The sequence below is a fragment of the Gadus macrocephalus genome, chromosome 20 (assembly GCF_031168955.1).
Source record: "Gadus macrocephalus chromosome 20, ASM3116895v1".
NCBI lineage: Eukaryota > Metazoa > Chordata > Actinopteri > Gadiformes > Gadidae > Gadus > Gadus macrocephalus.
In genome coordinates, this window is record NC_082401.1 from 3,244,410 (window position 1) to 3,316,498 (window position 72,089).

A 72,089-nucleotide genomic window follows, 5' to 3' on the forward strand; every position below is an offset into this window, starting at 1 on the left:
CATAAAAACAAGAAACGTTGATATCTCTGTCAATTTCAATGCAAACGTGTTACTAAGCTCAGCAATGGATTATAGGGCCATACTCCACCATTTGGAAGTAGTTTTGAGTAAAATCAACCATGTAAAGTCAAAAACACATTGTCTGTCAAAAAGTGATTCTGGTGCTCTGAAAAGCATTTTGCGGGCATAAAAACAAGAAACGTTGATATCTATGTCAATTTCAGTTCAAACGTGTTACTAAGCTTACTAAAGGGTTATTGGGCCATACTAAACCATTTGGAAGTGGAATACATTCGTTTTGAGTGAAATCAACAATGTGAGGTCAAAAACACGTTGTTGGTCGAAAAGTGATTCTGGCGCTCTGAAAAGCATTTTAAAGGCATAAAAACAAGAAACGTTGATATCTCTGTCAATTTCAATGCAAACGTGTTACTAAGCTCAGCAATGGATTATAGGGCCATACTCCACCATTTGGAAGTAGTTTTGAGTAAAATCAACCATGTAAAGTCAAAAACACATTGTCTGTCAAAAAGTGATTCTGGCGCTCTGAAAAGCATTTTGCGGGCATAAAAACAAGAAACGTTGATATCTCTGTCAATTTCAGTTCAAACGTGTTACTAAGCTTACTAAAGGGTTATTGGGCCATACTAAACCATTTGGAAGTGGAATACATTCGTTTTGAGTGAAATCAACAATGTGAGGTCAAAAACACGTTGTTGGTCGAAAAGTGATTCTGGCGCTCTGAAAAGCATTTTAAAGGCATAAAAACAAGAAACGTTGATATCTCTGTCAATTTCAATGCAAACGTGTTACTAAGCTCAGCAATGGATTATAGGGCCATACTCCACCATTTGGAAGTAGTTTTGAGTAAAATCAACCATGTAAAGTCAAAAACACATTGTCTGTCAAAAAGTGATTCTGGCGCTCTGAAAAGCATTTTGCGGGCATAAAAACAAGAAACGTTGATATCTCTGTCAATTTCAGTTCAAACGTGTTACTAAGCTTACTAAAGGGTTATTGGGCCATACTAAACCATTTGGAAGTGGAATACATTCGTTTTGAGTGAAATCAACAATGTGAGGTCAAAAACACGTTGTTGGTCGAAAAGTGATTCTGGCGCTCTGAAAAGCATTTTGCAGGCATAAAAACAAGAAATGTTGATATCTCTGTCAATTTCAATGCAAACGTGTTACTAAGCTCAGCAATGGGTTATAGGGCCATACTCCACCATTTGGAAGTAGTTTTGAGCAAAATCAACCATGTAAAGTCAAAAACACATTGTCTGTCAAAAAGTGATTCTGGCGCTCTGAAAAGCATTTTGCGGGCATAAAAACAAGAAACGTTGATATCTCTGTCAATTTCAGTTCAAACGTGTTACTAAGCTTACTAAAGGGTTATTGGGCCATACTAAACCATTTGGAAGTGGAATACATTCGTTTTGAGTGAAATCAACAATGTGAGGTCAAAAACACGTTGATGGTCGAAAAGTGATTCTGGCGCTCTGAAAAGCATTTTGCAGGCATAAAAACAAGAAATGTTGATATCTCTGTCAATTTCAATGCAAACGTGTTACTAAGCTCAGCAATGGGTTATAGGGCCATACTCCACCATTTGGAAGTAGTTTTGAGCAAAATCAACCATGTAAAGTCAAAAACACGTTGTTGGTCGAAAAGTGATTCTGGCGCTCTGAAAAGCATTTTGCAGGCATAAAAACAAGACATGTTGATATCTCTGTCAATTTCAATGCAAACGTGTTACTAAGCTCAGCAATGGATTATAGGGCCATACTCCACCATTTGGAAGTAGTTTTGAGTAAAATCAACCATGTAAAGTCAAAAACACATTGTCTGTCAAAAAGTGATTCTGGCGCTCTGAAAAGCATTTTGCGGGCATAAAAACAAGAAACGTTGATATCTGTGTCAATTTCAGTTCAAACGTGTTACTAAGCTTACTAAAGGGTTATTGGGCCATACTAAACCATTTGGAAGTGGAATACATTCGTTTTGAGTGAAATCAACAATGTGAGGTCAAAAACACGTTGTTGGTCGAAAAGTGATTCTGGCGCTCTGAAAAGCATTTTAAAGGCATAAAAACAAGAAACGTTGATATCTCTGTCAATTTCAATGCAAACGTGTTACTAAGCTCAGCAATGGATTATAGGGCCATACTCCACCATTTGGAAGTAGTTTTGAGTAAAATCAACCATGTAAAGTCAAAAACACATTGTCTGTCAAAAAGTGATTCTGGCGCTCTGAAAAGCATTTTGCGGGCATAAAAACAAGAAACGTTGATATCTCTGTCAATTTCAGTTCAAACGTGTTACTAAGCTTACTAAAGGGTTATTGGGCCATACTAAACCATTTGGAAGTGGAATACATTCGTTTTGAGTGAAATCAACAATGTGAGGTCAAAAACACGTTGTTGGTCGAAAAGTGATTCTGGCGCTCTGAAAAGCATTTTAAAGGCATAAAAACAAGAAACGTTGATATCTCTGTCAATTTCAATGCAAACGTGTTACTAAGCTCAGCAATGGGTTATAGGGCCATACTCCACCATTTGGAAGTAGTTTTGAGCAAAATCAACCATGTAAAGTCAAAAACACATTGTCTGTCAAAAAGTGATTCTGGCGCTCTGAAAAGCATTTTGCGGGCATAAAAACAAGAAACGTTGATATCTATGTCAATTTCAGTTCAAACGTGTTACTAAGCTTACTAAAGGGTTATTGGGCCATACTAAACCATTTGGAAGTGGAATACATTCGTTTTGAGTGAAATCAACAATGTGAGGTCAAAAACACGTTGTTGGTCGAAAAGTGATTCTGGCGCTCTGAAAAGCATTTTAAAGGCATAAAAACAAGAAACGTTGATATCTCTGTCAATTTCAATGCAAACGTGTTACTAAGCTCAGCAATGGATTATAGGGCCATACTCCACCATTTGGAAGTAGTTTTGAGTAAAATCAACCATGTAAAGTCAAAAACACATTGTCTGTCAAAAAGTGATTCTGGCGCTCTGAAAAGCATTTTGCGGGCATAAAAACAAGAAACGTTGATATCTCTGTCAATTTCAGTTCAAACGTGTTACTAAGCTTACTAAAGGGTTATTGGGCCATACTAAACCATTTGGAAGTGGAATACATTCGTTTTGAGTGAAATCAACAATGTGAGGTCAAAAACACGTTGTTGGTCGAAAAGTGATTCTGGCGCTCTGAAAAGCATTTTGCAGGCATAAAAACAAGAAATGTTGATATCTCTGTCAATTTCAATGCAAACGTGTTACTAAGCTCAGCAATGGGTTATAGGGCCATACTCCACCATTTGGAAGTAGTTTTGAGCTAAATCAACCATGTAAAGTCAAAAACACATTGTCTGTCAAAAAGTGATTCTGGCGCTCTGAAAAGCATTTTGCGGGCATAAAAACAAGAAACGTTGATATCTATGTCAATTTCAGTTCAAACGTGTTACTAAGCTTACTAAAGGGTTATTGGGCCATACTAAACCATTTGGAAGTGGAATACATTCGTTTTGAGTGAAATCAACAATGTGAGGTCAAAAACACGTTGTTGGTCGAAAAGTGATTCTGGCGCTCTGAAAAGCATTTTAAAGGCATAAAAACAAGAAACGTTGATATCTCTGTCAATTTCAATGCAAACGTGTTACTAAGCTCAGCAATGGATTATAGGGCCATACTCCACCATTTGGAAGTAGTTTTGAGTAAAATCAACCATGTAAAGTCAAAAACACATTGTCTGTCAAAAAGTGATTCTGGCGCTCTGAAAAGCATTTTGCGGGCATAAAAACAAGAAACGTTGATATCTCTGTCAATTTCAGTTCAAACGTGTTACTAAGCTTACTAAAGGGTTATTGGGCCATACTAAACCATTTGGAAGTGGAATACATTCGTTTTGAGTGAAATCAACAATGTGAGGTCAAAAACACGTTGTTGGTCGAAAAGTGATTCTGGCGCTCTGAAAAGCATTTTGCAGGCATAAAAACAAGAAATGTTGATATCTCTGTCAATTTCAATGCAAACGTGTTACTAAGCTCAGCAATGGGTTATAGGGCCATACTCCACCATTTGGAAGTAGTTTTGAGCAAAATCAACCATGTAAAGTCAAAAACACGTTGTTGGTCGAAAAGTGATTCTGGCGCTCTGAAAAGCATTTTGCAGGCATAAAAACAAGACATGTTGATATCTCTGTCAATTTCAATGCAAACGTGTTACTAAGCTCAGCAATGGATTATAGGGCCATACTCCACCATTTGGAAGTAGTTTTGAGTAAAATCAACCATGTAAAGTCAAAAACACATTGTCTGTCAAAAAGTGATTCTGGCGCTCTGAAAAGCATTTTGCGGGCATAAAAACAAGAAACGTTGATATCTGTGTCAATTTCAGTTCAAACGTGTTACTAAGCTTACTAAAGGGTTATTGGGCCATACTAAACCATTTGGAAGTGGAATACATTCGTTTTGAGTGAAATCAACAATGTGAGGTCAAAAACACGTTGTTGGTCGAAAAGTGATTCTGGCGCTCTGAAAAGCATTTTAAAGGCATAAAAACAAGAAACGTTGATATCTCTGTCAATTTCAATGCAAACGTGTTACTAAGCTCAGCAATGGATTATAGGGCCATACTCCACCATTTGGAAGTAGTTTTGAGTAAAATCAACCATGTAAAGTCAAAAACACATTGTCTGTCAAAAAGTGATTCTGGCGCTCTGAAAAGCATTTTGCGGGCATAAAAACAAGAAACGTTGATATCTCTGTCAATTTCAGTTCAAACGTGTTACTAAGCTTACTAAAGGGTTATTGGGCCATACTAAACCATTTGGAAGTGGAATACATTCGTTTTGAGTGAAATCAACAATGTGAGGTCAAAAACACGTTGTTGGTCGAAAAGTGATTCTGGCGCTCTGAAAAGCATTTTAAAGGCATAAAAACAAGAAACGTTGATATCTCTGTCAATTTCAATGCAAACGTGTTACTAAGCTCAGCAATGGGTTATAGGGCCATACTCCACCATTTGGAAGTAGTTTTGAGCAAAATCAACCATGTAAAGTCAAAAACACATTGTCTGTCAAAAAGTGATTCTGGCGCTCTGAAAAGCATTTTGCGGGCATAAAAACAAGAAACGTTGATATCTATGTCAATTTCAGTTCAAACGTGTTACTAAGCTTACTAAAGGGTTATTGGGCCATACTAAACCATTTGGAAGTGGAATACATTCGTTTTGAGTGAAATCAACAATGTGAGGTCAAAAACACGTTGTTGGTCGAAAAGTGATTCTGGCGCTCTGAAAAGCATTTTAAAGGCATAAAAACAAGAAACGTTGATATCTCTGTCAATTTCAATGCAAACGTGTTACTAAGCTCAGCAATGGATTATAGGGCCATACTCCACCATTTGGAAGTAGTTTTGAGTAAAATCAACCATGTAAAGTCAAAAACACATTGTCTGTCAAAAAGTGATTCTGGCGCTCTGAAAAGCATTTTGCGGGCATAAAAACAAGAAACGTTGATATCTCTGTCAATTTCAGTTCAAACGTGTTACTAAGCTTACTAAAGGGTTATTGGGCCATACTAAACCATTTGGAAGTGGAATACATTCGTTTTGAGTGAAATCAACAATGTGAGGTCAAAAACACGTTGTTGGTCGAAAAGTGATTCTGGCGCTCTGAAAAGCATTTTGCAGGCATAAAAACAAGAAATGTTGATATCTCTGTCAATTTCAATGCAAACGTGTTACTAAGCTCAGCAATGGGTTATAGGGCCATACTCCACCATTTGGAAGTAGTTTTGAGCAAAATCAACCATGTAAAGTCAAAAACACATTGTCTGTCAAAAAGTGATTCTGGCGCTCTGAAAAGCATTTTGCGGGCATAAAAACAAGAAACGTTGATATCTATGTCAATTTCAGTTCAAACGTGTTACTAAGCTTACTAAAGGGTTATTGGGCCATACTAAACCATTTGGAAGTGGAATACATTCGTTTTGAGTGAAATCAACAATGTGAGGTCAAAAACACGTTGTTGGTCGAAAAGTGATTCTGGCGCTCTGAAAAGCATTTTAAAGGCATAAAAACAAGAAACGTTGATATCTCTGTCAATTTCAATGCAAACGTGTTACTAAGCTCAGCAATGGATTATAGGGCCATACTCCACCATTTGGAAGTAGTTTTGAGTAAAATCAACCATGTAAAGTCAAAAACACATTGTCTGTCAAAAAGTGATTCTGGCGCTCTGAAAAGCATTTTGCGGGCATAAAAACAAGAAACGTTGATATCTCTGTCAATTTCAGTTCAAACGTGTTACTAAGCTTACTAAAGGGTTATTGGGCCATACTAAACCATTTGGAAGTGGAATACATTCGTTTTGAGTGAAATCAACAATGTGAGGTCAAAAACACGTTGTTGGTCGAAAAGTGATTCTGGCGCTCTGAAAAGCATTTTAAAGGCATAAAAACAAGAAACGTTAATATCTCTGTCAATTTCAATGCAAACGTGTTACTAAGCTCAGCAATGGATTATAGGGCCATACTCCACCATTTGGAAGTAGTTTTGAGTAAAATCAACCATGTAAAGTCAAAAACACATTGTCTGTCAAAAAGTGATTCTGGCGCTCTGAAAAGCATTTTGCGGGCATAAAAACAAGAAACGTTGATATCTCTGTCAATTTCAGTTCAAACGTGTTACTAAGCTTACTAAAGGGTTATTGGGCCATACTAAACCATTTGGAAGTGGAATACATTCGTTTTGAGTGAAATCAACAATGTGAGGTCAAAAACACGTTGTTGGTCGAAAAGTGATTCTGGCGCTCTGAAAAGCATTTTGCAGGCATAAAAACAAGAAATGTTGATATCTCTGTCAATTTCAATGCAAACGTGTTACTAAGCTCAGCAATGGGTTATAGGGCCATACTCCACCATTTGGAAGTAGTTTTGAGTAAAATCAACCATGTAAAGTCAAAAACACATTGTCTGTCAAAAAGTGATTCTGGCGCTCTGAAAAGCATTTTGCGGGCATAAAAACAAGAAACGTTGATATCTCTGTCAATTTCAGTTCAAACGTGTTACTAAGCTTACTAAAGGGTTATTGGGCCATACTAAACCATTTGGAAGTGGAATACATTCGTTTTGAGTGAAATCAACAATGTGAGGTCAAAAACACGTTGTTGGTCGAAAAGTGATTCTGGCGCTCTGAAAAGCATTTTAAAGGCATAAAAACAAGAAACGTTAATATCTCTGTCAATTTCAATGCAAACGTGTTACTAAGCTCAGCAATGGATTATAGGGCCATACTCCACCATTTGGAAGTAGTTTTGAGTAAAATCAACCATGTAAAGTCAAAAACACATTGTCTGTCAAAAAGTGATTCTGGCGCTCTGAAAAGCATTTTGCGGGCATAAAAACAAGAAACGTTGATATCTCTGTCAATTTCAGTTCAAACGTGTTACTAAGCTTACTAAAGGGTTATTGGGCCATACTAAACCATTTGGAAGTGGAATACATTCGTTTTGAGTGAAATCAACAATGTGAGGTCAAAAACACGTTGTTGGTCGAAAAGTGATTCTGGCGCTCTGAAAAGCATTTTGCAGGCATAAAAACAAGAAATGTTGATATCTCTGTCAATTTCAATGCAAACGTGTTACTAAGCTCAGCAATGGGTTATAGGGCCATACTCCACCATTTGGAAGTAGTTTTGAGCAAAATCAACCATGTAAAGTCAAAAACACATTGTCTGTCAAAAAGTGATTCTGGCGCTCTGAAAAGCATTTTGCGGGCATAAAAACAAGAAACGTTGATATCTCTGTCAATTTCAGTTCAAACGTGTTACTAAGCTTACTAAAGGGTTATTGGGCCATACTAAACCATTTGGAAGTGGAATACATTCGTTTTGAGTGAAATCAACAATGTGAGGTCAAAAACACGTTGTTGGTCGAAAAGTGATTCTGGCGCTCTGAAAAGCATTTTAAAGGCATAAAAACAAGAAACGTTGATATCTCTGTCAATTTCAATGCAAACGTGTTACTAAGCTCAGCAATGGATTATAGGGCCATACTCCACCATTTGGAAGTAGTTTTGAGTAAAATCAACCATGTAAAGTCAAAAACACATTGTCTGTCAAAAAGTGATTCTGGCGCTCTGAAAAGCATTTTGCGGGCATAAAAACAAGAAACGTTGATATCTGTGTCAATTTCAGTTCAAACGTGTTACTAAGCTTACTAAAGGGTTATTGGGCCATACTAAACCATTTGGAAGTGGAATACATTCGTTTTGAGTGAAATCAACAATGTGAGGTCAAAAACACGTTGTTGGTCGAAAAGTGATTCTGGCGCTCTGAAAAGCATTTTAAAGGCATAAAAACAAGAAACGTTGATATCTCTGTCAATTTCAATGCAAACGTGTTACTAAGCTCAGCAATGGATTATAGGGCCATACTCCACCATTTGGAAGTAGTTTTGAGTAAAATCAACCATGTAAAGTCAAAAACACATTGTCTGTCAAAAAGTGATTCTGGCGCTCTGAAAAGCATTTTGCGGGCATAAAAACAAGAAACGTTGATATCTCTGTCAATTTCAGTTCAAACGTGTTACTAAGCTTACTAAAGGGTTATTGGGCCATACTAAACCATTTGGAAGTGGAATACATTCGTTTTGAGTGAAATCAACAATGTGAGGTCAAAAACACGTTGTTGGTCGAAAAGTGATTCTGGCGCTCTGAAAAGCATTTTAAAGGCATAAAAACAAGAAACGTTGATATCTCTGTCAATTTCAATGCAAACGTGTTACTAAGCTCAGCAATGGATTATAGGGCCATACTCCACCATTTGGAAGTAGTTTTGAGTAAAATCAACCATGTAAAGTCAAAAACACATTGTCTGTCAAAAAGTGATTCTGGCGCTCTGAAAAGCATTTTGCGGGCATAAAAACAAGAAACGTTGATATCTCTGTCAATTTCAGTTCAAACGTGTTACTAAGCTTACTAAAGGGTTATTGGGCCATACTAAACCATTTGGAAGTGGAATACATTCGTTTTGAGTGAAATCAACAATGTGAGGTCAAAAACACGTTGTTGGTCGAAAAGTGATTCTGGCGCTCTGAAAAGCATTTTGCAGGCATAAAAACAAGAAATGTTGATATCTCTGTCAATTTCAATGCAAACGTGTTACTAAGCTCAGCAATGGGTTATAGGGCCATACTCCACCATTTGGAAGTAGTTTTGAGCAAAATCAACCATGTAAAGTCAAAAACACATTGTCTGTCAAAAAGTGATTCTGGCGCTCTGAAAAGCATTTTGCGGGCATAAAAACAAGAAACGTTGATATCTCTGTCAATTTCAGTTCAAACGTGTTACTAAGCTTACTAAAGGGTTATTGGGCCATACTAAACCATTTGGAAGTGGAATACATTCGTTTTGAGTGAAATCAACAATGTGAGGTCAAAAACACGTTGTTGGTCGAAAAGTGATTCTGGCGCTCTGAAAAGCATTTTGCAGGCATAAAAACAAGAAATGTTGATATCTCTGTCAATTTCAATGCAAACGTGTTACTAAGCTCAGCAATGGGTTATAGGGCCATACTCCACCATTTGGAAGTAGTTTTGAGCAAAATCAACCATGTAAAGTCAAAAACACGTTGTTGGTCGAAAAGTGATTCTGGCGCTCTGAAAAGCATTTTGCAGGCATAAAAACAAGACATGTTGATATCTCTGTCAATTTCAATGCAAACGTGTTACTAAGCTCAGCAATGGATTATAGGGCCATACTCCACCATTTGGAAGTAGTTTTGAGTAAAATCAACCATGTAAAGTCAAAAACACATTGTCTGTCAAAAAGTGATTCTGGCGCTCTGAAAAGCATTTTGCGGGCATAAAAACAAGAAACGTTGATATCTGTGTCAATTTCAGTTCAAACGTGTTACTAAGCTTACTAAAGGGTTATTGGGCCATACTAAACCATTTGGAAGTGGAATACATTCGTTTTGAGTGAAATCAACAATGTGAGGTCAAAAACACGTTGTTGGTCGAAAAGTGATTCTGGCGCTCTGAAAAGCATTTTAAAGGCATAAAAACAAGAAACGTTGATATCTCTGTCAATTTCAATGCAAACGTGTTACTAAGCTCAGCAATGGATTATAGGGCCATACTCCACCATTTGGAAGTAGTTTTGAGTAAAATCAACCATGTAAAGTCAAAAACACATTGTCTGTCAAAAAGTGATTCTGGTGCTCTGAAAAGCATTTTGCGGGCATAAAAACAAGAAACGTTGATATCTATGTCAATTTCAGTTCAAACGTGTTACTAAGCTTACTAAAGGGTTATTGGGCCATACTAAACCATTTGGAAGTGGAATACATTCGTTTTGAGTGAAATCAACAATGTGAGGTCAAAAACACGTTGTTGGTCGAAAAGTGATTCTGGCGCTCTGAAAAGCATTTTAAAGGCATAAAAACAAGAAACGTTGATATCTCTGTCAATTTCAATGCAAACGTGTTACTAAGCTCAGCAATGGATTATAGGGCCATACTCCACCATTTGGAAGTAGTTTTGAGTAAAATCAACCATGTAAAGTCAAAAACACATTGTCTGTCAAAAAGTGATTCTGGCGCTCTGAAAAGCATTTTGCGGGCATAAAAACAAGAAACGTTGATATCTCTGTCAATTTCAGTTCAAACGTGTTACTAAGCTTACTAAAGGGTTATTGGGCCATACTAAACCATTTGGAAGTGGAATACATTCGTTTTGAGTGAAATCAACAATGTGAGGTCAAAAACACGTTGTTGGTCGAAAAGTGATTCTGGCGCTCTGAAAAGCATTTTAAAGGCATAAAAACAAGAAACGTTGATATCTCTGTCAATTTCAATGCAAACGTGTTACTAAGCTCAGCAATGGATTATAGGGCCATACTCCACCATTTGGAAGTAGTTTTGAGTAAAATCAACCATGTAAAGTCAAAAACACATTGTCTGTCAAAAAGTGATTCTGGCGCTCTGAAAAGCATTTTGCGGGCATAAAAACAAGAAACGTTGATATCTCTGTCAATTTCAGTTCAAACGTGTTACTAAGCTTACTAAAGGGTTATTGGGCCATACTAAACCATTTGGAAGTGGAATACATTCGTTTTGAGTGAAATCAACAATGTGAGGTCAAAAACACGTTGTTGGTCGAAAAGTGATTCTGGCGCTCTGAAAAGCATTTTGCAGGCATAAAAACAAGAAATGTTGATATCTCTGTCAATTTCAATGCAAACGTGTTACTAAGCTCAGCAATGGGTTATAGGGCCATACTCCACCATTTGGAAGTAGTTTTGAGCAAAATCAACCATGTAAAGTCAAAAACACATTGTCTGTCAAAAAGTGATTCTGGCGCTCTGAAAAGCATTTTGCGGGCATAAAAACAAGAAACGTTGATATCTCTGTCAATTTCAGTTCAAACGTGTTACTAAGCTTACTAAAGGGTTATTGGGCCATACTAAACCATTTGGAAGTGGAATACATTCGTTTTGAGTGAAATCAACAATGTGAGGTCAAAAACACGTTGTTGGTCGAAAAGTGATTCTGGCGCTCTGAAAAGCATTTTGCAGGCATAAAAACAAGAAATGTTGATATCTCTGTCAATTTCAATGCAAACGTGTTACTAAGCTCAGCAATGGGTTATAGGGCCATACTCCACCATTTGGAAGTAGTTTTGAGCAAAATCAACCATGTAAAGTCAAAAACACGTTGTTGGTCGAAAAGTGATTCTGGCGCTCTGAAAAGCATTTTGCAGGCATAAAAACAAGACATGTTGATATCTCTGTCAATTTCAATGCAAACGTGTTACTAAGCTCAGCAATGGATTATAGGGCCATACTCCACCATTTGGAAGTAGTTTTGAGTAAAATCAACCATGTAAAGTCAAAAACACATTGTCTGTCAAAAAGTGATTCTGGCGCTCTGAAAAGCATTTTGCGGGCATAAAAACAAGAAACGTTGATATCTGTGTCAATTTCAGTTCAAACGTGTTACTAAGCTTACTAAAGGGTTATTGGGCCATACTAAACCATTTGGAAGTGGAATACATTCGTTTTGAGTGAAATCAACAATGTGAGGTCAAAAACACGTTGTTGGTCGAAAAGTGATTCTGGCGCTCTGAAAAGCATTTTAAAGGCATAAAAACAAGAAACGTTGATATCTCTGTCAATTTCAATGCAAACGTGTTACTAAGCTCAGCAATGGATTATAGGGCCATACTCCACCATTTGGAAGTAGTTTTGAGTAAAATCAACCATGTAAAGTCAAAAACACATTGTCTGTCAAAAAGTGATTCTGGCGCTCTGAAAAGCATTTTGCGGGCATAAAAACAAGAAACGTTGATATCTCTGTCAATTTCAGTTCAAACGTGTTACTAAGCTTACTAAAGGGTTATTGGGCCATACTAAACCATTTGGAAGTGGAATACATTCGTTTTGAGTGAAATCAACAATGTGAGGTCAAAAACACGTTGTTGGTCGAAAAGTGATTCTGGCGCTCTGAAAAGCATTTTAAAGGCATAAAAACAAGAAACGTTGATATCTCTGTCAATTTCAATGCAAACGTGTTACTAAGCTCAGCAATGGGTTATAGGGCCATACTCCACCATTTGGAAGTAGTTTTGAGCAAAATCAACCATGTAAAGTCAAAAACACATTGTCTGTCAAAAAGTGATTCTGGCGCTCTGAAAAGCATTTTGCGGGCATAAAAACAAGAAACGTTGATATCTATGTCAATTTCAGTTCAAACGTGTTACTAAGCTTACTAAAGGGTTATTGGGCCATACTAAACCATTTGGAAGTGGAATACATTCGTTTTGAGTGAAATCAACAATGTGAGGTCAAAAACACGTTGTTGGTCGAAAAGTGATTCTGGCGCTCTGAAAAGCATTTTAAAGGCATAAAAACAAGAAACGTTGATATCTCTGTCAATTTCAATGCAAACGTGTTACTAAGCTCAGCAATGGATTATAGGGCCATACTCCACCATTTGGAAGTAGTTTTGAGTAAAATCAACCATGTAAAGTCAAAAACACATTGTCTGTCAAAAAGTGATTCTGGCGCTCTGAAAAGCATTTTGCGGGCATAAAAACAAGAAACGTTGATATCTCTGTCAATTTCAGTTCAAACGTGTTACTAAGCTTACTAAAGGGTTATTGGGCCATACTAAACCATTTGGAAGTGGAATACATTCGTTTTGAGTGAAATCAACAATGTGAGGTCAAAAACACGTTGTTGGTCGAAAAGTGATTCTGGCGCTCTGAAAAGCATTTTGCAGGCATAAAAACAAGAAATGTTGATATCTCTGTCAATTTCAATGCAAACGTGTTACTAAGCTCAGCAATGGGTTATAGGGCCATACTCCACCATTTGGAAGTAGTTTTGAGCTAAATCAACCATGTAAAGTCAAAAACACATTGTCTGTCAAAAAGTGATTCTGGCGCTCTGAAAAGCATTTTGCGGGCATAAAAACAAGAAACGTTGATATCTATGTCAATTTCAGTTCAAACGTGTTACTAAGCTTACTAAAGGGTTATTGGGCCATACTAAACCATTTGGAAGTGGAATACATTCGTTTTGAGTGAAATCAACAATGTGAGGTCAAAAACACGTTGTTGGTCGAAAAGTGATTCTGGCGCTCTGAAAAGCATTTTAAAGGCATAAAAACAAGAAACGTTGATATCTCTGTCAATTTCAATGCAAACGTGTTACTAAGCTCAGCAATGGATTATAGGGCCATACTCCACCATTTGGAAGTAGTTTTGAGTAAAATCAACCATGTAAAGTCAAAAACACATTGTCTGTCAAAAAGTGATTCTGGCGCTCTGAAAAGCATTTTGCGGGCATAAAAACAAGAAACGTTGATATCTCTGTCAATTTCAGTTCAAACGTGTTACTAAGCTTACTAAAGGGTTATTGGGCCATACTAAACCATTTGGAAGTGGAATACATTCGTTTTGAGTGAAATCAACAATGTGAGGTCAAAAACACGTTGTTGGTCGAAAAGTGATTCTGGCGCTCTGAAAAGCATTTTGCAGGCATAAAAACAAGAAATGTTGATATCTCTGTCAATTTCAATGCAAACGTGTTACTAAGCTCAGCAATGGGTTATAGGGCCATACTCCACCATTTGGAAGTAGTTTTGAGCAAAATCAACCATGTAAAGTCAAAAACACGTTGTTGGTCGAAAAGTGATTCTGGCGCTCTGAAAAGCATTTTGCAGGCATAAAAACAAGACATGTTGATATCTCTGTCAATTTCAATGCAAACGTGTTACTAAGCTCAGCAATGGATTATAGGGCCATACTCCACCATTTGGAAGTAGTTTTGAGTAAAATCAACCATGTAAAGTCAAAAACACATTGTCTGTCAAAAAGTGATTCTGGCGCTCTGAAAAGCATTTTGCGGGCATAAAAACAAGAAACGTTGATATCTGTGTCAATTTCAGTTCAAACGTGTTACTAAGCTTACTAAAGGGTTATTGGGCCATACTAAACCATTTGGAAGTGGAATACATTCGTTTTGAGTGAAATCAACAATGTGAGGTCAAAAACACGTTGTTGGTCGAAAAGTGATTCTGGCGCTCTGAAAAGCATTTTAAAGGCATAAAAACAAGAAACGTTGATATCTCTGTCAATTTCAATGCAAACGTGTTACTAAGCTCAGCAATGGATTATAGGGCCATACTCCACCATTTGGAAGTAGTTTTGAGTAAAATCAACCATGTAAAGTCAAAAACACATTGTCTGTCAAAAAGTGATTCTGGCGCTCTGAAAAGCATTTTGCGGGCATAAAAACAAGAAACGTTGATATCTCTGTCAATTTCAGTTCAAACGTGTTACTAAGCTTACTAAAGGGTTATTGGGCCATACTAAACCATTTGGAAGTGGAATACATTCGTTTTGAGTGAAATCAACAATGTGAGGTCAAAAACACGTTGTTGGTCGAAAAGTGATTCTGGCGCTCTGAAAAGCATTTTAAAGGCATAAAAACAAGAAACGTTGATATCTCTGTCAATTTCAATGCAAACGTGTTACTAAGCTCAGCAATGGGTTATAGGGCCATACTCCACCATTTGGAAGTAGTTTTGAGCAAAATCAACCATGTAAAGTCAAAAACACATTGTCTGTCAAAAAGTGATTCTGGCGCTCTGAAAAGCATTTTGCGGGCATAAAAACAAGAAACGTTGATATCTATGTCAATTTCAGTTCAAACGTGTTACTAAGCTTACTAAAGGGTTATTGGGCCATACTAAACCATTTGGAAGTGGAATACATTCGTTTTGAGTGAAATCAACAATGTGAGGTCAAAAACACGTTGTTGGTCGAAAAGTGATTCTGGCGCTCTGAAAAGCATTTTAAAGGCATAAAAACAAGAAACGTTGATATCTCTGTCAATTTCAATGCAAACGTGTTACTAAGCTCAGCAATGGATTATAGGGCCATACTCCACCATTTGGAAGTAGTTTTGAGTAAAATCAACCATGTAAAGTCAAAAACACATTGTCTGTCAAAAAGTGATTCTGGCGCTCTGAAAAGCATTTTGCGGGCATAAAAACAAGAAACGTTGATATCTCTGTCAATTTCAGTTCAAACGTGTTACTAAGCTTACTAAAGGGTTATTGGGCCATACTAAACCATTTGGAAGTGGAATACATTCGTTTTGAGTGAAATCAACAATGTGAGGTCAAAAACACGTTGTTGGTCGAAAAGTGATTCTGGCGCTCTGAAAAGCATTTTGCAGGCATAAAAACAAGAAATGTTGATATCTCTGTCAATTTCAATGCAAACGTGTTACTAAGCTCAGCAATGGGTTATAGGGCCATACTCCACCATTTGGAAGTAGTTTTGAGCTAAATCAACCATGTAAAGTCAAAAACACATTGTCTGTCAAAAAGTGATTCTGGCGCTCTGAAAAGCATTTTGCGGGCATAAAAACAAGAAACGTTGATATCTATGTCAATTTCAGTTCAAACGTGTTACTAAGCTTACTAAAGGGTTATTGGGCCATACTAAACCATTTGGAAGTGGAATACATTCGTTTTGAGTGAAATCAACAATGTGAGGTCAAAAACACGTTGTTGGTCGAAAAGTGATTCTGGCGCTCTGAAAAGCATTTTAAAGGCATAAAAACAAGAAACGTTGATATCTCTGTCAATTTCAATGCAAACGTGTTACTAAGCTCAGCAATGGATTATAGGGCCATACTCCACCATTTGGAAGTAGTTTTGAGTAAAATCAACCATGTAAAGTCAAAAACACATTGTCTGTCAAAAAGTGATTCTGGCGCTCTGAAAAGCATTTTGCGGGCATAAAAACAAGAAACGTTGATATCTCTGTCAATTTCAGTTCAAACGTGTTACTAAGCTTACTAAAGGGTTATTGGGCCATACTAAACCATTTGGAAGTGGAATACATTCGTTTTGAGTGAAATCAACAATGTGAGGTCAAAAACACGTTGTTGGTCGAAAAGTGATTCTGGCGCTCTGAAAAGCATTTTGCAGGCATAAAAACAAGAAATGTTGATATCTCTGTCAATTTCAATGCAAACGTGTTACTAAGCTCAGCAATGGGTTATAGGGCCATACTCCACCATTTGGAAGTAGTTTTGAGCAAAATCAACCATGTAAAGTCAAAAACACGTTGTTGGTCGAAAAGTGATTCTGGCGCTCTGAAAAGCATTTTGCAGGCATAAAAACAAGACATGTTGATATCTCTGTCAATTTCAATGCAAACGTGTTACTAAGCTCAGCAATGGATTATAGGGCCATACTCCACCATTTGGAAGTAGTTTTGAGTAAAATCAACCATGTAAAGTCAAAAACACATTGTCTGTCAAAAAGTGATTCTGGCGCTCTGAAAAGCATTTTGCGGGCATAAAAACAAGAAACGTTGATATCTGTGTCAATTTCAGTTCAAACGTGTTACTAAGCTTACTAAAGGGTTATTGGGCCATACTAAACCATTTGGAAGTGGAATACATTCGTTTTGAGTGAAATCAACAATGTGAGGTCAAAAACACGTTGTTGGTCGAAAAGTGATTCTGGCGCTCTGAAAAGCATTTTAAAGGCATAAAAACAAGAAACGTTGATATCTCTGTCAATTTCAATGCAAACGTGTTACTAAGCTCAGCAATGGATTATAGGGCCATACTCCACCATTTGGAAGTAGTTTTGAGTAAAATCAACCATGTAAAGTCAAAAACACATTGTCTGTCAAAAAGTGATTCTGGCGCTCTGAAAAGCATTTTGCGGGCATAAAAACAAGAAACGTTGATATCTCTGTCAATTTCAGTTCAAACGTGTTACTAAGCTTACTAAAGGGTTATTGGGCCATACTAAACCATTTGGAAGTGGAATACATTCGTTTTGAGTGAAATCAACAATGTGAGGTCAAAAACACGTTGTTGGTCGAAAAGTGATTCTGGCGCTCTGAAAAGCATTTTAAAGGCATAAAAACAAGAAACGTTGATATCTCTGTCAATTTCAATGCAAACGTGTTACTAAGCTCAGCAATGGGTTATAGGGCCATACTCCACCATTTGGAAGTAGTTTTGAGCAAAATCAACCATGTAAAGTCAAAAACACATTGTCTGTCAAAAAGTGATTCTGGCGCTCTGAAAAGCATTTTGCGGGCATAAAAACAAGAAACGTTGATATCTATGTCAATTTCAGTTCAAACGTGTTACTAAGCTTACTAAAGGGTTATTGGGCCATACTAAACCATTTGGAAGTGGAATACATTCGTTTTGAGTGAAATCAACAATGTGAGGTCAAAAACACGTTGTTGGTCGAAAAGTGATTCTGGCGCTCTGAAAAGCATTTTAAAGGCATAAAAACAAGAAACGTTGATATCTCTGTCAATTTCAATGCAAACGTGTTACTAAGCTCAGCAATGGATTATAGGGCCATACTCCACCATTTGGAAGTAGTTTTGAGTAAAATCAACCATGTAAAGTCAAAAACACATTGTCTGTCAAAAAGTGATTCTGGCGCTCTGAAAAGCATTTTGCGGGCATAAAAACAAGAAACGTTGATATCTCTGTCAATTTCAGTTCAAACGTGTTACTAAGCTTACTAAAGGGTTATTGGGCCATACTAAACCATTTGGAAGTGGAATACATTCGTTTTGAGTGAAATCAACAATGTGAGGTCAAAAACACGTTGTTGGTCGAAAAGTGATTCTGGCGCTCTGAAAAGCATTTTGCAGGCATAAAAACAAGAAATGTTGATATCTCTGTCAATTTCAATGCAAACGTGTTACTAAGCTCAGCAATGGGTTATAGGGCCATACTCCACCATTTGGAAGTAGTTTTGAGCAAAATCAACCATGTAAAGTCAAAAACACATTGTCTGTCAAAAAGTGATTCTGGCGCTCTGAAAAGCATTTTGCGGGCATAAAAACAAGAAACGTTGATATCTATGTCAATTTCAGTTCAAACGTGTTACTAAGCTTACTAAAGGGTTATTGGGCCATACTAAACCATTTGGAAGTGGAATACATTCGTTTTGAGTGAAATCAACAATGTGAGGTCAAAAACACGTTGTTGGTCGAAAAGTGATTCTGGCGCTCTGAAAAGCATTTTAAAGGCATAAAAACAAGAAACGTTGATATCTCTGTCAATTTCAATGCAAACGTGTTACTAAGCTCAGCAATGGATTATAGGGCCATACTCCACCATTTGGAAGTAGTTTTGAGTAAAATCAACCATGTAAAGTCAAAAACACATTGTCTGTCAAAAAGTGATTCTGGCGCTCTGAAAAGCATTTTGCGGGCATAAAAACAAGAAACGTTGATATCTCTGTCAATTTCAGTTCAAACGTGTTACTAAGCTTACTAAAGGGTTATTGGGCCATACTAAACCATTTGGAAGTGGAATACATTCGTTTTGAGTGAAATCAACAATGTGAGGTCAAAAACACGTTGTTGGTCGAAAAGTGATTCTGGCGCTCTGAAAAGCATTTTAAAGGCATAAAAACAAGAAACGTTAATATCTCTGTCAATTTCAATGCAAACGTGTTACTAAGCTCAGCAATGGATTATAGGGCCATACTCCACCATTTGGAAGTAGTTTTGAGTAAAATCAACCATGTAAAGTCAAAAACACATTGTCTGTCAAAAAGTGATTCTGGCGCTCTGAAAAGCATTTTGCGGGCATAAAAACAAGAAACGTTGATATCTCTGTCAATTTCAGTTCAAACGTGTTACTAAGCTTACTAAAGGGTTATTGGGCCATACTAAACCATTTGGAAGTGGAATACATTCGTTTTGAGTGAAATCAACAATGTGAGGTCAAAAACACGTTGTTGGTCGAAAAGTGATTCTGGCGCTCTGAAAAGCATTTTGCAGGCATAAAAACAAGAAATGTTGATATCTCTGTCAATTTCAATGCAAACGTGTTACTAAGCTCAGCAATGGGTTATAGGGCCATACTCCACCATTTGGAAGTAGTTTTGAGCAAAATCAACCATGTAAAGTCAAAAACACATTGTCTGTCAAAAAGTGATTCTGGCGCTCTGAAAAGCATTTTGCGGGCATAAAAACAAGAAACGTTGATATCTATGTCAATTTCAGTTCAAACGTGTTACTAAGCTTACTAAAGGGTTATTGGGCCATACTAAACCATTTGGAAGTGGAATACATTCGTTTTGAGTGAAATCAACAATGTGAGGTCAAAAACACGTTGTTGGTCGAAAAGTGATTCTGGCGCTCTGAAAAGCATTTTAAAGGCATAAAAACAAGAAACGTTGATATCTCTGTCAATTTCAATGCAAACGTGTTACTAAGCTCAGCAATGGATTATAGGGCCATACTCCACCATTTGGAAGTAGTTTTGAGTAAAATCAACCATGTAAAGTCAAAAACACATTGTCTGTCAAAAAGTGATTCTGGCGCTCTGAAAAGCATTTTGCGGGCATAAAAACAAGAAACGTTGATATCTCTGTCAATTTCAGTTCAAACGTGTTACTAAGCTTACTAAAGGGTTATTGGGCCATACTAAACCATTTGGAAGTGGAATACATTCGTTTTGAGTGAAATCAACAATGTGAGGTCAAAAACACGTTGTTGGTCGAAAAGTGATTCTGGCGCTCTGAAAAGCATTTTAAAGGCATAAAAACAAGAAACGTTAATATCTCTGTCAATTTCAATGCAAACGTGTTACTAAGCTCAGCAATGGATTATAGGGCCATACTCCACCATTTGGAAGTAGTTTTGAGTAAAATCAACCATGTAAAGTCAAAAACACATTGTCTGTCAAAAAGTGATTCTGGCGCTCTGAAAAGCATTTTGCGGGCATAAAAACAAGAAACGTTGATATCTCTGTCAATTTCAGTTCAAACGTGTTACTAAGCTTACTAAAGGGTTATTGGGCCATACTAAACCATTTGGAAGTGGAATACATTCGTTTTGAGTGAAATCAACAATGTGAGGTCAAAAACACGTTGTTGGTCGAAAAGTGATTCTGGCGCTCTGAAAAGCATTTTGCAGGCATAAAAACAAGAAATGTTGATATCTCTGTCAATTTCAATGCAAACGTGTTACTAAGCTCAGCAATGGGTTATAGGGCCATACTCCACCATTTGGAAGTAGTTTTGAGCAAAATCAACCATGTAAAGTCAAAAACACATTGTCTGTCAAAAAGTGATTCTGGCGCTCTGAAAAGCATTTTGCGGGCATAAAAACAAGAAACGTTGATATCTCTGTCAATTTCAGTTCAAACGTGTTACTAAGCTTACTAAAGGGTTATTGGGCCATACTAAACCATTTGGAAGTGGAATACATTCGTTTTGAGTGAAATCAACAATGTGAGGTCAAAAACACGTTGTTGGTCGAAAAGTGATTCTGGCGCTCTGAAAAGCATTTTAAAGGCATAAAAACAAGAAACGTTGATATCTCTGTCAATTTCAATGCAAACGTGTTACTAAGCTCAGCAATGGATTATAGGGCCATACTCCACCATTTGGAAGTAGTTTTGAGTAAAATCAACCATGTAAAGTCAAAAACACATTGTCTGTCAAAAAGTGATTCTGGCGCTCTGAAAAGCATTTTGCGGGCATAAAAACAAGAAACGTTGATATCTCTGTCAATTTCAGTTCAAACGTGTTACTAAGCTTACTAAAGGGTTATTGGGCCATACTAAACCATTTGGAAGTGGAATACATTCGTTTTGAGTGAAATCAACAATGTGAGGTCAAAAACACGTTGTTGGTCGAAAAGTGATTCTGGCGCTCTGAAAAGCATTTTAAAGGCATAAAAACAAGAAACGTTAATATCTCTGTCAATTTCAATGCAAACGTGTTACTAAGCTCAGCAATGGATTATAGGGCCATACTCCACCATTTGGAAGTAGTTTTGAGTAAAATCAACCATGTAAAGTCAAAAACACATTGTCTGTCAAAAAGTGATTCTGGCGCTCTGAAAAGCATTTTGCGGGCATAAAAACAAGAAACGTTGATATCTCTGTCAATTTCAGTTCAAACGTGTTACTAAGCTTACTAAAGGGTTATTGGGCCATACTAAACCATTTGGAAGTGGAATACATTCGTTTTGAGTGAAATCAACAATGTGAGGTCAAAAACACGTTGTTGGTCGAAAAGTGATTCTGGCGCTCTGAAAAGCATTTTGCAGGCATAAAAACAAGAAATGTTGATATCTCTGTCAATTTCAATGCAAACGTGTTACTAAGCTCAGCAATGGGTTATAGGGCCATACTCCACCATTTGGAAGTAGTTTTGAGCAAAATCAACCATGTAAAGTCAAAAACACATTGTCTGTCAAAAAGTGATTCTGGCGCTCTGAAAAGCATTTTGCGGGCATAAAAACAAGAAACGTTGATATCTCTGTCAATTTCAGTTCAAACGTGTTACTAAGCTTACTAAAGGGTTATTGGGCCATACTAAACCATTTGGAAGTGGAATACATTCGTTTTGAGTGAAATCAACAATGTGAGGTCAAAAACACGTTGTTGGTCGAAAAGTGATTCTGGCGCTCTGAAAAGCATTTTGCAGGCATAAAAACAAGAAATGTTGATATCTCTGTCAATTTCAATGCAAACGTGTTACTAAGCTCAGCAATGGGTTATAGGGCCATACTCCACCATTTGGAAGTAGTTTTGAGCAAAATCAACCATGTAAAGTCAAAAACACATTGTCTGTCAAAAAGTGATTCTGGCGCTCTGAAAAGCATTTTGCGGGCATAAAAACAAGAAACGTTGATATCTCTGTCAATTTCAGTTCAAACGTGTTACTAAGCTTACTAAAGGGTTATTGGGCCATACTAAACCATTTGGAAGTGGAATACATTCGTTTTGAGTGAAATCAACAATGTGAGGTCAAAAACACGTTGTTGGTCGAAAAGTGATTCTGGCGCTCTGAAAAGCATTTTGCAGGCATAAAAACAAGAAATGTTGATATCTCTGTCAATTTCAATGCAAACGTGTTACTAAGCTCAGCAATGGGTTATAGGGCCATACTCCACCATTTGGAAGTAGTTTTGAGCAAAATCAACCATGTAAAGTCAAAAACACATTGTCTGTCAAAAAGTGATTCTGGCGCTCTGAAAAGCATTTTGCAGGCATAAAAACAAGACATGTTGATATCTCTGTCAATTTCAATGCAAACGTGTTACTAAGCTCAGCAATGGATTATAGGGCCATACTCCACCATTTGGAAGTAGTTTTGAGTAAAATCAACCATGTAAAGTCAAAAACACATTGTCTGTCAAAAAGTGATTCTGGCGCTCTGAAAAGCATTTTGCGGGCATAAAAACAAGAAACGTTGATATCTGTGTCAATTTCAGTTCAAACGTGTTACTAAGCTTACTAAAGGGTTATTGGGCCATACTAAACCATTTGGAAGTGGAATACATTCGTTTTGAGTGAAATCAACAATGTGAGGTCAAAAACACGTTGTTGGTCGAAAAGTGATTCTGGCGCTCTGAAAAGCATTTTAAAGGCATAAAAACAAGAAACGTTGATATCTCTGTCAATTTCAATGCAAACGTGTTACTAAGCTCAGCAATGGATTATAGGGCCATACTCCACCATTTGGAAGTAGTTTTGAGTAAAATCAACCATGTAAAGTCAAAAACACATTGTCTGTCAAAAAGTGATTCTGGTGCTCTGAAAAGCATTTTGCGGGCATAAAAACAAGAAACGTTGATATCTATGTCAATTTCAGTTCAAACGTGTTACTAAGCTTACTAAAGGGTTATTGGGCCATACTAAACCATTTGGAAGTGGAATACATTCGTTTTGAGTGAAATCAACAATGTGAGGTCAAAAACACGTTGTTGGTCGAAAAGTGATTCTGGCGCTCTGAAAAGCATTTTAAAGGCATAAAAACAAGAAACGTTGATATCTCTGTCAATTTCAATGCAAACGTGTTACTAAGCTCAGCAATGGATTATAGGGCCATACTCCACCATTTGGAAGTAGTTTTGAGTAAAATCAACCATGTAAAGTCAAAAACACATTGTCTGTCAAAAAGTGATTCTGGCGCTCTGAAAAGCATTTTGCGGGCATAAAAACAAGAAACGTTGATATCTCTGTCAATTTCAGTTCAAACGTGTTACTAAGCTTACTAAAGGGTTATTGGGCCATACTAAACCATTTGGAAGTGGAATACATTCGTTTTGAGTGAAATCAACAATGTGAGGTCAAAAACACGTTGTTGGTCGAAAAGTGATTCTGGCGCTCTGAAAAGCATTTTAAAGGCATAAAAACAAGAAACGTTGATATCTCTGTCAATTTCAATGCAAACGTGTTACTAAGCTCAGCAATGGATTATAGGGCCATACTCCACCATTTGGAAGTAGTTTTGAGTAAAATCAACCATGTAAAGTCAAAAACACATTGTCTGTCAAAAAGTGATTCTGGCGCTCTGAAAAGCATTTTGCGGGCATAAAAACAAGAAACGTTGATATCTCTGTCAATTTCAGTTCAAACGTGTTACTAAGCTTACTAAAGGGTTATTGGGCCATACTAAACCATTTGGAAGTGGAATACATTCGTTTTGAGTGAAATCAACAATGTGAGGTCAAAAACACGTTGTTGGTCGAAAAGTGATTCTGGCGCTCTGAAAAGCATTTTGCAGGCATAAAAACAAGAAATGTTGATATCTCTGTCAATTTCAATGCAAACGTGTTACTAAGCTCAGCAATGGGTTATAGGGCCATACTCCACCATTTGGAAGTAGTTTTGAGCAAAATCAACCATGTAAAGTCAAAAACACATTGTCTGTCAAAAAGTGATTCTGGCGCTCTGAAAAGCATTTTGCGGGCATAAAAACAAGAAACGTTGATATCTCTGTCAATTTCAGTTCAAACGTGTTACTAAGCTTACTAAAGGGTTATTGGGCCATACTAAACCATTTGGAAGTGGAATACATTCGTTTTGAGTGAAATCAACAATGTGAGGTCAAAAACACGTTGTTGGTCGAAAAGTGATTCTGGCGCTCTGAAAAGCATTTTGCAGGCATAAAAACAAGAAATGTTGATATCTCTGTCAATTTCAATGCAAACGTGTTACTAAGCTCAGCAATGGGTTATAGGGCCATACTCCACCATTTGGAAGTAGTTTTGAGCAAAATCAACCATGTAAAGTCAAAAACACGTTGTTGGTCGAAAAGTGATTCTGGCGCTCTGAAAAGCATTTTGCAGGCATAAAAACAAGACATGTTGATATCTCTGTCAATTTCAATGCAAACGTGTTACTAAGCTCAGCAATGGATTATAGGGCCATACTCCACCATTTGGAAGTAGTTTTGAGTAAAATCAACCATGTAAAGTCAAAAACACATTGTCTGTCAAAAAGTGATTCTGGCGCTCTGAAAAGCATTTTGCGGGCATAAAAACAAGAAACGTTGATATCTGTGTCAATTTCAGTTCAAACGTGTTACTAAGCTTACTAAAGGGTTATTGGGCCATACTAAACCATTTGGAAGTGGAATACATTCGTTTTGAGTGAAATCAACAATGTGAGGTCAAAAACACGTTGTTGGTCGAAAAGTGATTCTGGCGCTCTGAAAAGCATTTTAAAGGCATAAAAACAAGAAACGTTGATATCTCTGTCAATTTCAATGCAAACGTGTTACTAAGCTCAGCAATGGATTATAGGGCCATACTCCACCATTTGGAAGTAGTTTTGAGTAAAATCAACCATGTAAAGTCAAAAACACATTGTCTGTCAAAAAGTGATTCTGGTGCTCTGAAAAGCATTTTGCGGGCATAAAAACAAGAAACGTTGATATCTATGTCAATTTCAGTTCAAACGTGTTACTAAGCTTACTAAAGGGTTATTGGGCCATACTAAACCATTTGGAAGTGGAATACATTCGTTTTGAGTGAAATCAACAATGTGAGGTCAAAAACACGTTGTTGGTCGAAAAGTGATTCTGGCGCTCTGAAAAGCATTTTAAAGGCATAAAAACAAGAAACGTTGATATCTCTGTCAATTTCAATGCAAACGTGTTACTAAGCTCAGCAATGGATTATAGGGCCATACTCCACCATTTGGAAGTAGTTTTGAGTAAAATCAACCATGTAAAGTCAAAAACACATTGTCTGTCAAAAAGTGATTCTGGCGCTCTGAAAAGCATTTTGCGGGCATAAAAACAAGAAACGTTGATATCTCTGTCAATTTCAGTTCAAACGTGTTACTAAGCTTACTAAAGGGTTATTGGGCCATACTAAACCATTTGGAAGTGGAATACATTCGTTTTGAGTGAAATCAACAATGTGAGGTCAAAAACACGTTGTTGGTCGAAAAGTGATTCTGGCGCTCTGAAAAGCATTTTAAAGGCATAAAAACAAGAAACGTTGATATCTCTGTCAATTTCAATGCAAACGTGTTACTAAGCTCAGCAATGGATTATAGGGCCATACTCCACCATTTGGAAGTAGTTTTGAGTAAAATCAACCATGTAAAGTCAAAAACACATTGTCTGTCAAAAAGTGATTCTGGCGCTCTGAAAAGCATTTTGCGGGCATAAAAACAAGAAACGTTGATATCTCTGTCAATTTCAGTTCAAACGTGTTACTAAGCTTACTAAAGGGTTATTGGGCCATACTAAACCATTTGGAAGTGGAATACATTCGTTTTGAGTGAAATCAACAATGTGAGGTCAAAAACACGTTGTTGGTCGAAAAGTGATTCTGGCGCTCTGAAAAGCATTTTGCAGGCATAAAAACAAGAAATGTTGATATCTCTGTCAATTTCAATGCAAACGTGTTACTAAGCTCAGCAATGGGTTATAGGGCCATACTCCACCATTTGGAAGTAGTTTTGAGCAAAATCAACCATGTAAAGTCAAAAACACATTGTCTGTCAAAAAGTGATTCTGGCGCTCTGAAAAGCATTTTGCGGGCATAAAAACAAGAAACGTTGATATCTCTGTCAATTTCAGTTCAAACGTGTTACTAAGCTTACTAAAGGGTTATTGGGCCATACTAAACCATTTGGAAGTGGAATACATTCGTTTTGAGTGAAATCAACAATGTGAGGTCAAAAACACGTTGTTGGTCGAAAAGTGATTCTGGCGCTCTGAAAAGCATTTTGCAGGCATAAAAACAAGAAATGTTGATATCTCTGTCAATTTCAATGCAAACGTGTTACTAAGCTCAGCAATGGGTTATAGGGCCATACTCCACCATTTGGAAGTAGTTTTGAGCAAAATCAACCATGTAAAGTCAAAAACACGTTGTTGGTCGAAAAGTGATTCTGGCGCTCTGAAAAGCATTTTGCAGGCATAAAAACAAGACATGTTGATATCTCTGTCAATTTCAATGCAAACGTGTTACTAAGCTCAGCAATGGATTATAGGGCCATACTCCACCATTTGGAAGTAGTTTTGAGTAAAATCAACCATGTAAAGTCAAAAACACATTGTCTGTCAAAAAGTGATTCTGGCGCTCTGAAAAGCATTTTGCGGGCATAAAAACAAGAAACGTTGATATCTGTGTCAATTTCAGTTCAAACGTGTTACTAAGCTTACTAAAGGGTTATTGGGCCATACTAAACCATTTGGAAGTGGAATACATTCGTTTTGAGTGAAATCAACAATGTGAGGTCAAAAACACGTTGTTGGTTGAAAAGTGATTCTGGCGCTCTGAAAAGCATTTTAAAGGCATAAAAACAAGAAACGTTGATATCTCTGTCAATTTCAATGCAAACGTGTTACTAAGCTCAGCAATGGATTATAGGGCCATACTCCACCATTTGGAAGTAGTTTTGAGTAAAATCAACCATGTAAAGTCAAAAACACATTGTCTGTCAAAAAGTGATTCTGGTGCTCTGAAAAGCATTTTGCGGGCATAAAAACAAGAAACGTTGATATCTATGTCAATTTCAGTTCAAACGTGTTACTAAGCTTACTAAAGGGTTATTGGGCCATACTAAACCATTTGGAAGTGGAATACATTCGTTTTGAGTGAAATCAACAATGTGAGGTCAAAAACACGTTGTTGGTCGAAAAGTGATTCTGGCGCTCTGAAAAGCATTTTAAAGGCATAAAAACAAGAAACGTTGATATCTCTGTCAATTTCAATGCAAACGTGTTACTAAGCTCAGCAATGGATTATAGGGCCATACTCCACCATTTGGAAGTAGTTTTGAGTAAAATCAACCATGTAAAGTCAAAAACACATTGTCTGTCAAAAAGTGATTCTGGCGCTCTGAAAAGCATTTTGCGGGCATAAAAACAAGAAACGTTGATATCTCTGTCAATTTCAGTTCAAACGTGTTACTAAGCTTACTAAAGGGTTATTGGGCCATACTAAACCATTTGGAAGTGGAATACATTCGTTTTGAGTGAAATCAACAATGTGAGGTCAAAAACACGTTGTTGGTCGAAAAGTGATTCTGGCGCTCTGAAAAGCATTTTAAAGGCATAAAAACAAGAAACGTTGATATCTCTGTCAATTTCAATGCAAACGTGTTACTAAGCTCAGCAATGGATTATAGGGCCATACTCCACCATTTGGAAGTAGTTTTGAGTAAAATCAACCATGTAAAGTCAAAAACACATTGTCTGTCAAAAAGTGATTCTGGCGCTCTGAAAAGCATTTTGCGGGCATAAAAACAAGAAACGTTGATATCTCTGTCAATTTCAGTTCAAACGTGTTACTAAGCTTACTAAAGGGTTATTGGGCCATACTAAACCATTTGGAAGTGGAATACATTCGTTTTGAGTGAAATCAACAATGTGAGGTCAAAAACACGTTGTTGGTCGAAAAGTGATTCTGGCGCTCTGAAAAGCATTTTGCAGGCATAAAAACAAGAAATGTTGATATCTCTGTCAATTTCAATGCAAACGTGTTACTAAGCTCAGCAATGGGTTATAGGGCCATACTCCACCATTTGGAAGTAGTTTTGAGCAAAATCAACCATGTAAAGTCAAAAACACATTGTCTGTCAAAAAGTGATTCTGGCGCTCTGAAAAGCATTTTGCGGGCATAAAAACAAGAAACGTTGATATCTCTGTCAATTTCAGTTCAAACGTGTTACTAAGCTTACTAAAGGGTTATTGGGCCATACTAAACCATTTGGAAGTGGAATACATTCGTTTTGAGTGAAATCAACAATGTGAGGTCAAAAACACGTTGTTGGTCGAAAAGTGATTCTGGCGCTCTGAAAAGCATTTTGCAGGCATAAAAACAAGAAATGTTGATATCTCTGTCAATTTCAATGCAAACGTGTTACTAAGCTCAGCAATGGGTTATAGGGCCATACTCCACCATTTGGAAGTAGTTTTGAGCAAAATCAACCATGTAAAGTCAAAAACACGTTGTTGGTCGAAAAGTGATTCTGGCGCTCTGAAAAGCATTTTGCAGGCATAAAAACAAGACATGTTGATATCTCTGTCAATTTCAATGCAAACGTGTTACTAAGCTCAGCAATGGATTATAGGGCCATACTCCACCATTTGGAAGTAGTTTTGAGTAAAATCAACCATGTAAAGTCAAAAACACATTGTCTGTCAAAAAGTGATTCTGGCGCTCTGAAAAGCATTTTGCGGGCATAAAAACAAGAAACGTTGATATCTGTGTCAATTTCAGTTCAAACGTGTTACTAAGCTTACTAAAGGGTTATTGGGCCATACTAAACCATTTGGAAGTGGAATACATTCGTTTTGAGTGAAATCAACAATGTGAGGTCAAAAACACGTTGTTGGTCGAAAAGTGATTCTGGCGCTCTGAAAAGCATTTTAAAGGCATAAAAACAAGAAACGTTGATATCTCTGTCAATTTCAATGCAAACGTGTTACTAAGCTCAGCAATGGATTATAGGGCCATACTCCACCATTTGGAAGTAGTTTTGAGTAAAATCAACCATGTAAAGTCAAAAACACATTGTCTGTCAAAAAGTGATTCTGGCGCTCTGAAAAGCATTTTGCGGGCATAAAAACAAGAAACGTTGATATCTCTGTCAATTTCAGTTCAAACGTGTTACTAAGCTTACTAAAGGGTTATTGGGCCATACTAAACCATTTGGAAGTGGAATACATTCGTTTTGAGTGAAATCAACAATGTGAGGTCAAAAACACGTTGTTGGTCGAAAAGTGATTCTGGCGCTCTGAAAAGCATTTTAAAGGCATAAAAACAAGAAACGTTGATATCTCTGTCAATTTCAATGCAAACGTGTTACTAAGCTCAGCAATGGGTTATAGGGCCATACTCCACCATTTGGAAGTAGTTTTGAGCAAAATCAACCATGTAAAGTCAAAAACACATTGTCTGTCAAAAAGTGATTCTGGCGCTCTGAAAAGCATTTTGCGGGCATAAAAACAAGAAACGTTGATATCTATGTCAATTTCAGTTCAAACGTGTTACTAAGCTTACTAAAGGGTTATTGGGCCATACTAAACCATTTGGAAGTGGAATACATTCGTTTTGAGTGAAATCAACAATGTGAGGTCAAAAACACGTTGTTGGTCGAAAAGTGATTCTGGCGCTCTGAAAAGCATTTTAAAGGCATAAAAACAAGAAACGTTGATATCTCTGTCAATTTCAATGCAAACGTGTTACTAAGCTCAGCAATGGATTATAGGGCCATACTCCACCATTTGGAAGTAGTTTTGAGTAAAATCAACCATGTAAAGTCAAAAACACATTGTCTGTCAAAAAGTGATTCTGGCGCTCTGAAAAGCATTTTGCGGGCATAAAAACAAGAAACGTTGATATCTCTGTCAATTTCAGTTCAAACGTGTTACTAAGCTTACTAAAGGGTTATTGGGCCATACTAAACCATTTGGAAGTGGAATACATTCGTTTTGAGTGAAATCAACAATGTGAGGTCAAAAACACGTTGTTGGTCGAAAAGTGATTCTGGCGCTCTGAAAAGCATTTTAAAGGCATAAAAACAAGAAACGTTGATATCTCTGTCAATTTCAATGCAAACGTGTTACTAAGCTCAGCAATGGGTTATAGGGCCATACTCCACCATTTGGAAGTAGTTTTGAGCAAAATCAACCATGTAAAGTCAAAAACACATTGTCTGTCAAAAAGTGATTCTGGCGCTCTGAAAAGCATTTTGCGGGCATAAAAACAAGAAACGTTGATATCTATGTCAATTTCAGTTCAAACGTGTTACTAAGCTTACTAAAGGGTTATTGGGCCATACTAAACCATTTGGAAGTGGAATACATTCGTTTTGAGTGAAATCAACAATGTGAGGTCAAAAACACGTTGTTGGTCGAAAAGTGATTCTGGCGCTCTGAAAAGCATTTTAAAGGCATAAAAACAAGAAACGTTGATATCTCTGTCAATTTCAATGCAAACGTGTTACTAAGCTCAGCAATGGATTATAGGGCCATACTCCACCATTTGGAAGTAGTTTTGAGTAAAATCAACCATGTAAAGTCAAAAACACATTGTCTGTCAAAAAGTGATTCTGGCGCTCTGAAAAGCATTTTGCGGGCATAAAAACAAGAAACGTTGATATCTCTGTCAATTTCAGTTCAAACGTGTTACTAAGCTTACTAAAGGGTTATTGGGCCATACTAAACCATTTGGAAGTGGAATACATTCGTTTTGAGTGAAATCAACAATGTGAGGTCAAAAACACGTTGTTGGTCGAAAAGTGATTCTGGCGCTCTGAAAAGCATTTTGCAGGCATAAAAACAAGAAATGTTGATATCTCTGTCAATTTCAATGCAAACGTGTTACTAAGCTCAGCAATGGGTTATAGGGCCATACTCCACCATTTGGAAGTAGTTTTGAGCAAAATCAACCATGTAAAGTCAAAAACACGTTGTTGGTCGAAAAGTGATTCTGGCGCTCTGAAAAGCATTTTGCAGGCATAAAAACAAGACATGTTGATATCTCTGTCAATTTCAATGCAAACGTGTTACTAAGCTCAGCAATGGATTATAGGGCCATACTCCACCATTTGGAAGTAGTTTTGAGTAAAATCAACCATGTAAAGTCAAAAACACATTGTCTGTCAAAAAGTGATTCTGGCGCTCTGAAAAGCATTTTGCGGGCATAAAAACAAGAAACGTTGATATCTGTGTCAATTTCAGTTCAAACGTGTTACTAAGCTTACTAAAGGGTTATTGGGCCATACTAAACCATTTGGAAGTGGAATACATTCGTTTTGAGTGAAATCAACAATGTGAGGTCAAAAACACGTTGTTGGTCGAAAAGTGATTCTGGCGCTCTGAAAAGCATTTTAAAGGCATAAAAACAAGAAACGTTGATATCTCTGTCAATTTCAATGCAAACGTGTTACTAAGCTCAGCAATGGATTATAGGGCCATACTCCACCATTTGGAAGTAGTTTTGAGTAAAATCAACCATGTAAAGTCAAAAACACATTGTCTGTCAAAAAGTGATTCTGGCGCTCTGAAAAGCATTTTGCGGGCATAAAAACAAGAAACGTTGATATCTCTGTCAATTTCAGTTCAAACGTGTTACTAAGCTTACTAAAGGGTTATTGGGCCATACTAAACCATTTGGAAGTGGAATACATTCGTTTTGAGTGAAATCAACAATGTGAGGTCAAAAACACGTTGTTGGTCGAAAAGTGATTCTGGCGCTCTGAAAAGCATTTTAAAGGCATAAAAACAAGAAACGTTGATATCTCTGTCAATTTCAATGCAAACGTGTTACTAAGCTCAGCAATGGGTTATAGGGCCATACTCCACCATTTGGAAGTAGTTTTGAGCAAAATCAACCATGTAAAGTCAAAAACACATTGTCTGTCAAAAAGTGATTCTGGCGCTCTGAAAAGCATTTTGCGGGCATAAAAACAAGAAACGTTGATATCTATGTCAATTTCAGTTCAAACGTGTTACTAAGCTTACTAAAGGGTTATTGGGCCATACTAAACCATTTGGAAGTGGAATACATTCGTTTTGAGTGAAATCAACAATGTGAGGTCAAAAACACGTTGTTGGTCGAAAAGTGATTCTGGCGCTCTGAAAAGCATTTTAAAGGCATAAAAACAAGAAACGTTGATATCTCTGTCAATTTCAATGCAAACGTGTTACTAAGCTCAGCAATGGATTATAGGGCCATACTCCACCATTTGGAAGTAGTTTTGAGTAAAATCAACCATGTAAAGTCAAAAACACATTGTCTGTCAAAAAGTGATTCTGGCGCTCTGAAAAGCATTTTGCGGGCATAAAAACAAGAAACGTTGATATCTCTGTCAATTTCAGTTCAAACGTGTTACTAAGCTTACTAAAGGGTTATTGGGCCATACTAAACCATTTGGAAGTGGAATACATTCGTTTTGAGTGAAATCAACAATGTGAGGTCAAAAACACGTTGTTGGTCGAAAAGTGATTCTGGCGCTCTGAAAAGCATTTTAAAGGCATAAAAACAAGAAACGTTGATATCTCTGTCAATTTCAATGCAAACGTGTTACTAAGCTCAGCAATGGGTTATAGGGCCATACTCCACCATTTGGAAGTAGTTTTGAGCAAAATCAACCATGTAAAGTCAAAAACACATTGTCTGTCAAAAAGTGATTCTGGCGCTCTGAAAAGCATTTTGCGGGCATAAAAACAAGAAACGTTGATATCTATGTCAATTTCAGTTCAAACGTGTTACTAAGCTTACTAAAGGGTTATTGGGCCATACTAAACCATTTGGAAGTGGAATACATTCGTTTTGAGTGAAATCAACAATGTGAGGTCAAAAACACGTTGTTGGTCGAAAAGTGATTCTGGCGCTCTGAAAAGCATTTTAAAGGCATAAAAACAAGAAACGTTGATATCTCTGTCAATTTCAATGCAAACGTGTTACTAAGCTCAGCAATGGATTATAGGGCCATACTCCACCATTTGGAAGTAGTTTTGAGTAAAATCAACCATGTAAAGTCAAAAACACATTGTCTGTCAAAAAGTGATTCTGGCGCTCTGAAAAGCATTTTGCGGGCATAAAAACAAGAAACGTTGATATCTCTGTCAATTTCAGTTCAAACGTGTTACTAAGCTTACTAAAGGGTTATTGGGCCATACTAAACCATTTGGAAGTGGAATACATTCGTTTTGAGTGAAATCAACAATGTGAGGTCAAAAACACGTTGTTGGTCGAAAAGTGATTCTGGCGCTCTGAAAAGCATTTTGCAGGCATAAAAACAAGAAATGTTGATATCTCTGTCAATTTCAATGCAAACGTGTTACTAAGCTCAGCAATGGGTTATAGGGCCATACTCCACCATTTGGAAGTAGTTTTGAGCAAAATCAACCATGTAAAGTCAAAAACACATTGTCTGTCAAAAAGTGATTCTGGCGCTCTGAAAAGCATTTTGCGGGCATAAAAACAAGAAACGTTGATATCTATGTCAATTTCAGTTCAAACGTGTTACTAAGCTTACTAAAGGGTTATTGGGCCATACTAAACCATTTGGAAGTGGAATACATTCGTTTTGAGTGAAATCAACAATGTGAGGTCAAAAACACGTTGTTGGTCGAAAAGTGATTCTGGCGCTCTGAAAAGCATTTTAAAGGCATAAAAACAAGAAACGTTGATATCTCTGTCAATTTCAATGCAAACGTGTTACTAAGCTCAGCAATGGATTATAGGGCCATACTCCACCATTTGGAAGTAGTTTTGAGTAAAATCAACCATGTAAAGTCAAAAACACATTGTCTGTCAAAAAGTGATTCTGGCGCTCTGAAAAGCATTTTGCGGGCATAAAAACAAGAAACGTTGATATCTCTGTCAATTTCAGTTCAAACGTGTTACTAAGCTTACTAAAGGGTTATTGGGCCATACTAAACCATTTGGAAGTGGAATACATTCGTTTTGAGTGAAATCAACAATGTGAGGTCAAAAACACGTTGTTGGTCGAAAAGTGATTCTGGCGCTCTGAAAAGCATTTTGCAGGCATAAAAACAAGAAATGTTGATATCTCTGTCAATTTCAATGCAAACGTGTTACTAAGCTCAGCAATGGGTTATAGGGCCATACTCCACCATTTGGAAGTAGTTTTGAGCAAAATCAACCATGTAAAGTCAAAAACACGTTGTTGGTCGAAAAGTGATTCTGGCGCTCTGAAAAGCATTTTGCAGGCATAAAAACAAGACATGTTGATATCTCTGTCAATTTCAATGCAAACGTGTTACTAAGCTCAGCAATGGATTATAGGGCCATACTCCACCATTTGGAAGTAGTTTTGAGTAAAATCAACCATGTAAAGTCAAAAACACATTGTCTGTCAAAAAGTGATTCTGGCGCTCTGAAAAGCATTTTGCGGGCATAAAAACAAGAAACGTTGATATCTGTGTCAATTTCAGTTCAAACGTGTTACTAAGCTTACTAAAGGGTTATTGGGCCATACTAAACCATTTGGAAGTGGAATACATTCGTTTTGAGTGAAATCAACAATGTGAGGTCAAAAACACGTTGTTGGTCGAAAAGTGATTCTGGCGCTCTGAAAAGCATTTTAAAGGCATAAAAACAAGAAACGTTGATATCTCTGTCAATTTCAATGCAAACGTGTTACTAAGCTCAGCAATGGATTATAGGGCCATACTCCACCATTTGGAAGTAGTTTTGAGTAAAATCAACCATGTAAAGTCAAAAACACATTGTCTGTCAAAAAGTGATTCTGGCGCTCTGAAAAGCATTTTGCGGGCATAAAAACAAGAAACGTTGATATCTCTGTCAATTTCAGTTCAAACGTGTTACTAAGCTTACTAAAGGGTTATTGGGCCATACTAAACCATTTGGAAGTGGAATACATTCGTTTTGAGTGAAATCAACAATGTGAGGTCAAAAACACGTTGTTGGTCGAAAAGTGATTCTGGCGCTCTGAAAAGCATTTTAAAGGCATAAAAACAAGAAACGTTGATATCTCTGTCAATTTCAATGCAAACGTGTTACTAAGCTCAGCAATGGGTTATAGGGCCATACTCCACCATTTGGAAGTAGTTTTGAGCAAAATCAACCATGTAAAGTCAAAAACACATTGTCTGTCAAAAAGTGATTCTGGCGCTCTGAAAAGCATTTTGCGGGCATAAAAACAAGAAACGTTGATATCTATGTCAATTTCAGTTCAAACGTGTTACTAAGCTTACTAAAGGGTTATTGGGCCATACTAAACCATTTGGAAGTGGAATACATTCGTTTTGAGTGAAATCAACAATGTGAGGTCAAAAACACGTTGTTGGTCGAAAAGTGATTCTGGCGCTCTGAAAAGCATTTTAAAGGCATAAAAACAAGAAACGTTGATATCTCTGTCAATTTCAATGCAAACGTGTTACTAAGCTCAGCAATGGATTATAGGGCCATACTCCACCATTTGGAAGTAGTTTTGAGTAAAATCAACCATGTAAAGTCAAAAACACATTGTCTGTCAAAAAGTGATTCTGGCGCTCTGAAAAGCATTTTGCGGGCATAAAAACAAGAAACGTTGATATCTCTGTCAATTTCAGTTCAAACGTGTTACTAAGCTTACTAAAGGGTTATTGGGCCATACTAAACCATTTGGAAGTGGAATACATTCGTTTTGAGTGAAATCAACAATGTGAGGTCAAAAACACGTTGTTGGTCGAAAAGTGATTCTGGCGCTCTGAAAAGCATTTTGCAGGCATAAAAACAAGAAATGTTGATATCTCTGTCAATTTCAATGCAAACGTGTTACTAAGCTCAGCAATGGGTTATAGGGCCATACTCCACCATTTGGAAGTAGTTTTGAGCAAAATCAACCATGTAAAGTCAAAAACACATTGTCTGTCAAAAAGTGATTCTGGCGCTCTGAAAAGCATTTTGCGGGCATAAAAACAAGAAACGTTGATATCTATGTCAATTTCAGTTCAAACGTGTTACTAAGCTTACTAAAGGGTTATTGGGCCATACTAAACCATTTGGAAGTGGAATACATTCGTTTTGAGTGAAATCAACAATGTGAGGTCAAAAACACGTTGTTGGTCGAAAAGTGATTCTGGCGCTCTGAAAAGCATTTTAAAGGCATAAAAACAAGAAACGTTGATATCTCTGTCAATTTCAATGCAAACGTGTTACTAAGCTCAGCAATGGATTATAGGGCCATACTCCACCATTTGGAAGTAGTTTTGAGTAAAATCAACCATGTAAAGTCAAAAACACATTGTCTGTCAAAAAGTGATTCTGGCGCTCTGAAAAGCATTTTGCGGGCATAAAAACAAGAAACGTTGATATCTCTGTCAATTTCAGTTCAAACGTGTTACTAAGCTTACTAAAGGGTTATTGGGCCATACTAAACCATTTGGAAGTGGAATACATTCGTTTTGAGTGAAATCAACAATGTGAGGTCAAAAACACGTTGTTGGTCGAAAAGTGATTCTGGCGCTCTGAAAAGCATTTTAAAGGCATAAAAACAAGAAACGTTAATATCTCTGTCAATTTCAATGCAAACGTGTTACTAAGCTCAGCAATGGATTATAGGGCCATACTCCACCATTTGGAAGTAGTTTTGAGTAAAATCAACCATGTAAAGTCAAAAACACATTGTCTGTCAAAAAGTGATTCTGGCGCTCTGAAAAGCATTTTGCGGGCATAAAAACAAGAAACGTTGATATCTCTGTCAATTTCAGTTCAAACGTGTTACTAAGCTTACTAAAGGGTTATTGGGCCATACTAAACCATTTGGAAGTGGAATACATTCGTTTTGAGTGAAATCAACAATGTGAGGTCAAAAACACGTTGTTGGTCGAAAAGTGATTCTGGCGCTCTGAAAAGCATTTTGCAGGCATAAAAACAAGAAATGTTGATATCTCTGTCAATTTCAATGCAAACGTGTTACTAAGCTCAGCAATGGGTTATAGGGCCATACTCCACCATTTGGAAGTAGTTTTGAGCAAAATCAACCATGTAAAGTCAAAAACACATTGTCTGTCAAAAAGTGATTCTGGCGCTCTGAAAAGCATTTTGCGGGCATAAAAACAAGAAACGTTGATATCTCTGTCAATTTCAGTTCAAACGTGTTACTAAGCTTACTAAAGGGTTATTGGGCCATACTAAACCATTTGGAAGTGGAATACATTCGTTTTGAGTGAAATCAACAATGTGAGGTCAAAAACACGTTGTTGGTCGAAAAGTGATTCTGGCGCTCTGAAAAGCATTTTGCAGGCATAAAAACAAGAAATGTTGATATCTCTGTCAATTTCAATGCAAACGTGTTACTAAGCTCAGCAATGGGTTATAGGGCCATACTCCACCATTTGGAAGTAGTTTTGAGCAAAATCAACCATGTAAAGTCAAAAACACATTGTCTGTCAAAAAGTGATTCTGGCGCTCTGAAAAGCATTTTGCAGGCATAAAAACAAGACATGTTGATATCTCTGTCAATTTCAATGCAAACGTGTTACTAAGCTCAGCAATGGATTATAGGGCCATACTCCACCATTTGGAAGTAGTTTTGAGTAAAATCAACCATGTAAAGTCAAAAACACATTGTCTGTCAAAAAGTGATTCTGGCGCTCTGAAAAGCATTTTGCGGGCATAAAAACAAGAAACGTTGATATCTGTGTCAATTTCAGTTCAAACGTGTTACTAAGCTTACTAAAGGGTTATTGGGCCATACTAAACCATTTGGAAGTGGAATACATTCGTTTTGAGTGAAATCAACAATGTGAGGTCAAAAACACGTTGTTGGTCGAAAAGTGATTCTGGCGCTCTGAAAAGCATTTTAAAGGCATAAAAACAAGAAACGTTGATATCTCTGTCAATTTCAATGCAAACGTGTTACTAAGCTCAGCAATGGATTATAGGGCCATACTCCACCATTTGGAAGTAGTTTTGAGTAAAATCAACCATGTAAAGTCAAAAACACATTGTCTGTCAAAAAGTGATTCTGGTGCTCTGAAAAGCATTTTGCGGGCATAAAAACAAGAAACGTTGATATCTATGTCAATTTCAGTTCAAACGTGTTACTAAGCTTACTAAAGGGTTATTGGGCCATACTAAACCATTTGGAAGTGGAATACATTCGTTTTGAGTGAAATCAACAATGTGAGGTCAAAAACACGTTGTTGGTCGAAAAGTGATTCTGGCGCTCTGAAAAGCATTTTAAAGGCATAAAAACAAGAAACGTTGATATCTCTGTCAATTTCAATGCAAACGTGTTACTAAGCTCAGCAATGGATTATAGGGCCATACTCCACCATTTGGAAGTAGTTTTGAGTAAAATCAACCATGTAAAGTCAAAAACACATTGTCTGTCAAAAAGTGATTCTGGCGCTCTGAAAAGCATTTTGCGGGCATAAAAACAAGAAACGTTGATATCTCTGTCAATTTCAGTTCAAACGTGTTACTAAGCTTACTAAAGGGTTATTGGGCCATACTAAACCATTTGGAAGTGGAATACATTCGTTTTGAGTGAAATCAACAATGTGAGGTCAAAAACACGTTGTTGGTCGAAAAGTGATTCTGGCGCTCTGAAAAGCATTTTGCAGGCATAAAAACAAGACATGTTGATATCTCTGTCAATTTCAATGCAAACGTGTTACTAAGCTCAGCAATGGATTATAGGGCCATACTCCACCATTTGGAAGTAGTTTTGAGCAAAATCAACCATGTAAAGTCAAAAACACATTGTCTGTCAAAAAGTGATTCTGGCGCTCTGAAAAGCATTTTGCGGGCATAAAAACAAGAAACGTTGATATCTCTGTCAATTTCAGTTCAAACGTGTTACTAAGCTTACTAAAGGGTTATTGGGCCATACTAAACCATTTGGAAGTGGAATACATTCGTTTTGAGTGAAATCAACAATGTGAGGTCAAAAACACGTTGTTGGTCGAAAAGTGATTCTGGCGCTCTGAAAAGCATTTTAAAGGCATAAAAACAAGAAACGTTGATATCTCTGTCAATTTCAATGCAAACGTGTTACTAAGCTCAGCAATGGGTTATAGGGCCATACTCCACCATTTGGAAGTAGTTTTGAGCAAAATCAACCATGTAAAGTCAAAAACACATTGTCTGTCAAAAAGTGATTCTGGCGCTCTGAAAAGCATTTTGCGGGCATAAAAACAAGAAACGTTGATATCTATGTCAATTTCAGTTCAAACGTGTTACTAAGCTTACTAAAGGGTTATTGGGCCATACTAAACCATTTGGAAGTGGAATACATTCGTTTTGAGTGAAATCAACAATGTGAGGTCAAAAACACGTTGTTGGTCGAAAAGTGATTCTGGCGCTCTGAAAAGCATTTTAAAGGCATAAAAACAAGAAACGTTGATATCTCTGTCAATTTCAATGCAAACGTGTTACTAAGCTCAGCAATGGATTATAGGGCCATACTCCACCATTTGGAAGTAGTTTTGAGTAAAATCAACCATGTAAAGTCAAAAACACATTGTCTGTCAAAAAGTGATTCTGGCGCTCTGAAAAGCATTTTGCGGGCATAAAAACAAGAAACGTTGATATCTCTGTCAATTTCAGTTCAAACGTGTTACTAAGCTTACTAAAGGGTTATTGGGCCATACTAAACCATTTGGAAGTGGAATACATTCGTTTTGAGTGAAATCAACAATGTGAGGTCAAAAACACGTTGTTGGTCGAAAAGTGATTCTGGCGCTCTGAAAAGCATTTTGCAGGCATAAAAACAAGACATGTTGATATCTCTGTCAATTTCAATGCAAACGTGTTACTAAGCTCAGCAATGGATTATAGTGCCATACTCCACCATTTGGAAGTAGTTTTGAGCAAAATCAACCATGTAAAGTCAAAAACACATTGTCTGTCAAAAAGTGATTCTGGCGCTCTGAAAAGCATTTTGCGGGCATAAAAACAAGAAACGTTGATATCTCTGTCAATTTCAGTTCAAACGTGTTACTAAGCTTACTAAAGGGTTATTGGGCCATACTAAACCATTTGGAAGTGGAATACATTCGTTTTGAGTGAAATCAACAATGTGAGGTCAAAAACACGTTGTTGGTCGAAAAGTGATTCTGGCGCTCTGAAAAGCATTTTAAAGGCATAAAAACAAGAAACGTTGATATCTCTGTCAATTTCAATGCAAACGTGTTACTAAGCTCAGCAATGGGTTATAGGGCCATACTCCACCATTTGGAAGTAGTTTTGAGCAAAATCAACCATGTAAAGTCAAAAACACATTGTCTGTCAAAAAGTGATTCTGGCGCTCTGAAAAGCATTTTGCGGGCATAAAAACAAGAAACGTTGATATCTATGTCAATTTCAGTTCAAACGTGTTACTAAGCTTACTAAAGGGTTATTGGGCCATACTAAACCATTTGGAAGTGGAATACATTCGTTTTGAGTGAAATCAACAATGTGAGGTCAAAAACACGTTGTTGGTCGAAAAGTGATTCTGGCGCTCTGAAAAGCATTTTAAAGGCATAAAAACAAGAAACGTTGATATCTCTGTCAATTTCAATGCAAACGTGTTACTAAGCTCAGCAATGGATTATAGGGCCATACTCCACCATTTGGAAGTAGTTTTGAGTAAAATCAACCATGTAAAGTCAAAAACACATTGTCTGTCAAAAAGTGATTCTGGCGCTCTGAAAAGCATTTTGCGGGCATAAAAACAAGAAACGTTGATATCTCTGTCAATTTCAGTTCAAACGTGTTACTAAGCTTACTAAAGGGTTATTGGGCCATACTAAACCATTTGGAAGTGGAATACATTCGTTTTGAGTGAAATCAACAATGTGAGGTCAAAAACACGTTGTTGGTCGAAAAGTGATTCTGGCGCTCTGAAATGCATTTTGCAGGCATAAAAACAAGAAATGTTGATATCTCTGTCAATTTCAATGCAAACGTGTTACTAAGCTCAGCAATGGGTTATAGGGCCATACTCCACCATTTGGAAGTAGTTTTGAGCAAAATCAACCATGTAAAGTCAAAAACACATTGTCTGTCAAAAAGTGATTCTGGCGCTCTGAAAAGCATTTTGCGGGCATAAAAACAAGAAACGTTGATATCTATGTCAATTTCAGTTCAAACGTGTTACTAAGCTTACTAAAGGGTTATTGGGCCATACTAAACCATTTGGAAGTGGAATACATTCGTTTTGAGTGAAATCAACAATGTGAGGTCAAAAACACGTTGTTGGTCGAAAAGTGATTCTGGCGCTCTGAAAAGCATTTTAAAGGCATAAAAACAAGAAACGTTGATATCTCTGTCAATTTCAATGCAAACGTGTTACTAAGCTCAGCAATGGATTATAGGGCCATACTCCACCATTTGGAAGTAGTTTTGAGTAAAATCAACCATGTAAAGTCAAAAACACATTGTCTGTCAAAAAGTGATTCTGGTGCTCTGAAAAGCATTTTGCGGGCATAAAAACAAGAAACGTTGATATCTATGTCAATTTCAGTTCAAACGTGTTACTAAGCTTACTAAAGGGTTATTGGGCCATACTAAACCATTTGGAAGTGGAATACATTCGTTTTGAGTGAAATCAACAAAGTGAGGTCAAAAACACGTTGTTGGTCGAAAAGTGATTCTGGCGCTCTGAAAAGCATTTTAAAGGCATAAAAACAAGAAACGTTGATATCTCTGTCAATTTCAATGCAAACGTGTTACTAAGCTCAGCAATGGATTATAGGGCCATACTCCACCATTTGGAAGTAGTTTTGAGTAAAATCAACCATGTAAAGTCAAAAACACATTGTCTGTCAAAAAGTGATTCTGGCGCTCTGAAAAGCATTTTGCGGGCATAAAAACAAGAAACGTTGATATCTCTGTCAATTTCAGTTCAAACGTGTTACTAAGCTTACTAAAGGGTTATTGGGCCATACTAAACCATTTGGAAGTGGAATACATTCGTTTTGAGTGAAATCAACAATGTGAGGTCAAAAACACGTTGTTGGTCGAAAAGTGATTCTGGCGCTCTGAAAAGCATTTTGCAGGCATAAAAACAAGACATGTTGATATCTCTGTCAATTTCAATGCAAACGTGTTACTAAGCTCAGCAATGGATTATAGGGCCATACTCCACCATTTGGAAGTAGTTTTGAGCAAAATCAACCATGTAAAGTCAAAAACACATTGTCTGTCAAAAAGTGATTCTGGCGCTCTGAAAAGCATTTTGCGGGCATAAAAACAAGAAACGTTGATATCTCTGTCAATTTCAGTTCAAACGTGTTACTAAGCTTACTAAAGGGTTATTGGGCCATACTAAACCATTTGGAAGTGGAATACATTCGTTTTGAGTGAAATCAACAATGTGAGGTCAAAAACACGTTGTTGGTCGAAAAGTGATTCTGGCGCTCTGAAAAGCATTTTAAAGGCATAAAAACAAGAAACGTTGATATCTCTGTCAATTTCAATGCAAACGTGTTACTAAGCTCAGCAATGGGTTATAGGGCCATACTCCACCATTTGGAAGTAGTTTTGAGCAAAATCAACCATGTAAAGTCAAAAACACATTGTCTGTCAAAAAGTGATTCTGGCGCTCTGAAAAGCATTTTGCGGGCATAAAAACAAGAAACGTTGATATCTATGTCAATTTCAGTTCAAACGTGTTACTAAGCTTACTAAAGGGTTATTGGGCCATACTAAACCATTTGGAAGTGGAATACATTCGTTTTGAGTGAAATCAACAATGTGAGGTCAAAAACACGTTGTTGGTCGAAAAGTGATTCTGGCGCTCTGAAAAGCATTTTAAAGGCATAAAAACAAGAAACGTTGATATCTCTGTCAATTTCAATGCAAACGTGTTACTAAGCTCAGCAATGGATTATAGGGCCATACTCCACCATTTGGAAGTAGTTTTGAGTAAAATCAACCATGTAAAGTCAAAAACACATTGTCTGTCAAAAAGTGATTCTGGCGCTCTGAAAAGCATTTTGCGGGCATAAAAACAAGAAACGTTGATATCTCTGTCAATTTCAGTTCAAACGTGTTACTAAGCTTACTAAAGGGTTATTGGGCCATACTAAACCATTTGGAAGTGGAATACATTCGTTTTGAGTGAAATCAACAATGTGAGGTCAAAAACACGTTGTTGGTCGAAAAGTGATTCTGGCGCTCTGAAAAGCATTTTGCAGGCATAAAAACAAGAAATGTTGATATCTCTGTCAATTTCAATGCAAACGTGTTACTAAGCTCAGCAATGGGTTATAGGGCCATACTCCACCATTTGGAAGTAGTTTTGAGCAAAATCAACCATGTAAAGTCAAAAACACATTGTCTGTCAAAAAGTGATTCTGGCGCTCTGAAAAGCATTTTGCGGGCATAAAAACAAGAAACGTTGATATCTATGTCAATTTCAGTTCAAACGTGTTACTAAGCTTACTAAAGGGTTATTGGGCCATACTAAACCATTTGGAAGTGGAATACATTCGTTTTGAGTGAAATCAACAATGTGAGGTCAAAAACACGTTGTTGGTCGAAAAGTGATTCTGGCGCTCTGAAAAGCATTTTAAAGGCATAAAAACAAGAAACGTTGATATCTCTGTCAATTTCAATGCAAACGTGTTACTAAGCTCAGCAATGGATTATAGGGCCATACTCCACCATTTGGAAGTAGTTTTGAGTAAAATCAACCATGTAAAGTCAAAAACACATTGTCTGTCAAAAAGTGATTCTGGCGCTCTGAAAAGCATTTTGCGGGCATAAAAACAAGAAACGTTGATATCTCTGTCAATTTCAGTTCAAACGTGTTACTAAGCTTACTAAAGGGTTATTGGGCCATACTAAACCATTTGGAAGTGGAATACATTCGTTTTGAGTGAAATCAACAATGTGAGGTCAAAAACACGTTGTTGGTCGAAAAGTGATTCTGGCGCTCTGAAAAGCATTTTAAAGGCATAAAAACAAGAAACGTTAATATCTCTGTCAATTTCAATGCAAACGTGTTACTAAGCTCAGCAATGGATTATAGGGCCATACTCCACCATTTGGAAGTAGTTTTGAGTAAAATCAACCATGTAAAGTCAAAAACACATTGTCTGTCAAAAAGTGATTCTGGCGCTCTGAAAAGCATTTTGCGGGCATAAAAACAAGAAACGTTGATATCTCTGTCAATTTCAGTTCAAACGTGTTACTAAGCTTACTAAAGGGTTATTGGGCCATACTAAACCATTTGGAAGTGGAATACATTCGTTTTGAGTGAAATCAACAATGTGAGGTCAAAAACACGTTGTTGGTCGAAAAGTGATTCTGGCGCTCTGAAAAGCATTTTGCAGGCATAAAAACAAGAAATGTTGATATCTCTGTCAATTTCAATGCAAACGTGTTACTAAGCTCAGCAATGGGTTATAGGGCCATACTCCACCATTTGGAAGTAGTTTTGAGCAAAATCAACCATGTAAAGTCAAAAACACATTGTCTGTCAAAAAGTGATTCTGGCGCTCTGAAAAGCATTTTGCGGGCATAAAAACAAGAAACGTTGATATCTCTGTCAATTTCAGTTCAAACGTGTTACTAAGCTTACTAAAGGGTTATTGGGCCATACTAAACCATTTGGAAGTGGAATACATTCGTTTTGAGTGAAATCAACAATGTGAGGTCAAAAACACGTTGTTGGTCGAAAAGTGATTCTGGCGCTCTGAAAAGCATTTTGCAGGCATAAAAACAAGAAATGTTGATATCTCTGTCAATTTCAATGCAAACGTGTTACTAAGCTCAGCAATGGGTTATAGGGCCATACTCCACCATTTGGAAGTAGTTTTGAGCAAAATCAACCATGTAAAGTCAAAAACACGTTGTTGGTCGAAAAGTGATTCTGGCGCTCTGAAAAGCATTTTGCAGGCATAAAAACAAGACATGTTGATATCTCTGTCAATTTCAATGCAAACGTGTTACTAAGCTCAGCAATGGATTATAGGGCCATACTCCACCATTTGGAAGTAGTTTTGAGTAAAATCAACCATGTAAAGTCAAAAACACATTGTCTGTCAAAAAGTGATTCTGGCGCTCTGAAAAGCATTTTGCGGGCATAAAAACAAGAAACGTTGATATCTGTGTCAATTTCAGTTCAAACGTGTTACTAAGCTTACTAAAGGGTTATTGGGCCATACTAAACCATTTGGAAGTGGAATACATTCGTTTTGAGTGAAATCAACAATGTGAGGTCAAAAACACGTTGTTGGTCGAAAAGTGATTCTGGCGCTCTGAAAAGCATTTTAAAGGCATAAAAACAAGAAACGTTGATATCTCTGTCAATTTCAATGCAAACGTGTTACTAAGCTCAGCAATGGATTATAGGGCCATACTCCACCATTTGGAAGTAGTTTTGAGTAAAATCAACCATGTAAAGTCAAAAACACATTGTCTGTCAAAAAGTGATTCTGGTGCTCTGAAAAGCATTTTGCGGGCATAAAAACAAGAAACGTTGATATCTATGTCAATTTCAGTTCAAACGTGTTACTAAGCTTACTAAAGGGTTATTGGGCCATACTAAACCATTTGGAAGTGGAATACATTCGTTTTGAGTGAAATCAACAATGTGAGGTCAAAAACACGTTGTTGGTCGAAAAGTGATTCTGGCGCTCTGAAAAGCATTTTAAAGGCATAAAAACAAGAAACGTTGATATCTCTGTCAATTTCAATGCAAACGTGTTACTAAGCTCAGCAATGGATTATAGGGCCATACTCCACCATTTGGAAGTAGTTTTGAGTAAAATCAACCATGTAAAGTCAAAAACACATTGTCTGTCAAAAAGTGATTCTGGCGCTCTGAAAAGCATTTTGCGGGCATAAAAACAAGAAACGTTGATATCTCTGTCAATTTCAGTTCAAACGTGTTACTAAGCTTACTAAAGGGTTATTGGGCCATACTAAACCATTTGGAAGTGGAATACATTCGTTTTGAGTGAAATCAACAATGTGAGGTCAAAAACACGTTGTTGGTCGAAAAGTGATTCTGGCGCTCTGAAAAGCATTTTGCAGGCATAAAAACAAGACATGTTGATATCTCTGTCAATTTCAATGCAAACGTGTTACTAAGCTCAGCAATGGATTATAGGGCCATACTCCACCATTTGGAAGTAGTTTTGAGCAAAATCAACCATGTAAAGTCAAAAACACATTGTCTGTCAAAAAGTGATTCTGGCGCTCTGAAAAGCATTTTGCGGGCATAAAAACAAGAAACGTTGATATCTCTGTCAATTTCAGTTCAAACGTGTTACTAAGCTTACTAAAGGGTTATTGGGCCATACTAAACCATTTGGAAGTGGAATACATTCGTTTTGAGTGAAATCAACAATGTGAGGTCAAAAACACGTTGTTGGTCGAAAAGTGATTCTGGCGCTCTGAAAAGCATTTTAAAGGCATAAAAACAAGAAACGTTGATATCTCTGTCAATTTCAATGCAAACGTGTTACTAAGCTCAGCAATGGGTTATAGGGCCATACTCCACCATTTGGAAGTAGTTTTGAGCAAAATCAACCATGTAAAGTCAAAAACACATTGTCTGTCAAAAAGTGATTCTGGCGCTCTGAAAAGCATTTTGCGGGCATAAAAACAAGAAACGTTGATATCTATGTCAATTTCAGTTCAAACGTGTTACTAAGCTTACTAAAGGGTTATTGGGCCATACTAAACCATTTGGAAGTGGAATACATTCGTTTTGAGTGAAATCAACAATGTGAGGTCAAAAACACGTTGTTGGTCGAAAAGTGATTCTGGCGCTCTGAAAAGCATTTTAAAGGCATAAAAACAAGAAACGTTGATATCTCTGTCAATTTCAATGCAAACGTGTTACTAAGCTCAGCAATGGATTATAGGGCCATACTCCACCATTTGGAAGTAGTTTTGAGTAAAATCAACCATGTAAAGTCAAAAACACATTGTCTGTCAAAAAGTGATTCTGGCGCTCTGAAAAGCATTTTGCGGGCATAAAAACAAGAAACGTTGATATCTCTGTCAATTTCAGTTCAAACGTGTTACTAAGCTTACTAAAGGGTTATTGGGCCATACTAAACCATTTGGAAGTGGAATACATTCGTTTTGAGTGAAATCAACAATGTGAGGTCAAAAACACGTTGTTGGTCGAAAAGTGATTCTGGCGCTCTGAAAAGCATTTTGCAGGCATAAAAACAAGAAATGTTGATATCTCTGTCAATTTCAATGCAAACGTGTTACTAAGCTCAGCAATGGGTTATAGGGCCATACTCCACCATTTGGAAGTAGTTTTGAGCAAAATCAACCATGTAAAGTCAAAAACACATTGTCTGTCAAAAAGTGATTCTGGCGCTCTGAAAAGCATTTTGCGGGCATAAAAACAAGAAACGTTGATATCTATGTCAATTTCAGTTCAAACGTGTTACTAAGCTTACTAAAGGGTTATTGGGCCATACTAAACCATTTGGAAGTGGAATACATTCGTTTTGAGTGAAATCAACAATGTGAGGTCAAAAACACGTTGTTGGTCGAAAAGTGATTCTGGCGCTCTGAAAAGCATTTTAAAGGCATAAAAACAAGAAACGTTGATATCTCTGTCAATTTCAATGCAAACGTGTTACTAAGCTCAGCAATGGATTATAGGGCCATACTCCACCATTTGGAAGTAGTTTTGAGTAAAATCAACCATGTAAAGTCAAAAACACATTGTCTGTCAAAAAGTGATTCTGGCGCTCTGAAAAGCATTTTGCGGGCATAAAAACAAGAAACGTTGATATCTCTGTCAATTTCAGTTCAAACGTGTTACTAAGCTTACTAAAGGGTTATTGGGCCATACTAAACCATTTGGAAGTGGAATACATTCGTTTTGAGTGAAATCAACAATGTGAGGTCAAAAACACGTTGTTGGTCGAAAAGTGATTCTGGCGCTCTGAAAAGCATTTTAAAGGCATAAAAACAAGAAACGTTAATATCTCTGTCAATTTCAATGCAAACGTGTTACTAAGCTCAGCAATGGATTATAGGGCCATACTCCACCATTTGGAAGTAGTTTTGAGTAAAATCAACCATGTAAAGTCAAAAACACATTGTCTGTCAAAAAGTGATTCTGGCGCTCTGAAAAGCATTTTGCGGGCATAAAAACAAGAAACGTTGATATCTCTGTCAATTTCAGTTCAAACGTGTTACTAAGCTTACTAAAGGGTTATTGGGCCATACTAAACCATTTGGAAGTGGAATACATTCGTTTTGAGTGAAATCAACAATGTGAGGTCAAAAACACGTTGTTGGTCGAAAAGTGATTCTGGCGCTCTGAAAAGCATTTTAAAGGCATAAAAACAAGAAACGTTGATATCTCTGTCAATTTCAATGCAAACGTGTTACTAAGCTCAGCAATGGATTATAGGGCCATACTCCACCATTTGGAAGTAGTTTTGAGTAAAATCAACCATGTAAAGTCAAAAACTTATTGTCTGTCAAAAAGTGATTCTGGTGCTCTGAAAAGCATTTTGCGGGCATAAAAACAAGAAACGTTGATATCTATGTCAATTTCAGTTCAAACGTGTTACTAAGCTTACTAAAGGGTTATTGGGCCATACTAAACCATTTGGAAGTGGAATACATTCGTTTTGAGTGAAATCAACAATGTGAGGTCAAAAACACGTTGTTGGTCGAAAAGTGATTCTGGCGCTCTGAAAAGCATTTTGCAGGCATAAAAACAAGAAATGTTGATATCTCTGTCAATTTCAATGCAAACGTGTTACTAAGCTCAGCAATGGGTTATAGGGCCATACTCCACCATTTGGAAGTAGTTTTGAGCAAAATCAACCATGTAAAGTCAAAAACACATTGTCTGTCAAAAAGTGATTCTGGTGCTCTGAAAAGCATTTTGCGGGCATAAAAACAAGAAACGTTGATATCTATGTCAATTTCAGTTCAAACGTGTTACTAAGCTTACTAAAGGGTTATTGGGCCATACTAAACCATTTGGAAGTGGAATACATTCGTTTTGAGTGAAATCAACAATGTGAGGTCAAAAACACGTTGTTGGTCGAAAAGTGATTCTGGCGCTCTGAAAAGCATTTTAAAGGCATAAAAACAAGAAACGTTGATATCTCTGTCAATTTCAATGCAAACGTGTTACTAAGCTCAGCAATGGATTATAGGGCCATACTCCACCATTTGGAAGTAGTTTTGAGTAAAATCAACCATGTAAAGTCAAAAACACATTGTCTGTCAAAAAGTGATTCTGGCGCTCTGAAAAGCATTTTGCGGGCATAGAAACAAGAAACGTTGATATCTCTGTCAATTTCAGTTCAAACGTGTTACTAAGCTTACTAAAGGGTTATTGGGCCATACTAAACCATTTGGAAGTGGAATACATTCGTTTTGAGTGAAATCAACAATGTGAGGTCAAAAACACGTTGTTGGTCGAAAAGTGATTCTGGCGCTCTGAAAAGCATTTTGCAGGCATAAAAACAAGACATGTTGATATCTCTGTCAATTTCAATGCAAACGTGTTACTAAGCTCAGCAATGGATTATAGGGCCATTCTCCACCATTTGGAAGTAGTTTTGAGCAAAATCAACCATGTAAAGTCAAAAACACATTGTCTGTCAAAAAGTGATTCTGGCGCTCTGAAAAGCATTTTGCGGGCATAAAAACAAGAAACGTTGATATCTCTGTCAATTTCAGTTCAAACGTGTTACTAAGCTTACTAAAGGGTTATTGGGCCATACTAAACCATTTGGAAGTGGAATACATTCGTTTTGAGTGAAATCAACAATGTGAGGTCAAAAACACGTTGTTGGTCGAAAAGTGATTCTGGCGCTCTGAAAAGCATTTTAAAGGCATAAAAACAAGAAACGTTGATATCTCTGTCAATTTCAATGCAAACGTGTTACTAAGCTCAGCAATGGGTTATAGGGCCATACTCCACCATTTGGAAGTAGTTTTGAGCAAAATCAACCATGTAAAGTCAAAAACACATTGTCTGTCAAAAAGTGATTCTGGCGCTCTGAAAAGCATTTTGCGGGCATAAAAACAAGAAACGTTGATATCTATGTCAATTTCAGTTCAAACGTGTTACTAAGCTTACTAAAGGGTTATTGGGCCATACTAAACCATTTGGAAGTGGAATACATTCGTTTTGAGTGAAATCAACAATGTGAGGTCAAAAACACGTTGTTGGTCGAAAAGTGATTCTGGCGCTCTGAAAAGCATTTTAAAGGCATAAAAACAAGAAACGTTGATATCTCTGTCAATTTCAATGCAAACGTGTTACTAAGCTCAGCAATGGATTATAGGGCCATACTCCACCATTTGGAAGTAGTTTTGAGTAAAATCAACCATGTAAAGTCAAAAACACATTGTCTGTCAAAAAGTGATTCTGGCGCTCTGAAAAGCATTTTGCGGGCATAAAAACAAGAAACGTTGATATCTCTGTCAATTTCAGTTCAAACGTGTTACTAAGCTTACTAAAGGGTTATTGGGCCATACTAAACCATTTGGAAGTGGAATACATTCGTTTTGAGTGAAATCAACAATGTGAGGTCAAAAACACGTTGTTGGTCGAAAAGTGATTCTGGCGCTCTGAAAAGCATTTTGCAGGCATAAAAACAAGACATGTTGATATCTCTGTCAATTTCAATGCAAACGTGTTACTAAGCTCAGCAATGGATTATAGGGCCATACTCCACCATTTGGAAGTAGTTTTGAGCAAAATCAACCATGTAAAGTCAAAAACACATTGTCTGTCAAAAAGTGATTCTGGCGCTCTGAAAAGCATTTTGCGGGCATAAAAACAAGAAACGTTGATATCTCTGTCAATTTCAGTTCAAACGTGTTACTAAGCTTACTAAAGGGTTATTGGGCCATACTAAACCATTTGGAAGTGGAATACATTCGTTTTGAGTGAAATCAACAATGTGAGGTCAAAAACACGTTGTTGGTCGAAAAGTGATTCTGGCGCTCTGAAAAGCATTTTAAAGGCATAAAAACAAGAAACGTTGATATCTCTGTCAATTTCAATGCAAACGTGTTACTAAGCTCAGCAATGGGTTATAGGGCCATACTCCACCATTTGGAAGTAGTTTTGAGCAAAATCAACCATGTAAAGTCAAAAACACATTGTCTGTCAAAAAGTGATTCTGGCGCTCTGAAAAGCATTTTGCGGGCATAAAAACAAGAAACGTTGATATCTATGTCAATTTCAGTTCAAACGTGTTACTAAGCTTACTAAAGGGTTATTGGGCCATACTAAACCATTTGGAAGTGGAATACATTCGTTTTGAGTGAAATCAACAATGTGAGGTCAAAAACACGTTGTTGGTCGAAAAGTGATTCTGGCGCTCTGAAAAGCATTTTAAAGGCATAAAAACAAGAAACGTTGATATCTCTGTCAATTTCAATGCAAACGTGTTACTAAGCTCAGCAATGGATTATAGGGCCATACTCCACCATTTGGAAGTAGTTTTGAGTAAAATCAACCATGTAAAGTCAAAAACACATTGTCTGTCAAAAAGTGATTCTGGCGCTCTGAAAAGCATTTTGCGGGCATAAAAACAAGAAACGTTGATATCTCTGTCAATTTCAGTTCAAACGTGTTACTAAGCTTACTAAAGGGTTATTGGGCCATACTAAACCATTTGGAAGTGGAATACATTCGTTTTGAGTGAAATCAACAATGTGAGGTCAAAAACACGTTGTTGGTCGAAAAGTGATTCTGGCGCTCTGAAAAGCATTTTGCAGGCATAAAAACAAGAAATGTTGATATCTCTGTCAATTTCAATGCAAACGTGTTACTAAGCTCAGCAATGGGTTATAGGGCCATACTCCACCATTTGGAAGTAGTTTTGAGCAAAATCAACCATGTAAAGTCAAAAACACATTGTCTGTCAAAAAGTGATTCTGGCGCTCTGAAAAGCATTTTGCGGGCATAAAAACAAGAAACGTTGATATCTATGTCAATTTCAGTTCAAACGTGTTACTAAGCTTACTAAAGGGTTATTGGGCCATACTAAACCATTTGGAAGTGGAATACATTCGTTTTGAGTGAAATCAACAATGTGAGGTCAAAAACACGTTGTTGGTCGAAAAGTGATTCTGGCGCTCTGAAAAGCATTTTAAAGGCATAAAAACAAGAAACGTTGATATCTCTGTCAATTTCAATGCAAACGTGTTACTAAGCTCAGCAATGGATTATAGGGCCATACTCCACCATTTGGAAGTAGTTTTGAGTAAAATCAACCATGTAAAGTCAAAAACACATTGTCTGTCAAAAAGTGATTCTGGCGCTCTGAAAAGCATTTTGCGGGCATAAAAACAAGAAACGTTGATATCTCTGTCAATTTCAGTTCAAACGTGTTACTAAGCTTACTAAAGGGTTATTGGGCCATACTAAACCATTTGGAAGTGGAATACATTCGTTTTGAGTGAAATCAACAATGTGAGGTCAAAAACACGTTGTTGGTCGAAAAGTGATTCTGGCGCTCTGAAAAGCATTTTAAAGGCATAAAAACAAGAAACGTTAATATCTCTGTCAATTTCAATGCAAACGTGTTACTAAGCTCAGCAATGGATTATAGGGCCATACTCCACCATTTGGAAGTAGTTTTGAGTAAAATCAACCATGTAAAGTCAAAAACACATTGTCTGTCAAAAAGTGATTCTGGCGCTCTGAAAAGCATTTTGCGGGCATAAAAACAAGAAACGTTGATATCTCTGTCAATTTCAGTTCAAACGTGTTACTAAGCTTACTAAAGGGTTATTGGGCCATACTAAACCATTTGGAAGTGGAATACATTCGTTTTGAGTGAAATCAACAATGTGAGGTCAAAAACACGTTGTTGGTCGAAAAGTGATTCTGGCGCTCTGAAAAGCATTTTAAAGGCATAAAAACAAGAAACGTTGATATCTCTGTCAATTTCAATGCAAACGTGTTACTAAGCTCAGCAATGGATTATAGGGCCATACTCCACCATTTGGAAGTAGTTTTGAGTAAAATCAACCATGTAAAGTCAAAAACACATTGTCTGTCAAAAAGTGATTCTGGCGCTCTGAAAAGCATTTTGCGGGCATAAAAACAAGAAACGTTGATATCTCTGTCAATTTCAGTTCAAACGTGTTACTAAGCTTACTAAAGGGTTATTGGGCCATACTAAACCATTTGGAAGTGGAATACATTCGTTTTGAGTGAAATCAACAATGTGAGGTCAAAAACACGTTGTTGGTCGAAAAGTGATTCTGGCGCTCTGAAAAGCATTTTAAAGGCATAAAAACAAGAAACGTTAATATCTCTGTCAATTTCAATGCAAACGTGTTACTAAGCTCAGCAATGGATTATAGGGCCATACTCCACCATTTGGAAGTAGTTTTGAGTAAAATCAACCATGTAAAGTCAAAAACACATTGTCTGTCAAAAAGTGATTCTGGCGCTCTGAAAAGCATTTTGCGGGCATAAAAACAAGAAACGTTGATATCTGTGTCAATTTCAGTTCAAACGTGTTACTAAGCTTACTAAAGGGTTATTGGGCCATACTAAACCATTTGGAAGTGGAATACATTCGTTTTGAGTGAAATCAACAATGTGAGGTCAAAAACACGTTGTTGGTCGAAAAGTGATTCTGGCGCTCTGAAAAGCATTTTAAAGGCATAAAAACAAGAAACGTTGATATCTCTGTCAATTTCAATGCAAACGTGTTACTAAGCTCAGCAATGGATTATAGGGCCATACTCCACCATTTGGAAGTAGTTTTGAGTAAAATCAACCATGTAAAGTCAAAAACACATTGTCTGTCAAAAAGTGATTCTGGTGCTCTGAAAAGCATTTTGCGGGCATAAAAACAAGAAACGTTGATATCTATGTCAATTTCAGTTCAAACGTGTTACTAAGCTTACTAAAGGGTTATTGGGCCATACTAAACCATTTGGAAGTGGAATACATTCGTTTTGAGTGAAATCAACAATGTGAGGTCAAAAACACGTTGTTGGTCGAAAAGTGATTCTGGCGCTCTGAAAAGCATTTTAAAGGCATAAAAACAAGAAACGTTGATATCTCTGTCAATTTCAATGCAAACGTGTTACTAAGCTCAGCAATGGATTATAGGGCCATACTCCACCATTTGGAAGTAGTTTTGAGTAAAATCAACCATGTAAAGTCAAAAACACATTGTCTGTCAAAAAGTGATTCTGGCGCTCTGAAAAGCATTTTGCGGGCATAAAAACAAGAAACGTTGATATCTCTGTCAATTTCAGTTCAAACGTGTTACTAAGCTTACTAAAGGGTTATTGGGCCATACTAAACCATTTGGAAGTGGAATACATTCGTTTTGAGTGAAATCAACAATGTGAGGTCAAAAACACGTTGTTGGTCGAAAAGTGATTCTGGCGCTCTGAAAAGCATTTTGCAGGCATAAAAACAAGACATGTTGATATCTCTGTCAATTTCAATGCAAACGTGTTACTAAGCTCAGCAATGGATTATAGGGCCATACTCCACCATTTGGAAGTAGTTTTGAGCAAAATCAACCATGTAAAGTCAAAAACACATTGTCTGTCAAAAAGTGATTCTGGCGCTCTGAAAAGCATTTTGCGGGCATAAAAACAAGAAACGTTGATATCTCTGTCAATTTCAGTTCAAACGTGTTACTAAGCTTACTAAAGGGTTATTGGGCCATACTAAACCATTTGGAAGTGGAATACATTCGTTTTGAGTGAAATCAACAATGTGAGGTCAAAAACACGTTGTTGGTCGAAAAGTGATTCTGGCGCTCTGAAAAGCATTTTAAAGGCATAAAAACAAGAAACGTTGATATCTCTGTCAATTTCAATGCAAACGTGTTACTAAGCTCAGCAATGGGTTATAGGGCCATACTCCACCATTTGGAAGTAGTTTTGAGCAAAATCAACCATGTAAAGTCAAAAACACATTGTCTGTCAAAAAGTGATTCTGGCGCTCTGAAAAGCATTTTGCGGGCATAAAAACAAGAAACGTTGATATCTATGTCAATTTCAGTTCAAACGTGTTACTAAGCTTACTAAAGGGTTATTGGGCCATACTAAACCATTTGGAAGTGGAATACATTCGTTTTGAGTGAAATCAACAATGTGAGGTCAAAAACACGTTGTTGGTCGAAAAGTGATTCTGGCGCTCTGAAAAGCATTTTAAAGGCATAAAAACAAGAAACGTTGATATCTCTGTCAATTTCAATGCAAACGTGTTACTAAGCTCAGCAATGGATTATAGGGCCATACTCCACCATTTGGAAGTAGTTTTGAGTAAAATCAACCATGTAAAAACAAAAACACATTGTCTGTCAAAAAGTGATTCTGGCGCTCTGAAAAGCATTTTGCGGGCATAAAAACAAGAAACGTTGATATCTCTGTCAATTTCAGTTCAAACGTGTTACTAAGCTTACTAAAGGGTTATTGGGCCATACTAAACCATTTGGAAGTGGAATACATTCGTTTTGAGTGAAATCAACAATGTGAGGTCAAAAACACGTTGTTGGTCGAAAAGTGATTCTGGCGCTCTGAAAAGCATTTTGCAGGCATAAAAACAAGAAATGTTGATATCTCTGTCAATTTCAATGCAAACGTGTTACTAAGCTCAGCAATGGGTTATAGGGCCATACTCCACCATTTGGAAGTAGTTTTGAGCAAAATCAACCATGTAAAGTCAAAAACACATTGTCTGTCAAAAAGTGATTCTGGCGCTCTGAAAAGCATTTTGCGGGCATAAAAACAAGAAACGTTGATATCTATGTCAATTTCAGTTCAAACGTGTTACTAAGCTTACTAAAGGGTTATTGGGCCATACTAAACCATTTGGAAGTGGAATACATTCGTTTTGAGTGAAATCAACAATGTGAGGTCAAAAACACGTTGTTGGTCGAAAAGTGATTCTGGCGCTCTGAAAAGCATTTTAAAGGCATAAAAACAAGAAACGTTGATATCTCTGTCAATTTCAATGCAAACGTGTTACTAAGCTCAGCAATGGATTATAGGGCCATACTCCACCATTTGGAAGTAGTTTTGAGTAAAATCAACCATGTAAAGTCAAAAACACATTGTCTGTCAAAAAGTGATTCTGGCGCTCTGAAAAGCATTTTGCGGGCATAAAAACAAGAAACGTTGATATCTCTGTCAATTTCAGTTCAAACGTGTTACTAAGCTTACTAAAGGGTTATTGGGCCATACTAAACCATTTGGAAGTGGAATACATTCGTTTTGAGTGAAATCAACAATGTGAGGTCAAAAACACGTTGTTGGTCGAAAAGTGATTCTGGCGCTCTGAAAAGCATTTTAAAGGCATAAAAACAAGAAACGTTGATATCTCTGTCAATTTCAATGCAAACGTGTTACTAAGCTCAGCAATGGATTATAGGGCCATACTCCACCATTTGGAAGTAGTTTTGAGTAAAATCAACCATGTAAAGTCAAAAACACATTGTCTGTCAAAAAGTGATTCTGGCGCTCTGAAAAGCATTTTGCGGGCATAAAAACAAGAAACGTTGATATCTCTGTCAATTTCAGTTCAAACGTGTTACTAAGCTTACTAAAGGGTTATTGGGCCATACTAAACCATTTGGAAGTGGAATACATTCGTTTTGAGTGAAATCAACAATGTGAGGTCAAAAACACGTTGTTGGTCGAAAAGTGATTCTGGCGCTCTGAAAAGCATTTTGCAGGCATAAAAACAAGAAATGTTGATATCTCTGTCAATTTCAATGCAAACGTGTTACTAAGCTCAGCAATGGATTATAGGGCCATACTCCACCATTTGGAAGTAGTTTTGAGTAAAATCAACCATGTAAAGTCAAAAACACATTGTCTGTCAAAAAGTGATTCTGGCGCTCTGAAAAGCATTTTGCGGGCATAAAAACAAGAAACGTTGATATCTCTGTCAATTTCAGTTCAAACGTGTTACTAAGCTTACTAAAGGGTTATTGGGCCATACTAAACCATTTGGAAGTGGAATACATTCGTTTTGAGTGAAATCAACAATGTGAGGTCAAAAACACGTTGGTGGTCGAAAAGTGATTCTGGCGCTCTGAAAAGCATTTTAAAGGCATAAAAACAAGAAACGTTGATATCTCTGTCAATTTCAATGCAAACGTGTTACTAAGCTCAGCAATGGATTATAGGGCCATACTCCACCATTTGGAAGTAGTTTTGAGTAAAATCAACCATGTAAAGTCAAAAACACATTGTCTGTCAAAAAGTGATTCTGGCGCTCTGAAAAGCATTTTGCGGGCATAAAAACAAGAAACGTTGATATCTATGTCAATTTCAGTTCAAACGTGTTACTAAGCTTACTAAAGGGTTATTGGGCCATACTAAACCATTTGGAAGTGGAATACATTCGTTTTGAGTGAAATCAACAATGTGAGGTCAAAAACACGTTGTTGGTCGAAAAGTGATTCTGGCGCTCTGAAAAGCATTTTAAAGGCATAAAAACAAGAAACGTTGATATCTCTGTCAATTTCAATGCAAACGTGTTACTAAGCTCAGCAATGGATTATAGGGCCATACTCCACCATTTGGAAGTAGTTTTGAGTAAAATCAACCATGTAAAGTCAAAAACACATTGTCTGTCAAAAAGTGATTCTGGTGCTCTGAAAAGCATTTTGCGGGCATAAAAACAAGAAACGTTGATATCTATGTCAATTTCAGTTCAAACGTGTTACTAAGCTTACTAACGGGTTATTGGGCCATACTAAACCATTTGGAAGTGGAATACATTCGTTTTGAGTGAAATCAACAATGTGAGGTCAAAAACACGTTGTTGGTCGAAAAGTGATTCTGGCGCTCTGAAAAGCATTTTAAAGGCATAAAAACAAGAAACGTTGATATCTCTGTCAATTTCAATGCAAACGTGTTACTAAGCTCAGCAATGGATTATAGGGCCATACTCCACCATTTGGAAGTAGTTTTGAGTAAAATCAACCATGTAAAGTCAAAAACACATTGTCTGTCAAAAAGTGATTCTGGCGCTCTGAAAAGCATTTTGCGGGCATAAAAACAAGAAACGTTGATATCTCTGTCAATTTCAGTTCAAACGTGTTACTAAGCTTACTAAAGGGTTATTGGGCCATACTAAACCATTTGGAAGTGGAATACATTCGTTTTGAGTGAAATCAACAATGTGAGGTCAAAAACACGTTGTTGGTCGAAAAGTGATTCTGGCGCTCTGAAAAGCATTTTGCAGGCATAAAAACAAGAAATGTTGATATCTCTGTCAATTTCAATGCAAACGTGTTACTAAGCTCAGCAATGGATTATAGGGCCATACTCCACCATTTGGAAGTAGTTTTGAGTAAAATCAACCATGTAAAGTCAAAAACACATTGTCTGTCAAAAAGTGATTCTGGCGCTCTGAAAAGCATTTTGCGGGCATAAAAACAAGAAACGTTGATATCTCTGTCAATTTCAGTTCAAACGTGTTACTAAGCTTACTAAAGGGTTATTGGGCCATACTAAACCTTTTGGAAGTGGAATACATTCGTTTTGAGTGAAATCAACAATGTGAGGTCAAAAACACGTTGGTGGTCGAAAAGTGATTCTGGCGCTCTGAAAAGCATTTTAAAGGCATAAAAACAAGAAACGTTGATATCTCTGTCAATTTCAATGCAAACGTGTTACTAAGCTCAGCAATGGATTATAGGGCCATACTCCACCATTTGGAAGTAGTTTTGAGTAAAATCAACCATGTAAAGTCAAAAACACATTGTCTGTCAAAAAGTGATTCTGGCGCTCTGAAAAGCATTTTGCGGGCATAAAAACAAGAAACGTTGATATCTATGTCAATTTCAGTTCAAACGTGTTACTAAGCTTACTAAAGGGTTATTGGGCCATACTAAACCATTTGGAAGTGGAATACATTCGTTTTGAGTGAAATCAACAATGTGAGGTCAAAAACACGTTGTTGGTCGAAAAGTGATTCTGGCGCTCTGAAAAGCATTTTAAAGGCATAAAAACAAGAAACGTTGATATCTCTGTCAATTTCAATGCAAACGTGTTACTAAGCTCAGCAATGGATTATAGGGCCATACTCCACCATTTGGAAGTAGTTTTGAGTAAAATCAACCATGTAAAGTCAAAAACACATTGTCTGTCAAAAAGTGATTCTGGCGCTCTGAAAAGCATTTTGCGGGCATAAAAACAAGAAACGTTGATATCTCTGTCAATTTCAGTTCAAACGTGTTACTAAGCTTACTAAAGGGTTATTGGGCCATACTAAACCATTTGGAAGTGGAATACATTCGTTTTGAGTGAAATCAACAATGTGAGGTCAAAAACACGTTGTTGGTCGAAAAGTGATTCTGGCGCTCTGAAAAGCATTTTAAAGGCATAAAAACAAGGAACGTTGATATCTCTGTCAATTTCAATGCAAACGTGTTACTAAGCTCAGCAATGGATTATAGGGCCATACTCCACCATTTGGGAGTAGTTTTGAGTAAAATCAACCATGTAAAGTCAAAAACACATTGTCTGTCAAAAAGTGATTCTGGCGCTCTGAAAAGCATTTTGCGGGCATAAAAACAAGAAACGTTGATATCTCTGTCAATTTCAGTTCAAACGTGTTACTAAGCTTACTAAAGGGTTATTGGGCCATACTAAACCATTTGGAAGTGGAATACATTCGTTTTGAGTGAAATCAACAATGTGAGGTCAAAAACACGTTGGTGGTCGAAAAGTGATTCTGGCGCTCTGAAAAGCATTTTAAAGGCATAAAAACAAGAAACGTTGATATCTCTGTCAATTTCAATGCAAACGTGTTACTAAGCTCAGCAATGGATTATAGGGCCATACTCCACCATTTGGAAGTAGTTTTGAGTAAAATCAACCATGTAAAGTCAAAAACACATTGTCTGTCAAAAAGTGATTCTGGCGCTCTGAAAAGCATTTTGCGGGCATAAAAACAAGAAACGTTGATATCTATGTCAATTTCAGTTCAAACGTGTTACTAAGCTTACTAAAGGGTTATTGGGCCATACTAAACCATTTGGAAGTGGAATACATTCGTTTTGAGTGAAATCAACAATGTGAGGTCAAAAACACGTTGTTGGTCGAAAAGTGATTCTGGCGCTCTGAAAAGCATTTTGCAGGCATAAAAACAAGAAATGTTGATATCTCTGTCAATTTCAATGCAAACGTGTTACTAAGCTCAGCAATGGGTTATAGGGCCATACTCCACCATTTGGAAGTAGTTTTGAGCAAAATCAACCATGTAAAGTCAAAAACACGTTGTTGGTCGAAAAGTGATTCTGGCGCTCTGAAAAGCATTTTGCAGGCATAAAAACAAGACATGTTGATATCTCTGTCAATTTCAATGCAAACGTGTTACTAAGCTCAGCAATGGATTATAGGGCCATACTCCACCATTTGGAAGTAGTTTTGAGTAAAATCAACCATGTAAAGTCAAAAACACATTGTCTGTCAAAAAGTGATTCTGGCGCTCTGAAAAGCATTTTGCGGGCATAAAAACAAGAAACGTTGATATCTGTGTCAATTTCAGTTCAAACGTGTTACTAAGCTTACTAAAGGGTTATTGGGCCATACTAAACCATTTGGAAGTGGAATACATTCGTTTTGAGTGAAATCAACAATGTGAGGTCAAAAACACGTTGTTGGTCGAAAAGTGATTCTGGCGCTCTGAAAAGCATTTTAAAGGCATAAAAACAAGAAACGTTGATATCTCTGTCAATTTCAATGCAAACGTGTTACTAAGCTCAGCAATGGATTATAGGGCCATACTCCACCATTTGGAAGTAGTTTTGAGTAAAATCAACCATGTAAAGTCAAAAACACATTGTCTGTCAAAAAGTGATTCTGGCGCTCTGAAAAGCATTTTGCGGGCATAAAAACAAGAAACGTTGATATCTCTGTCAATTTCAGTTCAAACGTGTTACTAAGCTTACTAAAGGGTTATTGGGCCATACTAAACCATTTGGAAGTGGAATACATTCGTTTTGAGTGAAATCAACAATGTGAGGTCAAAAACACGTTGTTGGTCGAAAAGTGATTCTGGCGCTCTGAAAAGCATTTTAAAGGCATAAAAACAAGGAACGTTGATATCTCTGTCAATTTCAATGCAAACGTGTTACTAAGCTCAGCAATGGATTATAGGGCCATACTCCACCATTTGGAAGTAGTTTTGAGTAAAATCAACCATGTAAAGTCAAAAACACATTGTCTGTCAAAAAGTGATTCTGGCGCTCTGAAAAGCATTTTGCGGGCATAAAAACAAGAAACGTTGATATCTCTGTCAATTTCAGTTCAAACGTGTTACTAAGCTTACTAAAGGGTTATTGGGCCATACTAAACCATTTGGAAGTGGAATACATTCGTTTTGAGTGAAATCAACAATGTGAGGTCAAAAACACGTTGGTGGTCGAAAAGTGATTCTGGCGCTCTGAAAAGCATTTTAAAGGCATAAAAACAAGAAACGTTGATATCTCTGTCAATTTCAATGCAAACGTGTTACTAAGCTCAGCAATGGATTATAGGGCCATACTCCACCATTTGGAAGTAGTTTTGAGTAAAATCAACCATGTAAAGTCAAAAACACATTGTCTGTCAAAAAGTGATTCTGGCGCTCTGAAAAGCATTTTGCGGGCATAAAAACAAGAAACGTTGATATCTATGTCAATTTCAGTTCAAACGTGTTACTAAGCTTACTAAAGGGTTATTGGGCCATACTAAACCATTTGGAAGTGGAATACATTCGTTTTGAGTGAAATCAACAATGTGAGGTCAAAAACACGTTGTTGGTCGAAAAGTGATTCTGGCGCTCTGAAAAGCATTTTGCAGGCATAAAAACAAGAAATGTTGATATCTCTGTCAATTTCAATGCAAACGTGTTACTAAGCTCAGCAATGGGTTATAGGGCCATACTCCACCATTTGGAAGTAGTTTTGAGCAAAATCAACCATGTAAAGTCAAAAACACGTTGTTGGTCGAAAAGTGATTCTGGCGCTCTGAAAAGCATTTTGCAGGCATAAAAACAAGACATGTTGATATCTCTGTCAATTTCAATGCAAACGTGTTACTAAGCTCAGCAATGGATTATAGGGCCATACTCCACCATTTGGAAGTAGTTTTGAGTAAAATCAACCATGTAAAGTCAAAAACACATTGTCTGTCAAAAAGTGATTCTGGCGCTCTGAAAAGCATTTTGCGGGCATAAAAACAAGAAACGTTGATATCTGTGTCAATTTCAGTTCAAACGTGTTACTAAGCTTACTAAAGGGTTATTGGGCCATACTAAACCATTTGGAAGTGGAATACATTCGTTTTGAGTGAAATCAACAATGTGAGGTCAAAAACACGTTGTTGGTCGAAAAGTGATTCTGGCGCTCTGAAAAGCATTTTAAAGGCATAAAAACAAGAAACGTTGATATCTCTGTCAATTTCAATGCAAACGTGTTACTAAGCTCAGCAATGGATTATAGGGCCATACTCCACCATTTGGAAGTAGTTTTGAGTAAAATCAACCATGTAAAGTCAAAAACACGTTGTTGGTCGAAAAGTGATTCTGGCGCTCTGAAAAGCATTTTGCAGGCATAAAAACAAGACATGTTGATATCTCTGTCAATTTCAATGCAAACGTGTTACTAAGCTCAGCAATGGATTATAGGGCCATACTCCACCATTTGGAAGTAGTTTTGAGTAAAATCAACCATGTAAAGTCAAAAACACATTGTCTGTCAAAAAGTGATTCTGGCGCTCTGAAAAGCATTTTGCGGGCATAAAAACAAGAAACGTTGATATCTGTGTCAATTTCAGTTCAAACGTGTTACTAAGCTTACTAAAGGGTTATTGGGCCATACTAAACCATTTGGAAGTGGAATACATTCGTTTTGAGTGAAATCAACAATGTGAGGTCAAAAACACGTTGTTGGTCGAAAAGTGATTCTGGCGCTCTGAAAAGCATTTTAAAGGCATAAAAACAAGAAACGTTGATATCTCTGTCAATTTCAATGCAAACGTGTTACTAAGCTCAGCAATGGATTATAGGGCCATACTCCACCATTTGGAAGTAGTTTTGAGTAAAATCAACCATGTAAAGTCAAAAACACATTGTCTGTCAAAAAGTGATTCTGGTGCTCTGAAAAGCATTTTGCGGGCATAAAAACAAGAAACGTTGATATCTATGTCAATTTCAGTTCAAACGTGTTACTAAGCTTACTAAAGGGTTATTGGGCCATACTAAACCATTTGGAAGTGGAATACATTCGTTTTGAGTGAAATCAACAATGTGAGGTCAAAAACACGTTGTTGGTCGAAAAGTGATTCTGGCGCTCTGAAAAGCATTTTAAAGGCATAAAAACAAGAAACGTTGATATCTCTGTCAATTTCAATGCAAACGTGTTACTAAGCTCAGCAATGGATTATAGGGCCATACTCCACCATTTGGAAGTAGTTTTGAGTAAAATCAACCATGTAAAGTCAAAAACACATTGTCTGTCAAAAAGTGATTCTGGCGCTCTGAAAAGCATTTTGCGGGCATAAAAACAAGAAACGTTGATATCTCTGTCAATTTCAGTTCAAACGTGTTACTAAGCTTACTAAAGGGTTATTGGGCCATACTAAACCATTTGGAAGTGGAATACATTCGTTTTGAGTGAAATCAACAATGTGAGGTCAAAAACACGTTGTTGGTCGAAAAGTGATTCTGGCGCTCTGAAAAGCATTTTGCAGGCATAAAAACAAGAAATGTTGATATCTCTGTCAATTTCAATGCAAACGTGTTACTAAGCTCAGCAATGGGTTATAGGGCCATACTCCACCATTTGGAAGTAGTTTTGAGCAAAATCAACCATGTAAAGTCAAAAACACGTTGTTGGTCGAAAAGTGATTCTGGCGCTCTGAAAAGCATTTTGCAGGCATAAAAACAAGACATGTTGATATCTCTGTCAATTTCAATGCAAACGTGTTACTAAGCTCAGCAATGGATTATAGGGCCATACTCCACCATTTGGAAGTAGTTTTGAGTAAAATCAACCATGTAAAGTCAAAAACACATTGTCTGTCAAAAAGTGATTCTGGCGCTCTGAAAAGCATTTTGCGGGCATAAAAACAAGAAACGTTGATATCTGTGTCAATTTCAGTTCAAACGTGTTACTAAGCTTACTAAAGGGTTATTGGGCCATACTAAACCATTTGGAAGTGGAATACATTCGTTTTGAGTGAAATCAACAATGTGAGGTCAAAAACACGTTGTTGGTCGAAAAGTGATTCTGGCGCTCTGAAAAGCATTTTAAAGGCATAAAAACAAGAAACGTTGATATCTCTGTCAATTTCAATGCAAACGTGTTACTAAGCTCAGCAATGGATTATAGGGCCATACTCCACCATTTGGAAGTAGTTTTGAGTAAAATCAACCATGTAAAGTCAAAAACACGTTGTTGGTCGAAAAGTGATTCTGGCGCTCTGAAAAGCATTTTGCAGGCATAAAAACAAGACATGTTGATATCTCTGTCAATTTCAATGCAAACGTGTTACTAAGCTCAGCAATGGATTATAGGGCCATACTCCACCATTTGGAAGTAGTTTTGAGTAAAATCAACCATGTAAAGTCAAAAACACATTGTCTGTCAAAAAGTGATTCTGGCGCTCTGAAAAGCATTTTGCGGGCATAAAAACAAGACATGTTGATATCTCTGTCAATTTCAATGCAAACGTGTTACTAAGCTCAGCAATGGATTATAGGGCCATACTCCACCATTTGGAAGTAGTTTTGAGTAAAATCAACCATGTAAAGTCAAAAACACATTGTCTGTCAAAAAGTGATTCTGGCGCTCTGAAAAGCATTTTGCGGGCATAAAAACAAGAAACGTTGATATCTGTGTCAATTTCAGTTCAAACGTGTTACTAAGCTTACTAAAGGGTTATTGGGCCATACTAAACCATTTGGAAGTGGAATACATTCGTTTTGAGTGAAATCAACAATGTGAGGTCAAAAACACGTTGTTGGTCGAAAAGTGATTCTGGCGCTCTGAAAAGCATTTTAAAGGCATAAAAACAAGAAACGTTGATATCTCTGTCAATTTCAATGCAAACGTGTTACTAAGCTCAGCAATGGATTATAGGGCCATACTCCACCATTTGGAAGTAGTTTTGAGTAAAATCAACCATGTAAAGTCAAAAACACGTTGTTGGTCGAAAAGTGATTCTGGCGCTCTGAAAAGCATTTTGCAGGCATAAAAACAAGACATGTTGATATCTCTGTCAATTTCAATGCAAACGTGTTACTAAGCTCAGCAATGGATTATAGGGCCATACTCCACCATTTGGAAGTAGTTTTGAGTAAAATCAACCATGTAAAGTCAAAAACACATTGTCTGTCAAAAAGTGATTCTGGCGCTCTGAAAAGCATTTTGCGGGCATAAAAACAAGAAACGTTGATATCTGTGTCAATTTCAGTTCAAACGTGTTACTAAGCTTACTAAAGGGTTATTGGGCCATACTAAACCATTTGGAAGTGGAATACATTCGTTTTGAGTGAAATCAACAATGTGAGGTCAAAAACACGTTGTTGGTCGAAAAGTGATTCTGGCGCTCTGAAAAGCATTTTAAAGGCATAAAAACAAGAAACGTTGATATCTCTGTCAATTTCAATGCAAACGTGTTACTAAGCTCAGCAATGGATTATAGGGCCATACTCCACCATTTGGAAGTAGTTTTGAGTAAAATCAACCATGTAAAGTCAAAAACACATTGTCTGTCAAAAAGTGATTCTGGTGCTCTGAAAAGCATTTTGCGGGCATAAAAACAAGAAACGTTGATATCTATGTCAATTTCAGTTCAAACGTGTTACTAAGCTTACTAAAGGGTTATTGGGCCATACTAAACCATTTGGAAGTGGAATACATTCGTTTTGAGTGAAATCAACAATGTGAGGTCAAAAACACGTTGTTGGTCGAAAAGTGATTCTGGCGCTCTGAAAAGCATTTTAAAGGCATAAAAACAAGAAACGTTGATATCTCTGTCAATTTCAATGCAAACGTGTTACTAAGCTCAGCAATGGATTATAGGGCCATACTCCACCATTTGGAAGTAGTTTTGAGTAAAATCAACCATGTAAAGTCAAAAACACATTGTCTGTCAAAAAGTGATTCTGGCGCTCTGAAAAGCATTTTGCGGGCATAAAAACAAGAAACGTTGATATCTCTGTCAATTTCAGTTCAAACGTGTTACTAAGCTTACTAAAGGGTTATTGGGCCATACTAAACCATTTGGAAGTGGAATACATTCGTTTTGAGTGAAATCAACAATGTGAGGTCAAAAACACGTTGTTGGTCGAAAAGTGATTCTGGCGCTCTGAAAAGCATTTTGCAGGCATAAAAACAAGAAATGTTGATATCTCTGTCAATTTCAATGCAAACGTGTTACTAAGCTCAGCAATGGGTTATAGGGCCATACTCCACCATTTGGAAGTAGTTTTGAGCAAAATCAACCATGTAAAGTCAAAAACACATTGTCTGTCAAAAAGTGATTCTGGCGCTCTGAAAAGCATTTTGCGGGCATAAAAACAAGAAACGTTGATATCTGTGTCAATTTCAGTTCAAACGTGTTACTAAGCTTACTAAAGGGTTATTGGGCCATACTAAACCATTTGGAAGTGGAATACATTCGTTTTGAGTGAAATCAACAATGTGAGGTCAAAAACACGTTGTTGGTCGAAAAGTGATTCTGGCGCTCTGAAAAGCATTTTAAAGGCATAAAAACAAGAAACGTTGATATCTCTGTCAATTTCAATGCAAACGTGTTACTAAGCTCAGCAATGGATTATAGGGCCATACTCCACCATTTGGAAGTAGTTTTGAGTAAAATCAACCATGTAAAGTCAAAAACACATTGTCTGTCAAAAAGTGATTCTGGTGCTCTGAAAAGCATTTTGCGGGCATAAAAACAAGAAACGTTGATATCTATGTCAATTTCAGTTCAAACGTGTTACTAAGCTTACTAAAGGGTTATTGGGCCATACTAAACCATTTGGAAGTGGAATACATTCGTTTTGAGTGAAATCAACAATGTGAGGTCAAAAACACGTTGTTGGTCGAAAAGTGATTCTGGCGCTCTGAAAAGCATTTTAAAGGCATAAAAACAAGAAACGTTGATATCTCTGTCAATTTCAATGCAAACGTGTTACTAAGCTCAGCAATGGATTATAGGGCCATACTCCACCATTTGGAAGTAGTTTTGAGTAAAATCAACCATGTAAAGTCAAAAACACATTGTCTGTCAAAAAGTGATTCTGGCGCTCTGAAAAGCATTTTGCGGGCATAAAAACAAGAAACGTTGATATCTCTGTCAATTTCAGTTCAAACGTGTTACTAAGCTTACTAAAGGGTTATTGGGCCATACTAAACCATTTGGAAGTGGAATACATTCGTTTTGAGTGAAATCAACAATGTGAGGTCAAAAACACGTTGTTGGTCGAAAAGTGATTCTGGCGCTCTGAAAAGCATTTTGCAGGCATAAAAACAAGAAATGTTGATATCTCTGTCAATTTCAATGCAAACGTGTTACTAAGCTCAGCAATGGGTTATAGGGCCATACTCCACCATTTGGAAGTAGTTTTGAGCAAAATCAACCATGTAAAGTCAAAAACACGTTGTTGGTCGAAAAGTGATTCTGGCGCTCTGAAAAGCATTTTGCAGGCATAAAAACAAGACATGTTGATATCTCTGTCAATTTCAATGCAAACGTGTTACTAAGCTCAGCAATGGATTATAGGGCCATACTCCACCATTTGGAAGTAGTTTTGAGCAAAATCAACCATGTAAAGTCAAAAACACATTGTCTGTCAAAAAGTGATTCTGGCGCTCTGAAAAGCATTTTGCGGGCATAAAAACAAGAAACGTTGATATCTCTGTCAATTTCAGTTCAAACGTGTTACTAAGCTTACTAAAGGGTTATTGGGCCATACTAAACCATTTGGAAGTGGAATACATTCGTTTTGAGTGAAATCAACAATGTGAGGTCAAAAACACGTTGTTGGTCGAAAAGTGATTCTGGCGCTCTGAAAAGCATTTTGCAGGCATAAAAACAAGAAATGTTGATATCTCTGTCAATTTCAATGCAAACGTGTTACTAAGCTCAGCAATGGGTTATAGGGCCATACTCCACCATTTGGAAGTAGTTTTGAGCAAAATCAACCATGTAAAGTCAAAAACACGTTGTTGGTCGAAAAGTGATTCTGGCGCTCTGAAAAGCATTTTGCAGGCATAAAAACAAGACATGTTGATATCTCTGTCAATTTCAATGCAAACGTGTTACTAAGCTCAGCAATGGATTATAGGGCCATACTCCACCATTTGGAAGTAGTTTTGAGCAAAATCAACCATGTAAAGTCAAAAACACATTGTCTGTCAAAAAGTGATTCTGGCGCTCTGAAAAGCATTTTGCGGGCATAAAAACAAGAAACGTTGATATCTCTGTCAATTTCAGTTCAAACGTGTTACTAAGCTTACTAAAGGGTTATTGGGCCATACTAAACCATTTGGAAGTGGAATACATTCGTTTTGAGTGAAATCAACAATGTGAGGTCAAAAACACGTTGTTGGTCGAAAAGTGATTCTGGCGCTCTGAAAAGCATTTTGCAGGCATAAAAACAAGAAATGTTGATATCTCTGTCAATTTCAATGCAAACGTGTTACTAAGCTCAGCAATGGGTTATAGGGCCATACTCCACCATTTGGAAGTAGTTTTGAGTAAAATCAACCATGTAAAGTCAAAAACACATTGTCTGTCAAAAAGTGATTCTGGCGCTCTGAAAAGCATTTTGCGGGCATAAAAACAAGAAACGTTGATATCTCTGTCAATTTCAGTTCAAACGTGTTACTAAGCTTACTAAAGGGTTATTGGGCCATACTAAACCATTTGGAAGTGGAATACATTCGTTTTGAGTGAAATCAACAATGTGAGGTCAAAAACACGTTGTTGGTCGAAAAGTGATTCTGGCGCTCTGAAAAGCATTTTGCAGGCATAAAAACAAGAAATGTTGATATCTCTGTCAATTTCAATGCAAACGTGTTACTAAGCTCAGCAATGGGTTATAGGGCCATACTCCACCATTTGGAAGTAGTTTTGAGCAAAATCAACCATGTAAAGTCAAAAACACATTGTCTGTCAAAAAGTGATTCTGGCGCTCTGAAAAGCATTTTGCGGGCATAAAAACAAGAAACGTTGATATCTGTGTCAATTTCAGTTCAAACGTGTTACTAAGCTTACTAAAGGGTTATTGGGCCATACTAAACCATTTGGAAGTGGAATACATTCGTTTTGAGTGAAATCAACAATGTGAGGTCAAAAACACGTTGTTGGTCGAAAAGTGATTCTGGCGCTCTGAAAAGCATTTTAAAGGCATAAAAACAAGAAACGTTGATATCTCTGTCAATTTCAATGCAAACGTGTTACTAAGCTCAGCAATGGATTATAGGGCCATACTCCACCATTTGGAAGTAGTTTTGAGTAAAATCAACCATGTAAAGTCAAAAACACATTGTCTGTCAAAAAGTGATTCTGGCGCTCTGAAAAGCATTTTGCGGGCATAAAAACAAGAAACGTTGATATCTCTGTCAATTTCAGTTCAAACGTGTTACTAAGCTTACTAAAGGGTTATTGGGCCATACTAAACCATTTGGAAGTGGAATACATTCGTTTTGAGTGAAATCAACAATGTGAGGTCAAAAACACGTTGTTGGTCGAAAAGTGATTCTGGCGCTCTGAAAAGCATTTTGCAGGCATAAAAACAAGAAATGTTGATATCTCTGTCAATTTCAATGCAAACGTGTTACTAAGCTCAGCAATGGATTATAGGGCCATACTCCACCATTTGGAAGTAGTTTTGAGTAAAATCAACCATGTAAAGTCAAAAACACATTGTCTGTCAAAAAGTGATTCTGGTGCTCTGAAAAGCATTTTGCGGGCATAAAAACAAGAAACGTTGATATCTATGTCAATTTCAGTTCAAACGTGTTACTAAGCTTACTAAAGGGTTATTGGGCCATACTAAACCATTTGGAAGTGGAATACATTCGTTTTGAGTGAAATCAACAATGTGAGGTCAAAAACACGTTGTTGGTCGAAAAGTGATTCTGGCGCTCTGAAAAGCATTTTAAAGGCATAAAAACAAGAAACGTTGATATCTCTGTCAATTTCAATGCAAACGTGTTACTAAGCTCAGCAATGGGTTATAGGGCCATACTCCACCATTTGGAAGTAGTTTTGAGCAAAATCAACCATGTAAAGTCAAAAACACGTTGTTGGTCGAAAAGTGATTCTGGCGCTCTGAAAAGCATTTTGCAGGCATAAAAACAAGACATGTTGATATCTCTGTCAATTTCAATGCAAACGTGTTACTAAGCTCAGCAATGGATTATAGGGCCATACTCCACCATTTGGAAGTAGTTTTGAGTAAAATCAACCATGTAAAGTCAAAAACACATTGTCTGTCAAAAAGTGATTCTGGCGCTCTGAAAAGCATTTTGCGGGCATAAAAACAAGAAACGTTGATATCTGTGTCAATTTCAGTTCAAACGTGTTACTAAGCTTACTAAAGGGTTATTGGGCCATACTAAACCATTTGGAAGTGGAATACATTCGTTTTGAGTGAAATCAACAATGTGAGGTCAAAAACACGTTGTTGGTCGAAAAGTGATTCTGGCGCTCTGAAAAGCATTTTAAAGGCATAAAAACAAGAAACGTTGATATCTCTGTCAATTTCAATGCAAACGTGTTACTAAGCTCAGCAATGGATTATAGGGCCATACTCCACCATTTGGAAGTAGTTTTGAGTAAAATCAACCATGTAAAGTCAAAAACACATTGTCTGTCAAAAAGTGATTCTGGCGCTCTGAAAAGCATTTTGCGGGCATAAAAACAAGAAACGTTGATATCTATGTCAATTTCAGTTCAAACGTGTTACTAAGCTTACTAAAGGGTTATTGGGCCATACTAAACCATTTGGAAGTGGAATACATTCGTTTTGAGTGAAATCAACAATGTGAGGTCAAAAACACGTTGTTGGTCGAAAAGTGATTCTGGCGCTCTGAAAAGCATTTTAAAGGCATAAAAACAAGAAACGTTGATATCTCTGTCAATTTCAATGCAAACGTGTTACTAAGCTCAGCAATGGATTATAGGGCCATACTCCACCATTTGGAAGTAGTTTTGAGTAAAATCAACCATGTAAAGTCAAAAACACATTGTCTGTCAAAAAGTGATTCTGGCGCTCTGAAAAGCATTTTGCGGGCATAAAAACAAGAAACGTTGATATCTCTGTCAATTTCAGTTCAAACGTGTTACTAAGCTTACTAAAGGGTTATTGGGCCATACTAAACCATTTGGAAGTGGAATACATTCGTTTTGAGTGAAATCAACAATGTGAGGTCAAAAACACGTTGTTGGTCGAAAAGTGATTCTGGCGCTCTGAAAAGCATTTTAAAGGCATAAAAACAAGAAACGTTGATATCTCTGTCAATTTCAATGCAAACGTGTTACTAAGCTCAGCAATGGATTATAGGGCCATACTCCACCATTTGGAAGTAGTTTTGAGTAAAATCAACCATGTAAAGTCAAAAACACATTGTCTGTCAAAAAGTGATTCTGGCGCTCTGAAAAGCATTTTGCGGGCATAAAAACAAGAAACGTTGATATCTCTGTCAATTTCAGTTCAAACGTGTTACTAAGCTTACTAAAGGGTTATTGGGCCATACTAAACCATTTGGAAGTGGAATACATTCGTTTTGAGTGAAATCAACAATGTGAGGTCAAAAACACGTTGTTGGTCGAAAAGTGATTCTGGCGCTCTGAAAAGCATTTTGCAGGCATAAAAAC